Here is a 72,089-nt window from a genome sequence, read left to right as displayed (position 1 = left end):
ACTGGTCCTCTTAAGTGTGGGCAGTGCCCTCTGATCTCACAGTGCTGGTGCTGTGTGCAGTTGGTCTCATAACTAGGTGAAAAGACCAGACTGAGCAAGAGAGAGAGAGAGGGAGAGAGAGTACAAGAGGAAAACAATGGCGGGCAGAAAGGAACACACAAGGGAAGAGAAGACAAAGCAGTATGTGTCACATGTATCAGCCTGGGGTCCTTGCTGTTCTAGCAGTGATGGTCAAGCATCCTCACCTCTTTGCCGATCAGGATATCCCAATGATCAAGGCTCACCCACACAGGACAGTCTGTGGTGCAAAGCAGAGGCCTGTCAGCCGTTCCCCAGGGAACTTGTTCCATACATGCCATTTTAATCCTCAAAGTCTCTCTTTTTAAGGACCCCAAATAAGCAATGGTGAATGGGCAGAAGAGCCCATCCCCTCATTATTTTGTCCACCAATTAGGCCTAATTTACGACACATCAATTTTGGGCCAATAATTTCGTGTTCCAGTCTCCTCTTATTTACCTGTCATGATTATAGCACAGTCTTTGCATGGTATCAGTAGACCTTTTCATATGGAATTATCCCTGTCTCCCTTTTGTACCATTTTCTATCTACATTCATTGTTATTGGTGATTGTAACTTTTATGAACTTTCACCCACTTTTCAACAGATGAGCTCACAATTGGAGTAGGCCTAGTAGGTGTCATTTATTACAGCAGGTCCATTCATCATGTCGTGCCTTCTTGGAATATAAGGTTTACCTGACTTGTAAATTCTTATCTCTAGCTTGTAAAATCTGCAAGCCAGGGACCTTTTCTTCATACAGCACCTGTCTGTTATGCATCATGCACACCGAGTGCTGTGCAAAGGATATAGAGTAGCAGTTTTCGACATTTTCCATGCTGTGACCTCATGTTTCAACAGCAAAAACATGTTGGCACCCCACTTCTACCTAACGATGAAGAAAGGGAGGGTGATTGTGCTCTCAAAGGACCTGTTTACACACCCCTAGAAAAAGTGATCCCCTAAATTGGGAACCCATCATATAGAGAAACAATGAGCTTATGCTCCGGGTGCTAGACTGGGATTTATGAAATCTGGATTTCACCCCTAATTCTGTCAGAGACTTCCTGTGTGACCTTGGGCAAGTCACCATGTGCCAGATTTTCAAAGGTATTTAGGCACCTTCAGCTGCAGATACATGCCTAGTAGGATTTTCAGGCTAAGGGCCTAACTCCCAGTATTGTTAGTGGGACTTCCATGGCTAACCTGCATAGGCCTTTTGAAAATCCTAACAGGTGCCTATTTGCCTCTTTAGGCACTCAAATGCCTTTGAAAATCTGGCCCTTAATCACCCTGTGACGCTGTTTTCTCCCTGTAAAATAGAACTTTCCTTCTCCCACCCTTTGTCTGTCCGATCTGCTTAGATTGTAAGCTCTTTGGGTTGAGGATCATTTCTCTCTGTGAGTTTACACAGTACCTAGCACAGTGATGCCCTAATCTCGGTTGCATCTGCTGGATGCTACTGTAATGCAAACAGACAATAACAACAGCAAGATCCATGAGATGTTGGGAGGAGGCCAACCGACAGGAGGCATGGTCCACATATTAAAAGGGATATTTAAACAAAAAAAAAATCAGCAGATTTAATTCATGTCAGTGGCCATATACGCAATACAGTTTGCAGAGCAGCAAAGGAAAAACAGCCTTTGTAGACACCTGAGATTTCAACCCACGAAAAGACTATGTGCCTCCTATTGGGAACACCAAATGAGTTTGTCTCCTAGCATTGGCCATGGCAAAGAACCCTTTCTTCCATCCGTAACATATTGTTCTGTGCACTCCAGACCTGCAGTCCTCCTACGGTAGCATTAGGAGTCCTTTTATGAATGCATAAGCCAGAGTTAGGGTCTAATTTTAGCAGATTTTACAGAGAACAATTGAGACTGAGGCCCAGATCCTCAGCTGGTATAAATGCTTCATAATCACTTCCTTGAGTTCACTGGAGCTTTGCCCAGTTACACCAGCTGAGGATCTGACCCTGAATCACAGTTTTATATGAGAAGATTAAATAAATATTTATTTCATTATCTCTCTAGTGCCCATCACCCTTGTATCTTGGTGCCTCCCATGTTAAGAACAGACAAATGATCAAGTCATCCATATGGATGGTCTAATTGAAATACTGACCCTTCCTTACCATAAACATCCTTTCTAAATTGCTGCTAATTCAAGGCCTGGGTGAACAGATAAGACTTGAACTAGCCAACCTAAGGCTCTGGTGCAACAGTGAGGGAAGCAGGCATTTCAGAGGCAAGGACCATTTCAGAGCACCATGCTGCCATCTTTCATCAAGGCCATAGCTTAAAGAGCCAACAGTATGAGCAACCCATTAACACTCCCTCCAATAAATCCCAGGCCATTAAGACACATCCCAGGTTAAATGTGAAAACCTGAAGATGTGTGCATGCCTCAAACAGGATAAACTCCAGAGCACTGCTTTGGTAAGGAGAGCGAATGTCCTTTAGAAAGCAATAACTTTCAGAAAGTCTTGCTTGTGATTTTCACTGCTTTATTGACAGATGGTAGGCAAGAATAAAACCTTAGCATCTCAGTCCTTTGAGAATGGCCCAGAGGGGCTGAAATATCAGCTTTGTTCTCATCTGCCATCTGTAAACAACACAGAGAAAATCAAAAGTAAGGATTCCTTTTAAGGGGATTAGCTATCCGTACTCTTGCAGTGCCCGGTGGTTTAACCTGCTTGATTTTTCCTGCAGCAATATGCTGTGGGTAGAATGACAAAGCTATGGTTGAGAGCGCTTGCTGAAGAATAAACTGGAACCAGACTTACTATGGCTACAGAGATAGCTAGCAATGCCATGGATGTGGTTAGATGCCACTCTATTGAGCCCAGTATAAAGCCAGAGAGAGAGCTTGATAATGCTCGTACCTTGACCATTGTTCCCTGTCTATATAATCCAAGCTATAGTTATCAATGGGCAAACGTCTAAAGAGTTGTATTCATTTCCTACCATCTGGATGATTATCCAGAACTTACATTAATGAATTAATTACACTGCTGCTGCTGTTTATTATTAAGCAAGAGAGAGGTACATTGAGTATCAACATATGAAAAGAAGGATCTGTAGCATTTCTGTGGTGAGCTACACTTTTCAGCATTTTTTACAAATGGTGAGCCAGATCTTTAGATGGTGAAAATTGGCATAACTCCATTGACTTAATTGCAGCTATGCTGATTTACACAGGTTGATGATCCAGCCCATTAACTAATTAACAGTTCCCAAGTGAAAAGGTTATAAGTGTCTGTTTGTTACTAAAGATAATAAACCTTTATGAGGGATTTATATTTTTCTCAGAAAACCAACCTCTCCCCACCACCGAAAATAGCTTGGAAATTAAAATGTATGGTTAGACTTATGAAAAAAGAAAAAGTTGCTAGTAAGAAAATGAACATGGGTCTGGGTTTTTAGGAGTGATCCTATGGTCACTCAAGGTCATCAGGTGCACTTCCAAAATGCATGCAAAGAATGTGTGCAGAATCCTCAACAATATTTCTGTTGGTTTCTAATTAAATGCAAGTGCAGTGCAAATAAAAAAGCTGCCAGTACAACTAGTTCTACAGCTGACTGTGTAAGTGTAAATATTCATTTGCACTCTAAGGCCTTAATCCTGCACACACTTAAAACACATGTGCATGGGAATAACTTTATCCATGTAAATAGTCCCACTGGGTTCACTAGGACTCCATTCACATAAAGTCACTCGTGCATAAGTGCTTGTAGGATTGGTGCCTTCCATGACTCTATTTTTCCACGGTGGTAACTGCATTGAGAATACACTGCAGATTTAGAATTCTCTCCAGGATTTATACAGGAGATGTAACTGATGCTTAATTCCAGCCTTTGATACTTCAAAAAGGTTTTTGAAAATCTAATCCTGTCTTAATGTGCTGAAAGATATCACAGTACATGCCAAACTCTAGGGGAAAAAAGCTGCTTTCTCTCAAGACCGCTGGACATTCTTCTTTCTGCTGTGATACAGATGGCAGTTTAATCAGGTCAAAGTCTTTGAGTTTGCTTTTTTTTTTTTTTTTAAACATTCACTTTATTCCTCAGCCATTTGAGTTTATTGCATTCTATGGCAATGTTTACCTAAGTCCAGCAGCAATTTTGCATCCGACATATGTTTCCCTACCAGTTTAGAGCAGCAGTTATCATCACAACAAGGACACAACATGCCTGAGCCGAAACACATTGCAAAACAAGCTGTAGCAGCTAGTCCGCAGGCTGAAATGGCAAGGCAGCCATCGCACACTGTCCATGAGCATTACTCAGTCTGAGCTGTGACAGTGTGGAGTTAGCCCCAGACAGCAGGAGCGCCCCATTCTCTCTCACCTACTGATTCCCTTCATTTAACAGATGTACGGTAGGGAGCAGTGGCCATTCCCTAGCATAGTATATTCAAAACAGTAAGGACAGCAGAACCCCAGGGAACTGAATTTCTGGCATATGTTAGCTTTTTTTTCTAATTTTCTCTAATCGGAGCCTAACTTTTGTCAGACCACATCTGACCAAGGCCGGGGATATGGGAGGGAGGGCGTGACAGTACCCCCACCCTGCCTTCAGAGAAGCTAGTACAAATCTCAGGGTTAATTTATAACTTCAGTGACGCTGTATGCAGTAGCAAAGTTAAGCATGTGGGATGTTTGCAGGATTGGGACCTTAGTACGGTCAGTGCAGACATTTCCTGCTGCGTACAAACTCTCATTAGCACTGGTTTTGCATCCAAATTTTTCCAAGTGTTGGCAGCATCCGAATGAGGGGGTTTTCCAATCCAGGCATCGGGTCCAAGCTTGTCTCTCAAGATGCTAATCAAAGCACCTCTACAGGTTTTTTTTTTACTTTCCTTAGCAGAAGATCCCTTGCCTTTCCATTCCCAGCTCTGTGGTGGAGCTTTTGAAGCACCTCTGCTGTATTTGAGTTTTGTCTGAGAAGCAAGCTCGGTATGTTAAGCCACGATGGCAAGGGACCTCCATGGTACTGTCACCTTCTTAAATTGATAGTCCGTTTGGTCCTTTAGGGTCTGCCTACACTGCAGCTGAGAGCAAGCCTTGCAGGCTGGGTAAACACACTCACACTAGCTTCGCTCAAGCTAGCATGCTGAAAAGAGCAGTGTGGATGTGGTGGCCCGGGCTAGCCACCTGAGTACAGACTCATGGGATGGGCTTGTACTTGGGTGGCTAGCCCAGGCCACCATGTCCACACTGCTATTTTTAGCGTGCTAGCTTGAGCAGAGCTAGTGCATGTCTGGTTGGGAAAAGTTGTCAGGCTGACTTCCAGCTGCAGTGTAGACACACCCGTGTTGTTGATGTTATAATAGTACTTCTCTCTAGTGCTGTCACTCTTCGGAATGACCCTTTAAAGCACTAGACTCCTTCACAGCACTTTATCCTAAGGGAATGGAGCATCCTAGCTCCTCACTAGCTCCCCTTTTCTGCCCACTCCTCAATTAATAATCTTTTCGTGCTGTCTAGGGATCTTGTGAGGCTAAACTCATGGCACATTGGTGCAACAGCTCCTCACTCGCTGTGGGTAACCCTGGGCTGACTGGTACAGATGGGCGCTGTGTCCATTCTGAGGTAAGATCCATGGAGCAAACTCATTGGCTACCCTCCTGGATTCTTCTGTCCTCTCTGCTGCCTTAGGGATCTGCCATGGGGGGAGAGACGGACCAAGCTGGATCCTTTATGGTTCATTCCTGAAATGAAAAAAAAACCAACCCTGTGTTTTGGGATGGTGGGCAGAGTCCCTGGGGGCTGCTAAGCCTTTTGATTGTCTTCCCCACATCCTAGCCAATCAGCCTGATGGTCTGTTCTCTCCTGGCTGACAATTCTATTGCTTCCCATATAGCCCACAAAAGACCTCGCCAAGCCATAGGCTCCATCTCCTGAGCAGGGGTGGGTTTGGTGGCCACCCCAGATAGGGGATTACACCTCCCTCCGGATACCGGTAACTCTGTTTGGGCACAGAATAAGACCAGAACCCTCAGACTGAGTCAAACAGGAGAGGGATGCTCTCATCACATCAGTCAAGGAAGCAGGAGTGCTGCTCATCCAAACCAGGCAGAGGATGGGAGTGAAGAAGTGCCCCTCTGCTTCTAGGGGTGTGAAAGGGAGCTCCATGTCCACCTCTTCCTCATTACCTTAACTGCTATCTATACACCACAGTGACCAGCACCGTACAAATACCCTAGATAGATCACAGCCAATGGCTGGCTTCACTGCAGGAAGTATGATCCAGCCCATCATTGCTGTTCCTGTATTGTTATCCAACAGGATGAATGACATGGAGCTACGCATCCGCTTTCCACCCTCAGTTTTTCTCTAATTATTTTCTCTCAGTTGGCTGCTCAGTTTGAGGCAGGGCTGGCTCTGTCACTTAATGGGGCTTATCAGAGCTGACTCGATTTATTCAGAGAATTTCACCAGGGATGCTTCAGTCACTTGAGCTGTTAAAGAAGATCTTGACATTTGATGGGCTTTGGTAGCAGTTCAGTGGTCTGGAGAAAGAAGAGTCTTACATGTTCCACTGCTGTTCTCACCTTAGTCAGTCAAGCACAAGGGTCCAGTTTATGAAAAATGCAGGCGGCAGGCCCCAGGACACCTCAGGAAATGTTCCCTTTTGGAATCAGTGGGACCAAGCATTCCAGACAACCAAGTTGCTGGGCCAGTCCCATAAAGAATAAGCAGAAGCTTCAGGTCTCAAATGGGACAGGATCAGGGAAGAAAGCAACAGGTCAGGGAAAATTCAGTCCTCAATTACATCCCATATTGCCCCAGTAGGAAATGAACCAGTATGCACATGAGCCTTCATCCATTTCTAGAACCAGTGTTAAAATAAACTAGGAGAAGGCAGCATGGTCCAGTCTCCAGAAAGCTGGGCTGAGACTCAGGGGTTGGGTTCTGTTCTCAGCTCTTTCATAGACCTGCTGCGTGAGGGGGCAAGTCATTTCCCCTCCGTTTCCCTTCCTACCTGTTGTCTGTCTAATCAATTTAGATGGTGCTATTTTTGAGGCCGGCTGGGTGTCTTGCTACATGTTTGCACAGTGCCTAGTACAACAGCCCTGATCTCAGCTGGGGTTTCTAGGAGCCACTGTAGTGCAAATGATAACTGAGGCAGGATGCAGCGCTCTCACTGCACCATCCAAGGAGAAGGAGAGGGTGCTGATGGGGAGCAGTGCTTATCCAGGCCAGGGAAAAGAGTGAACTCTCCCTCTGTTTTTAAGGAAAACAGGGTGAACTATTTTCTCTCCCCCACCCCGACATCTACTCCCTCTTACTTTACGCTCTGTCTAGATCTGAAACTTTCTTAACGTTCAGCTCGGTAGAGCTCTCCTATTCCCAGTTCTGGGCGTTGACTCGGATCAGAACCAGGGCCGGCAAAATGCCACAGAAGAAACTGAACGGATGATATTTCTGTCCAGGGATCGGAAATGAAAGTGTCTGAAAAGCATCTCCATGTGCGATGTCCAGGTCACTGCTACAGAGGTGAGAAGTTCAGATATGGTCCTGGAGCTTGAAAAGCCCACTTTTCCAGCAGTGTGAATGACACTGAATAACAATCGGCTCAACTTAAAATAAATCAATCAATCCAGCACTTTTATCCTGCTGGATGTGTGTAATTTGAAGGCTTTGGGATGGTGAGATGCAGATTAGCACCAGAACATCTGGAGGTTTATGGAACCCTGAACTTGGAGGGCCAGGTCTTCAGCTGCTGCAACTCCTCACCTCTGCATTGACCTCAATGGCCTGAACCTTTTGAAGTTCCTCTGTCAGTGTCATATCCAGGTATGAAGTGATCACTTTTCCTTTAGGGTTTGTTTTTTTCCGTTTGTTTATTAATGGCGGTGAGGGGATCCACTAACAGAAAATTGCGGCTATAAAACAAAGTAACCAAGATTGGGGAAGAGAGAGAGAAGTAAACACACTGGACAAGGTGATCTCAGTTTACCCAATTACAGCCAGGCCCATTAACACCTCCATTCAGGTTGTGACTTCTTGTTCCTAGGTACTGGTTGACAAATGGTACCTTCTCATTAACCGTGCAAAGGAGCAGCCGTAGCCACAAAGGGAGCTTTGCACCCATTCCTCTGCCTTCCTAGTCCCACATCATTCTCATTACCTATGCTTCAGTTTAGAAAGGCCTTGAACTGTGTTCCCTCCAGTGCATGTAATTCAACAAATCCCCAAGCACTGCCTGGCTGGCTGGGAGTGGGAGGACAATTAGCAGTGTGGATAAATGGGCTCTGGTAAGAGATCTGTGTTTGCTACACACTTTAGTTAATAGCTAACCAAAGGCCTCTTTTACTGCCTATATGTGCTGTACTTTGGATAACATTCCCTACCCCTCCCAGCTTTATGTGGTGGTTCCACTTTGATCCCCAGGGCACAGAGTAGGGTGACCAGATGTCCCGATTTTATAGGGACAGTCCCGATTTTGGGGTCTTTTTCATATATAGGTTCCTATTACCCCCCACTCCTGTCCCGATTTTTCATACTTGCTGTCTGGTCACCCTAGCACAGAGGGATTTTTGGTGACTGCAGAAGAATTATAAGAGCCTCAAAACCCAACTCCTAAGCAAGCTGTCTTGAGAGGAACAAACACAACCTTTCCTCCCTCCCTCGCATCCACCCCCACACCAAGTGGTCAGTGACCAGTATCTTAAACCATTAAATTGCTGGGAGAAACACAATAGAGGCACTTGGAGGGGCTGCTTGGCCCTGGTCTCATAAAAATGTTGTTTCTCCAGCTCTTCCTGTGTTAGATAAAAGAACAGGGGCTGTGGCCACATCTAAAACCAGTGCTCAGAGTGAGTCAGAGGTGAGCTCCTCAGCAGGAGCTCCATAGGAGCCGCATGGAGTTCAGAGTCAGTGAGAACTGAGCTCCCTCAGCAGGAGTAGTAGGCACTGAACCAGGGTGCCGAGCTCAGCATGAGCAGCTCCCACGCCACTTTCCCCAGCAGGAGCTGAGCTCTCACATGTCCCCCGAAGTAAAACAACCCCCCTCCCTCACAATCCTGCAGCAGTTACTGCCTGGGAGTCAGGACCCCCAGCTGCAGTTCGCAGCTCAGCCCCTGATTTGCTGAGTAATGAACTGAAATCAATGGGGCGTTTGGGGTGTTTGGCAGCAATGAGAAGCTGCTCCAAGGTATCTCAGTTTGGGCCCCCAAAATACGCGGGGTTTGGGGCAGGGGAAATCTCAGAATGCCACGGGAATTTTTGAAGTGATCATTTAAAGAAATATATTCCTGAAAACCATCCTGTTGTGCACATTATTAGTGGATGTAATAGCAGGAAACTTCCTGTCATACTCCTTCTCCTTCCTATTGTTTGTTACATTCACTCGTTGTGATTTTAGATCTTAAGGGGCTTGATTCTCATTTACATGCCAAAGCCCTTTATATCACACTGGTTGAACACTGACACCCTCTTAAAAGCCCCTTTATACATTCTGGGGCTGCGTCACCAGCTGCCCTGTAACCTGGGCTGCCTCATGATGCTTTGCTGTTGTAGCTCCCAACATGGGTCACTCACAATCAGCCCGCCAGCATGCAGGTCATACCCTGCGTGTCTGTGTACAGACAGAGCCCTGATCCAGTAACTCTGACCCCAGCAGCCTGTCAGCAAGACACCAGCCACACTCTAGCTTGCAGCAGCCTTGGTTACTACCTGCGGGGTGGCTGCAGCACACTCCCAGTTCTGAATTGTCCCCAAAAACATGTATTCTGCACTGTCCAACCCTCGCTTGGATAGTTCAGATATCATAGGTCTGTGGCCCTGTAAGGGGTCAATAGGCAACATTTTGCTACTTTAACTGGAGTTACCCAAACAGTTCAGTTTAACCAAAGCACTAGATTAGTTTTGATTAAAAAATACAAGTTTATTTAACAACAAAGAGAGAGATTTTAAGTTAGTACAAGTGTACAGCATTAAAGTCAGAAATGGTTACAAAAGAAATTAAGATAAAACACTTTCTAGTAATTAAACTTATCTAGACTTGGTTCAAAGTAAAATACTTACCACATGTTCCCAGCACATTCACAAGTCAGGATCTGCCCTCAAAGTCTAAAGGGCTGGGGGTGCGTGTGTGTGTGTGTGCGTGTGCGTGAGAGAGAGAGAGAGAGAGAGAGAGAGAACTACCTGAGGTGTTTTTGCCCCTCACTTTTATAGTCTAGTCACCCTCTCAAATGCATTTCCCTGAGGGTTATTCCTAGATAAAGTTCCTTCCCGCTGTGAGGCTGGAGACATGGTGTCTCGTGGTGAAAGAGGTTCCATGTTGTTGTTTGTTAAATGCAGATTGATCTATTTCTGCTCCCCTCCATTGCCAAAGAATGGCTACTTGACCAGTGATTACCAATTAACTTTGATGACACCTGGCTGGAGGTGTCAGCTTGTCTTTTGTCTGTGAGGAACAGGTTAACCCCTAGCCCAGACTTGTCTGGTAAACATATTTCAGTCATAATTTCAGTTTATGTTCATAACTTTACATATAATGTTGCTACACATATTTCACCATGCTATTACTGACCAGTGAGTTATGAGTTTTCAAATTAGACCTCACAAGGCATGTTTCATACAAAGATTATTACAACAGTGTGCAGGATGTGAATACAGGGGTGTATTGGGGCACAAAGGGGCTTGAGTCTCATTTACATGCCAAGGCCCCATTACACCACTCTGGCTGTATATTGACACCCTCTCTTAAGCCCCTTTACATTGCCAGAGAAAATAAGCACCAGGCTCTGAAGTTTTCAGAGCAGAGAAAGATGTTTACCTCTGTGTTTGTACAGCACCAACCACAGTGGGGCCTTGATATTCATAATATTAGTAATGATTAATAAGTAATAAATACATAATACTAATAGTGAGAAATGAAAACAGGAATAGAGGTACCAAATGCAGTGGGACAGCAAGGGTAGGGCTGTTAAGGAGGACAGCACAGTGTGAAGGGAAGGGAGTCACATATGGAGAAGAGCTAGTCATGGAGACCAATACTTCTGCATGTAGGCAGAGTTGCATTTCCATGACACTATGCACTGTAGGGGCGCCTGTGTTTCCACACATCAAATTCTATGATACCATGGAAAAGCATGAGCAGCAGCTCTGTCATTTGGGGGAGACTGAACCCCGGAGGGGGGAAGTGATAGGAAAAGATAGTTTGAGAGGCTTGTGACATTGAGAGACAGGAGGGAGATTGCCATGCTGAGCACACTTCCTAAGAGAATACCAATGTGGGAGCGCAGTTCAAAGGGTAGCTCCTGTTTTATTCCCTTAATACCTGAGTGATTCTTCTGCCAAAGAGGTCAGAATAAGCTCACTGCTTCCAACATGCCAAGAAGCAGGCTGAGTAGCACGAGTAATGAGCTGCCTTTTGCTGTACTTAAATGCCAGACAGCCAGATCCTCTGCCCCTGCTCCAGCAGCTTTGCACAGCCCCAGAAGCACAAACCAGCCAGAAAGGCTATCTGGATATTCCTACAGCATAAGGAGAATATCCAGATGGAGTAGAACCACCACAGCCAGTTCCGCACCAATCCATCCTGGCCCCAGTACAGGGTTTGTGGCTGAGAGAAAGGGGGTGTGACCATAGAATCCTTGCATTGTGGTGATCTCCAGATGGGAACAGCTTTGAGCAGCCTTAAGGATGCTCTAAATTATGCTGGTGGCCAGCCCCAGCATCTGGGCGGTGGAGAGATGGTTTAAATGCCACAGTTTTGCCCCTCCCCCCCAAGACGCATCAAGAACACAACAGCCTATCCTTGGATTTGGCCCAGAGGCTGTATCCATTCAGTATACAGGACCAAATTCTAAACTTGACTTACAACCTGTGCAACCCTATCAAAGGAGGGTTCTGTGTGGTACAAATCAGACAGGACACTGGTCCCCTGTCATGTCCAGGGCAGATTAGCCCATTTGCTGAACCTGAGATGGCAAATGCCAGCTCATTACTTGCAGGTGAATTGCAAAACTCAAAGCAAACCAGAAATACAGTAACTCTACTAGGGCTATTCAGCATATATTTCTGGACCAGAAATATATGCTGAATAGCCCCAGTAAGCAGGCTCTTGGGGGCATGCCGTGCAGAAACATAGCTGACTTTTAAAACTGTCTCCTTTTAATCTGGATATTTTACGAGACCGTCTATATGGAAATTGAACTAAGATGACACACTGAGATAATGCAAGCAGTGAATATCCCAGCTGTGTGAAATACATCAGTTTCACCCTGGAGGTCTCATGGTATCGCTGGCTTCAATGCACCGAGGCTTACTTTTCCTCCCTTGGAGATTCACTTTGAATATGAACAAGCACTCAGTTGAAACTACTGGTTTTGCCCGGATTTTCATGCATCCGGTGCTCACCATTTCCCAGGGCTTTGATGTATCTTTCTGGGCTAAGTCTCACTCACTATCATTTACAGGGTGTGAGATTAGATGTTTGAGAGAATTTGAACCCACCAGGTATTTATGAAAGTGTTCTGGCATCCCACAGTTGAATGCAACCACTTCTCAAATGCAGACCTGCAAAGGGGATCCAGTGTGGAAGTTTTGCCTTCTCCTCATTGGACAGAACCTTTGTGGGGAAAACAACACAAATCAATCCCCTGAATAAAACTCTAGATGTGCCCCTTATGGAGACTTCATTTTTTCACAACAAAATCAGCCTTGTGTGACAGCATGATAGTTTTGTGTGTGCAAAAAAAGCACCTTTTGCATTTGCAAAAATATTCAAAAACAACAAAAAATGCTTTGCTTCCTTTGTAATGCTCAGATGAGATTTCCCCCCACCTTTCAGAAGTCTGTAATATACCACCCAGAAATTTGATCCTGCAAAACTCAGTCCTACAGTTAATGCACCTCTGGAATTCTTGGCTTCAGAATTGGGCCCTAAAATTGAATACATGTATAGTTTCTCTAACTTAAATGCTTGGTAGTCCATCGATCCAATGATGACAAATCTGTGCAGATCATTTGTTGTTGGTCTCATAGTGTGCCCTCTGATGAGTACACAAGCCAATTCTAGAGGTGCACATTTTGCAGCCAGTGGGTTGTGCGCTGCTGGTGCTCTGTGATGTCGTTCGCGTGCCTCTTGTAGACGCTGGCAGCGGTCTTCCTCAAAGGTGATGCAGGTATTTCTGACTGTTGCACACCACTGTGTTCTGTTGCTGGCAGCGTCCTCAAGGTCCCTAGGTTTGAGACTGCTGTACTGCAGATTGGCTTTGATGGTGCCCTTGTAACGTTTCCGTGGACGACTATATACCGGATGCCCTGGGAGAGCTCACCATAGAGAAGCTGGCGGGGGATTCTGTTGGCATCCATGCGGCTGACATGACCGGTCCAACGTAGCTGTGACTTCATGATCATCATTTTGATGCTTGTCATCTGGGCTCTCTCAAGGATCTCAAGATTGGGCACTTTGTCTTGCCAGCGGATCTTCATGATGTTGCGGAGACAGTGCATGTGGAATGCTTCGAGCTGCTTGATGTGACGCCTATATAGTGTCCATGTTTCTCACCCGTACAAACAGGGGCGGCTCTAGACATTTCGCCACCCCAAGCACGGCGGCATGCCACAGGGGGCGCTCAGCTGGTCGCCAGGAGGGTGGCAGGCGGCTCTGGTGGACCTCCCACAGGCGTGTCTGCAGAGGGTCCACTGGTTCTGCGGTCCACTGGTCCCGCGGCTCCGGTGGACCTCCCGCAGGCATGCATGCGAGAGGTCCACTGGAGCCGTGGGACCTGTGGACCTTCCGCAGGCATACCTGCGGGAGGTCCACCGGAGCCGCTTGCCGCCCTCCCGGCGACCGGCAAAGCGCCCCCCGAGGCATGCCGCCCCAAGCACGCGCTTGGCGTGCTGGGGCCTGGAGCTGCCCCTGCGTACAAAAGAGATGAAAGAACAACAGGTCTGTACACAAGCAGTTTTGTTGACATCTGGATGTTGTGGTGGTTTAAAACTTTGACACGCAGACAACCAAGTGCCTGGCTTGTTTTGGATATTCATGCGTTGATCTCATTATCCAGTGATCCATCACTGGATATGACACTACCCAGGTATTTAAAGTTCCCCACTACTTTAAGCTGAGTACCGTCAATGGAGATATTCAGGACAGAAGCATTTGATCCAGGTGCAGGTTGATGGAGAACTTCTGTCTTTCCGAGGCTGATAGTTAGTCCAAAAAGTTGTGAGGCCTTGGCAAACTTGTTGACAATGTGCTGAAGATCATTTTCAGTGTGAGCCATGAGGGCACAGTCGTCAGCAAAGAGTGCCTCAAGAAGGAGTTTCTGCACTGTCTTAGTCTTTGCATTCAGGCGACGGAGGTCAAAAAGTGAACCATCGTGCCGGTATTTTAAATATATACCTCGATCCAGATCTTTCATTGCATGGTTAAGGATGCATGCAAAGAACAGGTTAAATAAGACAGGAGCGAGAACACATCCTTGTTTCACGCCATTGGTGATGTTGAAGGGGGCTGATGTGGCTCCATCAGACAATACTTCGCCTGTCATGCTGTCATGAAAAAGGCGTATAATCTGGACAAATTTTCTTGGGCAGCCAAGTCGTGTTAGAATAGTCCAAAGGGCTTCCCTGTTGACGATATCAAATGCCTTTGTCAGATCTATGAAGACAGCTTACATGTGCATGTTCTGTTCAATGCACTTCTCTTGTATTTGTCTGACAGCAAACACCATGTTGACTGTGCTCCGGCCAGGTCAAAAAACACATTGACTTTCAGGTAGATTTGCCTCAGAAATACTGGCTATTAAGCGGTTCAAGATGACGCGGGCAATGATCTTCCCTCCAACGGACAGGAGGGATATGCCTCTATAATTTCCACATTCTGCTTTGCTGCCTTTGTTCTTGAAAAGAGAGACAATAGTAGTGTCGCGGAGGTCCTGTGGTATGTTTTCATCCTCCCAGTTGCTGATAATCACGCTGTGGAACGCTGCTAGTGCTGCTGGACCTGCTGCTTTGTATATCTCTGCTGGTATCCCATCTTTTCCAGGAGCTTTTCCTGAACTCATCTGGCTAACAGCTTTCTTAATCTCATCTATAGTGGGCGGAGAGACAAGATCTGTCAGAGCAGGTTGTTGTGGAATTTCATTGAGGACGTTATTATTCACGGTTGATGGTCTATTGAGAAGGCTGCTAAAATGTTTTCGCCATCTTTCATTGATATCTTCATCTTTAATCAGTGTTGTGTTGTCTGATGAGAGCAATGGGGTGGTCCTTAATTTAGAAGGTCCATAGACAGTCTTAATAGCACTGAAGAACATCTTTGAGTTGTGGGTCTCAGCATAGTGCTCAATTTCTTTGGCTTTGCTCTCCCACCAGTTGTCTTGTATCTGACGGAGGTCTTTCTGTGTTTTGCTCTGAAGGTACTTGAAATGGTCCCGTTTAGAGACTAAGGAGGGATCGTTCTGCCATTCAATAAAGGCTTTTCTCTTTACTTCCAGTGCTGAGCATATTTCTTCTTGGTTCTCATCAAACCAGTCCTGATGTGTTCTTTTCTTTGGTCCAAGAGATATTATTGTTGTGTCAGTCACTATCTGCTTGAACTGGTCCCACTTTTCGGTTACAGTACCGATCAGTTGTCCGTGGGATGTCAGTTTGTCATTAAGACTCTTCTGGAAATTGTTGAAACATTGAGCATCCTTCAGTTTGGCTATGTTGAAAGCAGGTCGCACATGCTTAGAGCGTTTTTACCGAGAGGGAGCGATGTAAAGTTGAAGAGACGTCCTGACTAATCTGTGGTCTGTCCAGCACTCCATGCCTCGGATTACTCTGGTGATCAGTACGTCTCGGATGTTTTGCCTTCTAACAATGGCATAATCTATCAGATGCCACTGTTTGGACCTAGGGTTCATCCGCGTCGTTTTGTATTTGTCCGCTTGTCGGAACAGAGTGTTGGTAATGGTCAGGTCATTTTCAGAACAAAGGCTCAAAAGGAGTAGTCCACTGCTGTTCATTTTGCCTACACCATGTGGCCCGGTTACTCCTTTCCAATTCTCTGTCAGCCCCGACTCGGGCATTGAAATCTCCAAGTAGGAGTAGTTTGTCTGTTACAGGTGTGGCCTTGATCAGTCTGTCGAGATCTTCATAGAATTGTTCCTTTGAGTTGTCAGAGCATGTTAGAGTGGGTGCATATGCACTAATGATGGTGGCATGACGTTTGGCATTTAGTGGGAAGTGTAGTTTCAGCAATTTTTCATTGATACCCACTGGAAGGTCTGGGAGTTGATGCATCAATGAGGTTTTTATTGCCAGACCAAGTCCATGTATTCTGTCCTCTGTCTCAGTCTTACCCTTCCAGAGGAAGGTGTAACCACTTCTTGGTTCGCTCAAGAAACCTTCCTCAGGCAATCTTGTTTCACTTAATGCCGCTTTATCAATGCTGTTGCGGGCTAGTTCTCAAGCAATGAAAACTGTCCTTCTCTCAGGTCTTGCAACAGCTTCTCGATCCATGAGGGTACGAACATTCCATACACCAATAGTAAGTTTTCTCAAATTTTTCTTTTGGTTTTGGCCGCAGATTGGGTTAAACTGCCAGCCGCGGCTTGCTGGCCAGCTGTTGCAGGGCAGGCAATTTTTAGGCCACCTTTTCTAGGCCCTCCCTTACTAGGGTGAGCAGTGCTGTCCTAAAGAGGGCTGCTCAGATACCTGGGATGCTGCCGGGCAACTCTGCTGCCCCCAATTACAGAGCTGGACGACCACCTATCCACAGGCCGCCTGCGTGCAGGATTGGGACTATGACTCCCAGTGGTAACCTCCACCTGTCGCTTTGCCCCTCCCCCATCGCCGCAGGACTTGGGTGCTATGATGATGATGTTTGATGATTTGCACAGGACCTGTGCATGAAAGCTTTTTAAGTGGTAGAGCCGTTGCACGGGAGCAATCCCACTCTCTTGACCTTAGAAACCAGACACCAATGGTACGAAAAATCGTCACGACTGGTAACTTCTTTGGTTGCAGTGGATGGCCTTGACATCTTTCGTGCCTCGTCAGGCCCTTCGCTTTCCACAAAGCACTGCAGAACCGCCTTCTTGGCCGTTGGATCTTAGTGATCTCTTTCGCCCAGTCCGCCAGAGCTGACATCGCATGCGGATAGGCATATCCCTAATTCACTGAGGGTTTGAGTCCTATCAGTTACACTCACCTGGTTTGGCCGGCCTGTCAAAGCCGTTACCCGGGGTGTGGCCGCTGCGCATGCTCAGGGGCGGCTCTAGGAATCCGGCCGCCCCAAGCATGGCGGCATGCCGCAGGGGGCGCGCTGCCGGTCGCCGGTCCCGCGGCTCCGGGGGACCTCTTGCTGATGTGCCTGCAGAGGGTCCACTGGTCCCGCGGCTCCGGTGGAGCTTCCGCAGGCACGCCTGCGGGAGGTCCACCCGAGCCGCGGGACAAGCGGACCCTCCGCAGTCATGCCTGCGGGAGGTCCGCCGGAGCCGCCTGCCGCCCTGCCGGCAAAATGCCGCCCCAAGCGCGTGCTTGGCGCGCTGGGGTCTGGAGCCGGCCCTGCGCATGCTGCAGCTATTTGGAGCCACAGGTGAGAGCTGAGTGACAGGTGGGGACCAAAGTGGACGGACTACCCCCGAAGGGGTACAACAAGTCCCCCCATCAGAGGTACTACCCCTCCCTGGGCACCCCATACACTCCTAACTTAAATACATTGGGCTAAATGCTGATCTCAATTAAAGCCAGAGCAACTTCACTGAAATGACTCTAATTATACCAGATGAGCTTCTGTGACCTCCACGGCAATTACTCTGTATTTACAGCCATATAACTGCAGTCAAATTCTAGTCCATTGGTTGTTTTGTAGTGTGTCAAACTACAGCCCTCATTATGTGTAACATTTTTCTTCCCCCTTACTGGAAGATAATTGACTAGGAGAAATTCTATTGGGATCTATATAAATGTAATCAGGTTCTTTAGAAATTATTCTAAAACACTACCAAGTTTAATAGCTCATAAAATCTATGGAAAAAAGTTCATCCTCTATCTTATAGATCAGAATAGCAAAGCTACAATTCTTGATTTTATTCTGTGGGATAGTTTTTTTTTTAAATCTATGGAAATCATATTTTCTATTAAATATGTTGAGTGAACACCTGGCTCCACTGAAGACCATGGCAAAACTTTCATTGATTTAATGGGGCCAGGATATCACACAAAGGATTTTTCCATAAGGGAAAATTCCTTTCAATAACCTTTCCAAAATCAACTGAAGTTGCTTTAGGGATTTATATGTCCCTGACTACTGAATACAAAATTAATGCAGAGGGCATTTTGAGAAATCAATATATCTCAAATGAAACAATCTAGATGACTTCCAACCAGTTTGCTTATAATGAAACCAAAGACGTGCAATTTAAATCAATCCACGTCTGAAACGAGTTAAATTATTTTATCCTAATCTTTATGTTTTGTATCCAAGGCACTGGTGTATTAGGCTTTTACTTTCTAGTCAACGAGTCATTCAGATAACAACATTGGCACTAGTGAAAACCCACAGAATTAGATGAAATCTGACTATGTTAATCACTGGTCATTTTAAAATCAAGATTGGATATTTTTCTAAAAGATAAACTCTAGTTCAAACAGAAATTAATTCAGGGAAGTCCTATGGCCTGTTTTATACAGGAGTTCAGAGTAGATGATCACAGTGCACCCTTCTGGCCTTATAATCTATGAATTTATCAACAATTATTTCTCTTAACCCTTCTACTCCTGTTTACTGAAATACCATTATATTCCACTAGATGTCAGAATTACTTCACTATTTGAATGAACTCAGGTCATACTGTTTCAAAACTGATACAGCCTTTCCACCTGCTAAAATACAAATATGTGTGTGGCCTTCACAATACGAGCTAGAGAGCTAAAGTGAAGGACATTCAGCGAAAGAAAGCAGAGAAAAAGAATGAAAAAAGGCTTCCAATGCAGGGCTGTTTCTTATTAAGAAGACATCTTATAGTTCAGCACAAAAGAGGAAGAGAAACTAGGACCAAATTATTCCTGGAGTAACTCTGTTTATTTTAAAGTGTAGCAGGAAGCAAGGGAGGAGTCTGGGGTCTGGGAAGGCTTCTAGGCAGAAGCTTTATGGTGATTCAGAGAGAGGGGCAGAGTAACTTTAGGAATATTCTGTTTCCATATACTGTATTCTTCTATATATGCTCTTATATCACACCCCTCACTGTAGTATCTGAGCACTTTCTATTAATGCATTAAGCAACATGACTAACTTCTGTGTTCCTTAGTGTAAGTTCCTTGTTCAGTGTTTGAAGAAACTAACTTTTTCTGTGATTCTTTACCATTGTCACATGCCGTTTATTCTATTACCATCATGAGTCATGGTTGATGGCACTAAACTCACGGGCATCTGTTTCCTCTTCCTAATATAGCCATGAAGCACACCGGAAGTTTTGTGCAGCATAATTAGGTCAGCCTCATATTTACATTTTTTTCCATAGAGAGGGTTTATTATGTTGCTAAAATTCTTCCAAGATCAGTTCTAAACCTTTGCCTCCTTTTAACATCCAGAAGTAAAGACGCAAAAAAGCAGCAACATGATTTTACACATGCATTTGATGTGGCTCCTCTTTGACTGGTTTGAAGGTCAGTGGTCCATTCTTCTTCTTTTCTCAGGCTACTTTGAGTTCCAAGGCTCACAAAAGATAGCAATGTAAATATACTTATATTTTCCCTTGGTCTAGAATCCAGCAGGCAGATTGTTATCATTCAGATACCTGCTTCTGTGACGGTGCTTCCAGGAGAGATGGTCACCATTCAGTGCAAGGCTTCAAGTTTTGTGAGTGATGATATGGAATTGTATCAGTTCACATCAGGACAAGCTTCTCATTCATAATGGAAACAACTGTTTCACTGGGGTCCCAGGTTGATTCAGTGGTAGATACAGCGGCACTGACTTCACATTCACCTTTGGTGGGGTGCGGGCTGATGATGAAGACAAATACTACTGTGGACAGCACTATAGCACCCCGCTCACAGTGATACAGTGCAATACAATTGGTTAAACCACCAATGAGCTCATGATGTGAAAGCTGAAAGTATCTTTGCATATGGAAATTTTAACTAGAGAATAATTATTATAGAAGAATTTTATGGGTCTTCTAGAAATTAGTGCTTATTCCCCATGTGGTAGTTTTGGTGAAAAATAACTTTTTCAGTCGCTAAATTGCCCACTGGCAGAAGGAAAGACTGAGATTCACTTCCCTGCATATCATCAGAGAATTTGTGAGGCCAGATTGAGACGTCCCCAGCTCCCATTTTGACAGCCCAATAAGTGGACAGTAGAGTTGGTTTAAAAAATAGGGTTGTGTTTTTTTCCAATGCAATTTCAATGAAAATTTCCCCAGAAATCCTTCAATATCCTGAGAGATATTGACCATTCACACTGTGGCTTGGGTTCTAAACCCTGCCATAAATGGGTGTCAGTTTATCAGAATACTTTGGTATTCTAGAACCAGAACTAGCTTTCTACTTAACTATTGCCATGAACATCATTCCATAAACATGCGCATATTTCTCTTGTTAGTGCTACTCCTACTTCAAGACACATAGACATCTATGCCCTCTTAATAATAAAGCCCTGAAGCACACAGGAAGCCTGTTGAATATAGTTTAGCCCAGCCTCAGATTTACATGTGTGACCACAAATAAGTCCTATAGTTTTTCCCCAGTAATTATAAACCTTGGCTGCATTTTAGCAATTAGTGTTGAGAAATTAATCTAGAAAAGGGGTAGGCAACCTATGGCACGCATGCCGAAGGCAGCACGCGAGCTGATTTTCAGTGGCACTCACACTGCCCAGATCCTGGCCACCGGTCCGGGGGCTCTGCATTTTAATTTAATTTTAAATGAAGTTTCTTAAACATTTTAAAAACCTTATTTACTTTACATACAACAATAGTTTAGTTATATATTATAGACTTATAGAAAGAGATCTTCTGAAAACATTAAAATGTATTACCGGCACGCAAAACCTTAAATTAGAGTGAATAAATGAAGACTCAGCACACCACTTCTGAAAGGTTGCCGACCCCTGATCTAGAAGTAAAACAATTTTGCAAATGCATTTGAGCTGCCTCCTCTTTTCCTTCTTGGAAGGTCAGCAGTGCAGATTTTTTGATCTTTAAATCAGTCCTCTCAAAATAATGTTAATTAAAAAGCTGTTCCTAGAATCCAGTGGGCAGATTGTTATCACTCAGACACTGGCTTGTGACAGTGCTTCCAGGAGAGAGAGTCACCATTCAGCGCAAGGCTTCATGTTCCATGAGGAATGATATGAATTTATATTTGTTGAAATCAGAACAGACTCCCAAGCTCCTCACACATGATGCAATGGCTTGATTCCATGGTAGATACAGGGGCACTGACTTCACATTCACCATTAGTGAGGTGCAAGCTGATAATGCAGGTGAACACTACTGTGGACAGAACTATGACACCCTACTCACAGTGACACAATTCAACACAAAAACTTCTTCAGAGTCACAACCCCTTTGCAGTGAAGCAGAAGGATACAGCTTTAAATGTTTCTAGATTAATATACTTAGAAAGTTTCATTTGAGGATAATAGTTACAATGTCACACTTCCATTGTAGTCAGGTTTGTGGATTTGTTCCTCTGACAGACATTTTTCAATAAAATCCATTGTGTTCCACCTGCCTAGCCCAGTATCACACAGTCCCATGACTCTCTATAAACAGAATCTGATTGCCTTCCCCCCCAACACCCCCCCCCAATTATATCTCAATGCATTTTTCAGGAACAGCTCAAATGAATTCTCTACCTATACCATCACCATTATGATGTGCAGACCGAAGATGCAGGAGAATACTATTGTGGACATGACTAGGGTACTGATTTCACACAGTGATACAGTCCAATACAAAAACCTGTTCATGCCAGAGCACACTGGGTGTGAAGCCTATGAGGGCAGATGGGGACGCTTCTGATTCAGTTGATTTAGAATATTTAAACTGTGAGTAGGTTTAGAAAGTAAATGACCATTCATCTTAGAGCATATGCTTGGCAAAACTCCTCTCTCCGGGAAACAGCACAGCAACATTACAGGCCCATTCACTACAATACCTGAGGTACACATCCACAGCTCACCTGTATTGTCACAGGTCCATTAGTGCCCTTTAATAACCGTAGTATGTAGGCTTTCCATAGCTGTTCATCTACAAAAAACAGCACACTAATAATTCTTACCCTAGTCCCATGTTCTAACCTTAAAAGTTCTTAATGTTATTGTGAACATTTGTGGTTTTTCTTTCATTATAGCAGCCCATGCTAGGCAATTCTAACAGGCAGAAATCTATTTTAAAACACAATTCACAGTATAAATGATCAGATCGCCATGTAATTTTAATCTTATAGGGTACGTTCTGTATGAGCCATTCTTATGGGTATGAAACAGCTTCCATACGAGGAGAGACTAAATAGACTGGGATTGTTCCACTTAGAAAAGAGATGACTAAGGGCTGATAGTATTGAGGTCTATAAAAGCATGAATGATGTGGAAAATGTGAATGAGGAAGTGTTATTTACCCCTTCACATAACACAAGAACTAGGGGTCTCCCGATGGAATTAATAGGCAGCAATTTTAAAACAAGCAAAAGGAAGTACTTCACACAACACACAACACATTGCCAGGGGATGTTGTGAAGGCTAAAAGTGCAAATGGGTTCAAAACAGAATTAGATAAATTCCTGGAGGATGGGTCCATCCATGGGTATTGGCCAAGATGGTCAGGAATTCAGCCCCATGCTCCGAGTGTCCATAGAGCTTCAATTGCTGGAAGCTGGGGCTAGAAGACAGATGATGGATCACTCAATAATTGCCCTGTTCTGTTCATTCCCTCTGCAGCACCTGGCATTGGCCACTGTCAGGAGACAGGATACTGGGCTAGATGGACTATTGGTCTGACCCAGTATGACAGTTATTTTGTTCTTCCTATATATTGCAATATTTCTCTTGCAGTGTACATCACTGCTGATTGTGTAGTACAAATACATTAGAAAGACACACTACACTAGGTGATATTTTCCTATGCGGCTTAATTCTCTTTCAAGCAGCCTACTTTCAAACTGGTTTTGTCCATATTCATGATCAAGAATTGTTTCAACTCAGTTTCCTCACTGGCTTCTAACTGCAGATAGTACTGAGTCTGCAAAAGGGAATTCCCCTTTAGTCCCAGGAGAGATGCAGGTGTCTGCTTCCTGAAAGACCCTTCTGTCTCTTCTCACTTTCCCTGTTTCAGATCTCTTCCCCGCCCCACAGGTCACCCCATGACCCAGCCACTGTCACTGTACCGTATCTCCACTAGAAACCTCACGAGTTGCTTTCTGTCAGTCACTCGGCACTGCTGCTTCCGACTTCGGGTGCTGCTGATTCAGTGCATTGGGGGGACACAGGCTGAAAGAACAGGTAGGAGAGAGATGAAGGACCCAGAGGATTCAGCAACACTGAGTTCAGTCATGTAAAACTGCATCTAGTGCGCCTGGCTAGCACCCCTGCACACCCCTCCTGCACACCCCTCATTACAGGGACTTTTCATTGTCCAGATAGCATCCATACTGGTGCTGAGCTGTTGAAAATTCTAGACTGATGAAAAGTTCTCCATACCACCTACATGACTCACTGTGCCCAGCACTAAGGAATTACTCTTCTGCTTGATGGGGAAATGATCACCTGCATCCTGCCATTTGAAATGTTCTGGATTAGACTCTTGATGGAGCCTGTTTGTGCTTCTCCTTCATCAGTTCAATCCAACTCCCTACCTAGGGGTTTGCACTGGCACCCTGCACTGCCTTATGTGAGCTCCTCCCACATTAATTAATTAACAGTTAAGCGTAGTGAGATCCTTTTTGGAGTTTATGGAGTCTTTGGCTCCCCTCGAGTTCCCTGACCACCGGAAGGGTTGCTTCATTGCAGAAATGAAGAGATTCTAGTTGTGGAGGAAAAGCTTTATCAAAGAGGAAGGTCTTGTTGCGTGACCTAAAGGTGATCAGCTCTGGCATTAATCTACTCTCTCCTGGAAGTTCATTCCACAGCCAAATCTCCTTGAGTGAGCAGGTCTCTTCTCTACTTTGCTCCTGGCTTTGTTATCTCAAGCTGTGTTGGTAGCTGGTAGTTCATAGATGAAGATACAGTCTCTCTCAGAGCTGTGCAAATAGCATTTTTTTTGTTTTGGTGGCCTGAAATGACTAACTTGTAGATGATTAATAAATCACTGGACCAACACTGCAATCCACAAAGCCTGAGTTAGGTGTCCAGCAGGCCCCTATACAATGAATGGGGAAAGAGGCGTGCTTAAGAATGTGATCCACAAAAACCAGCACATTAGGCAGGGAGCTAGCAATGGGAGTTGCCCACAACAGGAGTGTGTCCTAAGCCCATCCTCTCAGGGAAATAAACACCTAAATCCAAGCTGCAGAGAGGTGCCTATCCCTGCTAGCAATCCACAGCGGAACTCCCCTCTCCTGGAGTCAGGTGACTTAAGCATCCAAGTAGTTTCTTGTGAGAATGGGTTAGGCCCCTGTCTCGTCCACATAGTACAGCTGGAAGGAGTGGTGATGCCCACTTTTAACTGTGGAGGGGGTGTTAGAGCACTCACCCAGGATGTGGGAGACCCAAGTTCAATTCCTCCTCTGTCTGATGATGAGACAGGGGATTTGAACAGGGCTCCCCTGGCTGTCAGGGTGCTCTGGGCTATCCTGGTGTAGGAGGAGGTCCCACAAGCTCTTTTGTCAATGCTGCTGCATTTTGGATGAATAACAAAAGAGTAAGTGGAGCAGGGGACTCGACCCTGGGTCTCCTACTTCCCAGGTGGGTACCCTAAATACCGGACTACAGTGTTTTTCCTTCTTTGTCCCTCCCTCCTCCCCATGAGTAGTTAATTAATTACCCAAAGTGGAATGGCTTCAACAGGAAAGACTGAGGGTGAATATACCACAGCTTTGTGGTTAGAACACTCTCCTGAGACGTGGGAAACCGCTGGTCAAATCCTTTCTCCTTCTCAGACAGACGGGTGAATTGAGCCTGGGTTTCCCACACCCCAGGTCAGTGCTCTAACCGCTGGGCTAAATATAAGGTGGGCACCTCCTCCTCCAGACAGATTTTGAATTGGATCTTCTGAGCACACCTACCAGATCGGGCCCCATGGATGGAGGCAAGTGGAGCACCTATCTCCCCCTGGTTTGTGGATCGCACTGGGGTTTAGGCAGGAGATCCACGCCCAGACCCCTACAGTGAGGCAACAGTGCAAATGCCTAGAAACTTAGGGCACTTTTACAGTGAAAATTTAGGCACTGAGTGAATTTAGTCACTTCCAGGGTTAGGCAGCAGGAGTTTTGTCTCACAGTAGCACCTGAACTGGGATTTAGGCTCCTAAGTACCTTTGTGGAGCTAGGGCTGTGGGCCTCAGTTCCCCATCTCTAAAATGGAAATAATAGCACTGCCCTACCTCACAGGGGTGTTGTGAGGATAGACACAGTAAAGAGTGTTAGCCACTCACATACCAGGGAGTCTGCTTAGAGCTAGATACTTTACTTATTAAATTGAACATTGTCTCAGCTACCACTAGAGGGAAGTATATGAATACTGATCTTTCCCACAGTCATATTTGACTAACATATGTGGGCTGATCAATAATAGGAATAAAGGACGTGATTAGAATACTACATCCAAATCAAATCAAAAGTGATCTGTGCTATGAAATACAGACCACAGTTGTTATATTGATCCATTATTTTGCATATTCCCAAACCACCCGCCATTCGCCTATTCTCCTGAGCCCCTATAAATACTTCACCTTCCCCTGTAGACTCACATCGCCAGAATCTATCTGCGAAGATCCTCCAACATGATATTTCTGACTCACTTTATCTGGCTATTGCTGCTCTGGGTTCGGGGTAAGGAAAAAGCTGCTGAATTATTAATATAAAAGAAACCTGGCCTCATTAGCTAAAATTATTTCCTGTCCCTTTTTCCAATAAATGTAGCTGATCCTTTGCATGAATGTATCAGTGAGATTAATAGAATTCCCTTCTATAGTATACTTGTATTTTTCCATTCTCTCTCTATGTATGCCTAGGTGCCAGTGGGCAGGTTGTCATGACCCAGACTCCAGAATCCCTGTCAGTATCTCCAGGAGACAGAGTCACCATCAACTGCAACAGTACCAGCATTGATAATGCCATAGCCTGGTACCAACAGAAATCAGGGCAAGCTCCTAAGTTCCTTATCTAGACCCTTCCACCCGTCCCTCTGGAATCCCAGACCGGTTCAGTGGCAGTGGCTCGGGTGCTGACTACACATTCACAATCAGCAGGGTTGAAGCTGAAGGTGTTGGAGATTATTACTGCCAGCAGCATTACAGAATCCCTCTCACAGTGATACAGAGTGGCACAAAAACCTCCCTGCAGCTGTTTAAGTTGTATAGAAACTGGGGCTTTTGATTATGTATTTAAGTACAAGGGTTCTTTAAAAATCACTATTACCAAAGGTGTGCGGGGTGGGGCTGGCAGGGTGGAGAAGGGGAGGAGCCTTTTAAAATCTAATTCAATCAGGGGTGACAATTTTTATTTTTAGCTTCACATCCTATCCAGGATGTATTTGATTCTGATCTCAGTCTGCGTGTGTTTTGCACCAAGACATGGAACTACATATTCATCTGGAGCAGGAGCAGCCTCCACCCAAACATCAAACTGGGCCAAGATCTCTCTCTTCTCCAAAGACCACAATGGAATAGAGACACATGTCTAATGCACATGGGGAGAACCCCCATACAGGACACATCTGTTCAAGCTCCCCCATGTAGGACAGAGATTCTCCCATGAGTTAGAAATAATCCTCATTTTATTAACTAAGAGTGGCCTTGCCAACTGCCGAGCCCCTTCTGCCACAGGAGAATCCTCAAAAAGTGAGTCTGTGATTTTTAGGCATGATTTGAAGACATACAAAGGGGAAACAGGACTCATATTCAAATCTGGAACACCTTCAAGTTCCAGTGTACTGTTATAGCAGTGCAACACAGAGAACTGCCTCTTTTCAACTAGCGTTGGTTATTTATATCCGGCTCTTGTGCCCTCTATGGGACTTTTACCATTGGCATTGTTAGGAAAAGGCACCGATCTTCACTGAGCGATGGAATTTAATCCAATAGGGGCAGCCCATAAAGCAGTTTAGAAAGGGGATCAGGCTCCCATACACTGGGTTTCGTATAAGAGAAGCACAGTGAAGGGCTGAGAGAATGTGAATCCAAAATCAGCCAGATCACGTTCTTTGTGATGACCAGCACAATAAGGGTGAGGTGGCTCTAGTAATACATGTGCAAATATGCACCTTCTCATCTTGCTAACTTGAGAACTGATTTATTACAAGACCACCTGTCTTGATTCAGGCAAATTTCCCATTCCAACAGTGTCAGAACTTCAGGATCAGGTCCTCTGAAAGTAAAGCCACTTATTCTCATGCACCAACTTGCATGCATCTCTCACAGATTCAGTTATAATGTCTATGGGGGTAGAGAGCTGGGCAAAATCCTGGCCCCATTGCAGTCAATGAGAGTTTTGCCATTGACTTCAATAGATCCAGGATTTCACCCCATGTTTACGTGCAGCATTTGTACATTTTTGTGCAGTACCCAGCACAACATAGTCCTGCTCCTTGACTGCAGCTCCTAGGTGTGACCACAATACAAATAATACATAATAATAATGTCTTTCCAATTATTCTGTAAAGCACTTAGCACACTTTGGATGCTGTCAAATGAATCAGTATCGATCTCTCTATGTAGGTCCTTCATGGTGTCAATCACCATGGTATCTGTGCACTTTCCATATCAATATATATCTCTGTCTACTCAGTATCTGTAATCCCATAGGTCACAAGAAAAAAAAGTTAATTTTTGTCTGTTTTGGGAGGCAGACTCTGCAATCATTGGCACTAACAATTTCTATTTTGTAGTATAAATCTTAATTTATGGTGTGATTTCAGGATTCAGATGATTCTGATGTGAAAATCAAATTATAGAATAAAATCAAATTATAGAAAATCCCCAGTTATCACACAGACAGCCCTCGCTCTTCATACTTTCAGTTGCATTGAAACCCTCCCATATTTTTTGTGGCTTTATCAATATATTCCAGCATTATAGAGAGAGTTACCTATCAAATGAATTTAAAAACACGTGGACTCAGCTTTCATTATGATTTCTTATGCATAGTACTAGTAAGGAAATATAACTCTGTTTCCCCTTGATAATATAGCCATGATATACACAGGAAACGAGTTGAGCATCATTAAGTCCAGCCTCAGATTTACATATCTTTCCATGCGTGATATTTAAGACGTTCTAAAAGCCATCCCACTAGTTGGAAACCTTTGTGAATTTTAACAGCAACAGAGAAAAAAAATCAAGACCATGATTTTGCAAATATATTTGACATGGCTTCTCTTTTCCATGTTTGAAGGTAGGTCATACAGCTATCATTTTTGAACTCTAATACAGAAGCTTCTAAAAGAGATTCACTAAAATGCTGCTTATTTCTCCCTTTTCCAGAATCCAGCGGGCAGATTGTTATCACTCAGACACCTGCTTCTGTGACGGTGCTTCCAGGAGAGACGGTCACCATTCAGTGCAAGGCGTCCAGCTCAATGAGTGATGATATGAGCTTATTTCTGTTTAAATCAGGACAAAAGCCTAAGCTCCTCATTCATGATGCAAACAACCGTTTCACTGGAGTCCCAGATCGATTCAGTGGTAGTTACAGTGGCACTGACTTCACATTCACCATTAGTGGGGTGCAGGTTGAAGATGCAGGAGAATACTATTGTGGGCAAGATAACAACTACCCTCTCACAGTGATTCAGTTCGGTACAAAAACCTCTATGGTGCCTCTGCACACACCATGTAGTGTAAAGCAGAAGGAAGCAGCTGTATACCTATCAATGTGGGTTGAAAGTAACCTTTAAACCTTTAATTGTTTAACTGGTCTCTTAGGTGTTTTAGATTCAGTCCTGTTGCTGAAAAATAACTTTACCTGCAAATACTGTAACTCAGCTGGCAGGGCCAGGAATTCTCAAGACAGGAGCTGAAATGCACAAGCCAATCCCTTTGTTACACAATCCACTCAGTGCCCTGTAAGCAGGACCTCAGTGACTTTTTTAAGAAACATGGGTTTTAGCCCACGAAAGCTTATGTGCAAATGAGTCTGTGGCAGAGCTGAGAGGTTAATCTTGATCTCCTGAGTCCCAACCCCAGCCTTATCCATCAGACCATCCTTCTTCCAACACTGGATTGACAATTAGATGACTGATACTGATCAATGAACCTAATAATCAGAGCTGCTTTGGTCTCAGCCCTTATGAAATTGGTCCCACGTTGCTTTTTGTTTATTGATGAATGAGCTTCCCCTGTTGGACACTGACCAGGCTGCCAGACTGGGGGCCACACGCTGGAACCCAATCAGGAATCAGAGAAATGTAGGACTGGAAGGGACCTCCATAGATCATGTAGTCCAATCGCCTGCACTGAGGCAGGTCTAAGGATTATCAACACCATCCCTGATAGGTGTTTAGCTAACCTGTTCTAAAAAAGTTCCAGGGAGGGAGATTCTACAACCTCCCTTGGTAATTTGTTCCAGGGCTTAACTATGCCGACCACTGGGAATTTTTTCCCAGGGGTCTTCCCTTGGTCTAGGCAGGATCTAGTACTGTCTCTTTCTTTGCCTTCTCTGACACACTTCCTGGGCATAGGCTCCATGTGTCCCTCCTTTCATGGACGTGGGACGTCAGAGCCCAGCTGCCTTACGCCTCGAAGACCAGTGCAGAGCCTTCAACACACCCCATTTCAAAACACATGGGATTTTGCCTGAGTCAGGACTGAAGGACTGGGTTCTATGAAGGCAACGCGTCTTTTTCTCAAGTACAAACATCAATGGATCTTTCCCATGCTAAACTGCAAGCTCTCCTGGTCCAGACCCAGGTCTTTCTATCTATTCTGTAAAGCTCCTAACATATATTGGAGTGTTATAGAATAATAATCAATAATCAAATTCTATCAACATACATGTTCTCACCTTGCACTCAGCACCATGTTATCTGAACACTTATCTCTCAGTCAAACTGCGTGAGCAAAATGACTTGTATATAAACAACGGCTGTGGCTAAGGCTCTGTTCTGGGTTAGGGAGTCCTGGATTCTCTTTCTGGATCTACTGCCAACCTGCAGTGGGATCTTGGACAAGTTCTACTCATTTCACAATCATTTCATTCTCTTGGGGAAAATAAATCATCAGAACTTGTAATTTTTATTTTCCTAACTAAAGCAAGCAAATTGTAGGGAATCCCTAATGATTAAACATCAGTCTATTTTTACTGTGTATACATTAGAAAATTCCAGTAAACATCTCTGGATTTCACAGAGTGTTTTAGTATAAAGTGCTAGAGTCACTTAATCTGCTGGATTATTTCCAATTAATAGGGAATGTGCACACATGGTTCCTGTGTTACCATTTCTCGTGCTTAGTGAGAAAGATTGACATGCATCTGTTTCCTCCTGATAATAAAGCCCTGAAGCACACAGGAAGCTGTTGGGTATAATTTAGCCCATTCTCTGATTTACATATTTTTCCATATATGACAGTTAATAAATTCAAAAATTCTTCCCAGTGGCTATAAGCCAGTGCTGCATTGTAACAATTAGTGTCAAAGAAACTGATCTAGAAGGACCATGATTTTACAAATGCATTTGCTCTGGCTGCTGTTCTCTGTGTTTGGAGGTAGGTAACACAGCTCTCTTCATTCACTGAACTTCTCACCACTTGTTTTGATAAGAGATTCAGGGAAAGGGTTTTTATTTCTCTCTTTTCCTAGAATCCAGCGGGCAGATTGTTATCACTCAGACACCTGCTTCTGTGACGGTGCTTCCAGGAGAGACAGTCACCATTCAGTGCAAGGCGTCCAGCTCCATGAGTTATGATATGCAATTGCATCTGTTTAAATCGGGACAAAATCCCAAACTCCTTATCTATAATGGAGACACCCGTTTCACCGGGGTCCCCGATCGATTCAGTGGTCGATACAGCGGCACTGACTTCACATTCACCATTAGCGGGGTGCAGGCTGATGATGAAGGTGACTACTACTGTCAGCAGGACTATACAACTCCGCTCACAGTGATACAACTCAATGCAAAAACCTCATTAGTGCTGCAGCCTTCTTGGCACGAAGCAGAAGGAAACATCTAAACCAATGGAGTTTAGTGATTGAAAAGTTTCTAATGAGAATTATCCTCACAATGGAGCCCTTCCATTGGACTTTCCGATTATTGGATTTATACAGCACTTTACAGCTTCAAAGCAGAGTACAAGCATTTACTCACTCGCTTCTACCCTGGACCCCTCTGAAATGTTGCCCTTTAATGTTATTCTGAGGGATGGTGGTTTTTGTTTCATTGTAGCAGCATTACATGGGGCTCTTGACAGAAAATTGGGGCAGACAGAAACCTATTTTTCAACATTATTTCCAACATAAATGATCAATGTTGATCAAACTTTCAGTGTTGTATAAGTAATGTATCCTCCTGGTGTAACATTTTTCTACCTGGTTCTTTCTCTTCCCATCATGTCAAGTCTCAAACTAGTTTTGTCCCTGCCTGTTTTCAAGGGCTCTTTCTGCTGCCAAGATCAGTTTGCTCGTTTACTCTTCACTGCAGACAGCTCTGAGCCCACAAAAGGGAATTACCCTCTAATCCCAGGAGCGTGTACAGGTGGCTCAGACTATGTTTGCTGCCTGAGAGACCTCTCCTTTCTCTTCTCATTTTCCTTCTCTCATATCTGTGTTCTTTCCCCACTTCCGACTCGGACCCTCTCTCCAGAAACTTTAGACACTTTGTATTGATTTTACATGGTGATCATTTCCCTACTACTGTCACTGGACCATGACACCCCTACACATCTTAGCTGGTACCTTTAAAAGCTATGCTCAGCATGGCTACTTTCAGAGCAGTGACTGATTCTGTGCGTTGGGACCAGAGGAGTTAGGGGCCGGATTCAAAATAATAAAACCAAAAACAAACCCCAAATAATTAAACAAACAAACAACAATAACAATTAAAAAAATATTTTTTGGAAAAAAGAACAAATGGCCACGGAGAGATTAATTTTACTGTAATCTGGCCCCATTTCAAATCTTCCATTCTCACTCATCTCTTCCAAAGCTCATTCTGAGTGGTGAATGTCCTATAAATATGAGTGATTTAAAAATCTGTGATAATTAAGCTGAACCCAATTATCACCACTAGAAGGCACCATGGGAACATTAATTCTCCCAGCAAGACAGTGTGTACATGGCTAACCACCAATGGGTAGTAGACACATTACAGGCATCATGCAGCCAAATAAGATCAAAGGTGATACGCATCATGAAACACAAAGAGCGACGGTTAGATCAATCCATTTCTTTGCATTATGTTACAGCATTAAACATTAAGAGTTGGATATACCAGAGCACTCAGCCCTGGCCTAAGTGCTCTGTTTGACATCAATGGGAGTTTTCCCAGTGACTTCAATGGGAGCAGAGTTAGGTCCATGTGGGCACTTTTGACAACCCCAACTTTGATTTCAGGGGGTGTGTTCTGTGACACCTGATTTCACCATAGCAATGTTGCCACCAGATCCCTTCTCAGCACTCACTAAGCACAAGACAACAAGAGCAAAACACTGAAAATCTAACAATACGAGTGGGTTCCATTTTTATATTCATTTGCCTAAGTTCATCACAGACTTTGGGAGGTGGGGGCCGGTCGATATCTCTGGGTGGTGTGGGAAGGTGTGCTGCGGGGGAAGACAAATTCATTCACTGCTGGATTTCACTTCTGTGCTTGTAAATTAAAATGTCCCTGCTATGTTCGAGAGACAAGGTGGGTGAGGTGATATCTTTTATTGGACCAACTGCTGTTGGTGAGAGTGACAAGTTTGTCTCTCTAATATCCTGGGTTGGGACTGACATGGCTTGAACAACACTGCAAAGCTGCATTTCTAGACAAACAAACTCCCCTGAGAAGGGAAGAGAGCAAAGCATCACATGAGAGAAGGGAATGCGGCTCCTGTCTCTGCTGCTGCAGTTCAGCTATTGGTATGTGCCAGACACCGACAGGCCGATCAGCATAGAGAGCAGCTCCCAGCCTGCTCTAACCTGTGCTGGGGCCATGCGGCATGGAGTAGTTACCTCTTTCCTGGCAGCCCCAACTCTGCTGTACCCAACAGAAATTATGCGCAACTCATAGTCTGTCCCCTGGGGACTAATTCTCCCCAACTTTTCATCCTGTGTCCTTGTTTACATCATTGCAATGTGTGCGCCAAACAGTGCTCTGCACATTCAGTAGAGATTTCTACCCATCATCACTCACTTTGCACAGGTGTAAATGACAGCACAGGAGCAAGACAGAGGAGAGCCAGGCTCCAAGGGTAAAGATTATCTTAACATTCAGTACAAGACTAATCTTTCTGAGACAATAAGCCCCGAGATTTCCACTGGTGTACGTGTATGAGTGAAGCACAATATACTTAGAGCAGAAACAGCTGACATGTGATTCTGATCTCAGAGCCGCTCGTGCTTTGCATATGCCAATACACTGGAACTCCACATGCATGTGACACCAAAGCAGTGTCTGCCCAGAAGTATAGCTGGGGCAGGATCCTTCCCTCTTCCAAAAGCGCATTAGGTTAGATACAACCATTCAATGCACTTGGGCTTCAAGATCTCATACGCAGGACACAGTTGTTCCTATCAGCTAGAAACATTCCTCACTCTACTGACTAAGGAACAATCTTGCCAGATGCTGAGCAACAAATCCTGACCGTAGTGACCTGGGCTGTTGAAGAGTGATTTGATGATCGAGCATTTGAAACTCAAATTCAGTTTCAATCATTCAGAAGCTTCACAATGAATATCAACATCACTGCTATGAGCTCACAAAACTCACAAAAACTGAGTTTTTAAGAATATTTGGGTTTTTTAGGGTCTACTCCTTTATCGCTGAGGTCAGACATTTTAGCAAATATGGTCATTCATATTGTGCTGATTCCCACCGTTCAATTAATACATGCTCTGCTGTATTGAGTTAGGAAAAACCTGTTAAAATCATTGGGACATTTGCCTAAGTTCCAGCTGTGGACTCGACCCTTTCTAAGCAGAGCAACTATTTTCCATACCCATCTTTTGTGCAGTAGATTGGAAGCTGTTGGAGGCATGGCCCATCTCTTCCCATTTGTTTCGTAAACGCAATCTGGCTGTCTAGGCTTTCCTATGGCACCTTTCCCCAAGGTATCTGAGCCCCTTCAGAAATGTTGCACTGCATATGACGATAAACATTAAGCCCATTAAGCTCAATGCAAGTCTTTTCATTAACATCCCTGGGCAATGGCGGGGAGAAGAGGGAGGCCCATTCTCCTTGATGACCAGGAATATTGTCTTGTTTGCAAAAAGATGCCAGTTATTGTCTTGAGGACACAATGTACACTCTGTTCTTATTAACTGATTCTATTTGGAAAATTAAATCATCAGAACTTGGATGTTTTATTTGTCTCCTTTAAAGTATCAAGGCCAAGATTTATGACAGAATCATTGGGGTATATTGAAAAGCTTCCTATCGGATATGGAGACGTCTCATGGTATTTGAGTATTGAACATTCAGAGTCACCAAATCTACTAAATGATTCCCATTTACACAGTAACATGCACACATGCCTGCATTAAAAGTTGGTCATCCTTGGTGATGCTGAGGGTGACATGCGTCTGTTTCCTCTTGATAAAACAGCCATGAAGTAGACAGGAAGCCTCAAAGAGAATTCTGCCCCCCCCCCTCATATTTACATATCTTTCCATATATAACCATTAAAAAGAGCTATAGTTCTGCTGTGTAGTTATAAACCTCTGCTGCAGTTAAATAATATTGGGCAGTGCCACAAATAAAGCAGCAAGATGATTTTACAAATGTATTCGATTTGGCTCCTCTTTTCCGTGTTTGAAGGTAGGCAGCATAGACATCTCACTATCTTATCTTTAAGGCTGTTATTTCAAAACTAAATTAACTAAAAAGCTTTTTCTTTCTCACACTTATGTAGAATCCATCGGGCAGATTGTTATCACTCAGACACCTGCTTCTGTGACAGTGCTTCCAGGAGAGACGGTCACCATTCAGTGCAAGGCGTCCAGCTCCATGAGTGATGATATGAGCTTATATCTGTTTAAATCTGGACAAAATCCCAAGCTCCTCATTTATGATGTAACCGGCAGGCAAACTGGAGTCCCCGATCGATTCAGTGGTAGATACAGCGGCACTGACTTCACATTCACCATTACTGGGGTGCAGGTGGAAGATGCAGGAGAATACTATTGTGGACAAGACTACAGCACTCCTCTCACAGTGATACAGTTCAATACAAAAACCTCTTCAGAGCCCCAGCGAACACATGGCGAAGCAGAAGGAAGTGGGGGTGGCTGTTTCTAACCCAGCTGTAATGTAACAAACGACTGGAGTTAGATTTTTTGATTCATTCATCTTGTTTGGAAATCATTCCTTTTTGGTGAGAGAACTGGCAGGGACAGAATCTCTCAGGGCATACACGTGGTGCTTATTCCATACCACCCTATTCCCCACCAGTGAGAACATTTTGGCACAAATTTTCAGTGTTTTTTAATGCCCAGCTATCCACACTTTTAGGTTTATTTGGAACCTCACATTCATTCCAAAGCTACACCTTATACCAATCTCACAAATGTACCTATAATCCTTGGGGAGCGCATTGTGGATGTGAAACTGACAGAAAGAACTTTTAGAGTTTAGACACTTTCAGGGGCGGGCGGATGATTCTGATCTCAGATCAGACATGTTCTTCCTGCTGCAAGACACTGGAACTTTCTATACACATCTCAGGCAGAAGTGTACACTGGGGCACATACATATCCTTAGTGCACAGGAGCTCAAAGGTCCCAAGCATAGAAAACGGCTGCTCTTCGAAGTTAGACATATTCTTCCTCAATCTTTCCAGATGCTGAGCACATCCTACAGGATAATGGATGCCCACAGACTGCACTGAATCAGTGGCCTTTGGCATTGAAGAGCGAAATGAACCCATATAATATGAGCTCAGTATTGACTATAACATGCTTGGAGGTTGCAGTTTCTGCCCTCCTTTGGGATTAATTTAATTCTAACTATGGACATAAAGCATGTGGAGCTTTTACAGTAGCAGATCGCTTGGATGCTATTTCTGATTTTAAAAATGAAATTCTCAGCTGACACTGAAATTGCAGGGAACCCCTAGTTCCCATATCGCAGACCGTGCTTCCAATCCCTACACAGGGAGGTTTAGAATATCCTGTCCTATTTTTTTCTGGACAAATCTGAATATATCAGCACTCTACAGCCAGAGTTGTTTCTCTCTCAAGCATTCCCATCTATGACTCAATCTGATGTTAGGAGACCCACTGAAGTCTTGATGCACTGGGACGACTCCTGTGCTTAAAGCTAAGTATGTGCTACCAGGCTCTACTGGATGAGGGTCAGATGAAGAATGAGAACTTTGTATTGATTTCAATAGGACAAAGTTAAGGATGGTTATACATACTTTGCTGGAATAGTGATTAGTCAGAGTGATTAGTACCTGAGCCATCTCTTCTTATATGTGTGATGCTACTGAAACTCACATGTACCTGCTTCCTCTTGACAATATAGCCATGAACCAATCAAAAAGCCTGCAGAGCCTAATTTAGATCAGCCTGATATTTGCATCCTGTTCCAAATGACAGATAATAAACCCCAAATCCTTCTAATACAACGACATCCAGGACTGATAATTACTGACTAGATCATTTCTTCATGCAGAGGCAAATCCAGCCTACAACACCCATCCATGTTGTTCCTCCAGTCAGCTGGCTGAGACCCAGCGGTTGCAAGTTTGCACAATGTAACTGACTCAGAAGTTACCATCCAGTTTTAGTTGCCAAGGTTTACAACCTTTGGTGTTTTGCTTTGCTCCTAGGATTCACGTTAACCTACAACTCCAAGTAACCCGGAGAAAAGAACCTGTCAGAATTCCCTGCTTTTTTAGTGTGACCTGAATGTAAACGAACAGGAACAAAGAATGTAGGCAATATATACAGGATGGGGAAGTCTATCCTGGGAAGTGGATCTGGCACTGACAACACATTCACAATCAGCAGGGTTGAGAATGCAGGTGCTGGAGATTCTTATGGCCAGCAGCACAACTTCCCCCTCACACAGTGATAGAGAGCGACACAAAACCTCCCTACAGTTGTTGAAGTTCTGTAAAATCTGGGGCTTCTGAATATTTATTTAAGTGCCAGGGAACTTTAACGGCACCAGATTCACAGTGCAGAGCAAAGGTGGGATGGTGTCTTAGAGCTAGAAGGTGTATTTTGATTCCAATCTCAGTCCACACATATTTGGCACCAAGACATGGAACTACATATTCACTGGGGGCAGGAGCAGCCTCCACCCAAACATAAAGTGGGCCGAGACCCCTCTCTCCTCCAAATACCACATTGGAGCAGACAGATGTCTAATGCACATGGGTTTGGAGAACCCTTATACAGGACACATCTACTCAAGTGCCACCACATAGGACAGGGCTTCTCCCCTGGATTTGAAATAGGCCTCATTGTACTGACTCAGAGTGACCTTGCCAGCTGCTGAGCCCGTTCTGCCAGAGGAGCATCCTCAAAAAGTGACCCTGTGGTTTTCAGGCATGATTCGAAGATGTATAAAGTGGAAACAGGACTTACATTTAAATGTGGAACACCTTCAAGCTACAGTGTACTCTAAACATCTACCTAGCTGCTATAGGAGAGTAACACACAGGACTGTCTCTTTTAAACTAGTATTGGTTATTTATGTCCTGCTTTTTGCCCTCTGTGGGAGTTTTACCATTGGCTTTGTTAGGAAAAGGCACAGGTGCTCACTGAGCGATGGAATTTGATCCAATGGGTGCAGATGGTAAAGCAGTTTAGAAAGGGGATCAGGCTCCCATACACTGGGTTTCGTATAAGAGAAGCACAGTGAAGAGATGAGAGAATGTGAATCCAAAATCAGCCAAATCACGTTCTTTGTGATGACCAGCACAATAAGGGTGAGGTGGCTCTAGTAATGCATGTGCAAATATGCACCTTCTCATCTTGCTAACGTGAGAACTGATTATTACAAGACCTCCTGTCTTGACTCAGGCAAATTTCCCATTCCAACAGTGTCAGAACTGCAGGATCAGGTCCTCTGCAAGTAAAGCCACTTATTCTCATGCACCAACTTGCATGCATGTCTCACAGATTCAGTTATAATGCCTGTGGGCATAGAGATCTGTGCAAAATCCTGGCCTCATTGCAGTCAATGATAGTTTTGCTATTGACTTCAATAGATTCAGGATTTCACCCCATGTTTATGTACAGCATTTGTACATTTTTGTGCAGTGACCAGCATAACAAAGTCTTGCTTCTTGACTGCAGCTCCTAGGAATATTATAGAAATAATAATGTGTTTCTAATAATACTGTAAAGCACTTAGCACACTTTGGATGCTGTCAAATGAATCAATATCTCTATATGTATATCAATATCTCTATTTTCTAGGTCCTTCCATGGTGCCCATTACCATTGTATCTGTGCACCTTCCATCTCAATATACATCTTTGTCTACACATTATCTATAATATCCTAGGGCATATGATCTGCACAAAACAACTATTAATTTTTGTCTGTTTTGTGAGGCAGACTCTGCACTTATTTGCACTAATATAATTTCTATTTTGCAACATACATCTTCATTTATGGTGTGACTTCAGGATTCAGCTGATTCTGATGTAAGCTATCACATTATTGAACAAGATCAAATTATAGAGAATCCTCAGTTATTGCACAGACAGAGCTTGCTCTTCAGACTTTCAATTGCATTGAAATCCCCACATGAATTTTGTGGCTTTATGAATACATTTCAATATTATAATTACCTATTAACTGAATTAAGAACATGTGGACACATTACTCATTATAGTTTCTTACGGGTGATGCTAGTGAGGAAACATACCTCTGTTTCCCCCAGATAATATAGCTATGGTGTACACAGGAAGCCAGCTGAGCATCATTAAGTCCAGCCTCAGATTTACATATCTTTCCTTAGGTGATATTTAAGACACTCCAAAAGCCATCACACTAGTTATAAACCTTTGGTGAATTTTAGCAGCAACGGAGAAAAAATTGAAGACAGACCATGGTTTTGCAAATATATTTGATTTGGCTCCTCTTTTCCATGTTTGAAGGTAGGTTGCACAGCCATCTTCTTTTCTGAACTCTAAAGCAGAACCTTTTAAAAGAGATTCACTAAAAGGCTGCTTATTTCTCCCTTTTCCAGAATCCAGCGGGCAGATTGTTATCACTCAGACACCTGCTTCTGTGACCGTGCTTCCAGGAGAGACGGTCACCATTCAGTGCAAGGCGTCCAGTTCAGTTAGCTATGAGATGAACTTTTATCAATTAAAAACAGGAACGGTTCCCAAGCTCCTCATTTATGATGGCTCTAGCCGCTTCACAGGGGTCCCCGATCGATTCAGTGGTAGTTACAGTGGCACTGACTTCACATTCACCATTAGAAACGTGCAGGCTGAAGATGCAGGAGAATACTATTGTGGGCAAGATAACAGCTACCCTCTCACAGTGATACAGTTCAGTATAAAAACCTCTTCAGTGCCACTGCACACACCATGCAGTGTAAAGCAGAAGGAAGCAGCTGTGTATGTATCAGTCTGGCTGGAAAGTAACCTTTAAAATGTTATTGGTTTAACTGGACTCTCAAATGTTTTAGATTCAGTCCTGTTACAGTATTTGCGGGTAAAGTTATTTTTCAGTAACTCAGCTGGCAGGGTCAGGAATTCTCCAGGCAGTAGCTGAAATGCAGAAGCCAATCCCTCTGTTATACAATCCACTCAGTGCCCTGTAAGCAGGACCTCAGGGCCTTTTTTTAAGAAGAATAATTTTCATTGACCTTTTTCAGAAGCACCTCAATCAGTAATTCTCCTCTGTACAAGTACACACGTGTAACATATTCCTGGCACAGAAACTGCAGGGCCAGTGCACGTCTGGGGAGGGGTAGCTGGGAAAAAGGCAGGATTCAGAGGTCGGAACCTTCATTACATGACTCCATTGGCTACCAACCCTGCTGAGGTTTTGTGCTGTTTTCCCAATCCCTTTGAGAGCCATGGGCCTGGGACTGAAGCACCAGCAGATGGGCTGCAGAACTGTGCACCCCTGGCCTGTCCTTTGGGAGCTAGATTCCCTCCCTTACCCAGCTTTCAACAGTTTGTGCTGAAGTCTGAAAAATGACAAATGGGTTCACACCTTGTTTTATAATGGCAACACCTAGAGGCCCCGCTGTGCAAGGTGCTGTACATGCAGATAGTAAAGTAAGAGCCAGTCAGAGAATTTTTCAGAATCATCATAATAATTTCAATCTGTGCCCACACCTGGGTTCCAGATCCCTTTCACACAGCACCAATCCTCTTATTAACATTTCCTGAAGTACCATGGATATTAGCATGCTTAACATGCTTTCCTCTCAGACGGCATGGGCTCAGGGCCATGGAAGGCCCCAGAAGAATATTTCCGTGTGATTCAACTGCATGGAGATGGTCAACTGCAGAGCCAGTGTTTACATGGCGGGAATTGGAGCCAGATTGGGTTGGAACTACCCCTGTGAGAACATGAATTTACTGTAGATGGTGTGTGGTGTGGTGGGGTTGCAGGGCTGGAATATCACCTGTAGATTGTCCAGGGGTCTGTGCCCACCCTGACTGTAAGGATGGATTCTGCCCCAGATCCCAACTCTCCAGCATTTCACTCCATCCATCTTCTTCACTCAGGAGTGAGCTCTGATGTAGACCTGAGAGATCTTCTTCCAGCCTCCATCTCCATAGTGACCAAGATGCCACATTCAGCTGCTAAAGTCCTGTCAGAAGTGAAATGTGGATGAGGGAAGGGGAGTAAGGGATGGGGCCACAGCCTGTAACGCAGGTGAAGGGGAATGTGTGTAGTAGGCAGCAGAGGCTGGGGGTTTGGGGGAGGGGGAGAGTCATGTGAAGGGGCAATGGGGGCATTTGGGGAGGTTGATGAGGTTGCCTCTGAACCAAGGCTCCAAGTTTCTTACAAAATTAATTTCCGGGGAGCTTCTGGCAGCTCTGGGCAGAGAAACAGTTATTTCAACAACCTGATTTCACTTGAGCATCTGACTTAAGTTGGGGGGGGGAGGGTTAAAGTGCCCTCTGCACTCCTCTGGCAGGGGGAAATCCTCTGCATAGCCACGGCAATTCTCTGCATGGAACAAGGTTAGCAAATGTACCTTGATAACAGAATTTTCTCTCCTATCTAGAGCTAAACCCCAACATCCGATTACAGGGATCACTCACTGTAAGGAAACAGACAGTGCTTCGAATTCTTTATTGGGAATCCTTCCCTCAGTATGTGGGGTTCATTGTAACTCCATCACTAGGTAGCTGGGCACATACCCATCTACACTGAGCCACGCCCGAACTGCTGTTCCCCTTGGCTCGTCTCACCGGCTCTTTCCCACTGTTTGGTAGATCCACTGTTGCAACTTCCCGTAACTAAACTAGGGCTAAATTAGGGCTCCTTGCGCCAGGGAATCACCTTCATCACTGCATTTGGACAATGCCTACCACTATGAGGGGCCTGTCCTGAGTGGAGCTTCTAGTTGCTATCGTAACACAAACACTAGCAATACTAATGCTTTAGGAACCGAGCACAGCGTCTCAGTGCCACACATACTGAGTTAATGCTGCATTTACTTCATATGAGGTAAATAACTTATCACTGATGGGACAGTTACTAATGTTGAAGTTATTGGGATTCACAGATGTCTGTTTCCTTTTGAAAGTACAGGTATGAAGTACACAGGAAGTCAGCTGAGCCTAACGAGGCCTGCTGCAGATTTACATATCTTTCCATAAAGAGATTTCAATGTATTTCTTAAATAATGCTGAGTGGTGAGCAGCCTTGGATTCATTTGACCCATCACTGAAGACACACCAGAGACGCAGCATGGTTTTACATATGTATCTGGTCTGGCTGTTTTGCCTCTTCAGTGAAGGTAAGTGGTAAATTTTAAAAGCTTATTGTTTTAACTCTGCTGTTTCAAAATGATAGTCACTAAAAGCTTCTAATTTCTCCCATTTCTAGGCTCAGAAGGACTCATTGTGATAACTCAGACACCCCTGGTCTCTGCATTTCCAGGAGAGCCCGTCAGTTTTCAATGCAAGGCTGACAGTAATGTTAATGATGAAATGAATCTATATCTATTCAGATCAGGAGAAGTTCCCAAGTCCATCATCTATCATGCAACTAACCGCTTCCCAGGGGTCCCAGATCGGTTTCGTGGTAGTGGAAGAGGAACTGACTTCACGTTCACCATCAGCCATTTTCATGCTGAAGATGCAGGAGAATATTTTTGTGGACATGACTATTGGAATGATTTCACACAGTGATACAGTCCAATACAAAAACCTCTTAAACCCCAGAGCCCTCTTAGTGCATATGAGACCAGATAGGGGTGTTCTTATTCCATATATAATGAAACACTAACTTGAGAATAAATTTCTAAAGGAAATGAACATGAATCTTAGAGCAGGTGTCAGCTAACATTCTCTACTCTAGTAAATGAACGGCAGCTGGAGAGACCATCCAGTGCAGTATCAACGTTTCACATACACCTACTATCCATATCATCTCCCTTCCCTTAGTGCCATTTAATAATCCTTGGGCCTTATCTAGCACTTTTGAGCTTCAAAGCACAGTAGAAACAATTGCCTCTAATACTGCAACTCGATCCCAATTCTAACCCCTAAAGTGATTCCCTTTAAGGCTCTAAATGTTATTCTGAATTATTTTATTCTTTCCATTCATACAGCAACATCGCATGAGTACCCTGCTAGGAACCAAACCCTCAGAACCTGATTTTTAAAAATGATTTGCAATATAAATGATCAATTCTCTACACACATTTTTAATACTTCTAATCTCCTGTGGAGCATTGTCGTTACTGTCCATTGCAATCTCTCCCAGTGTATATATTGGAAAGCTGCACTGCACTGCTGCATAGTTCCCTGCCTTGCTGCTTCTCTCTCTCAGGAGCCCAATCTCAGACAGGTTTGCTCCATATTCATTTGCAAGGCTGATCCATCAGCTTCCTCACTAATCTTCAAATAGGCATTTCCTCTAGTCCCAAGAGCATGGCTCAGGTGGCCCAGACTGTGGGTGTTGCCACAAAGACATCTGCAATCTCTCCTCTCTTTCCCTCTCTCATACCCCTCTGCACCACCCGTCTTTCCTTTCCTTACCCACCTTCATTCCTTCAATAGACTTTACAAGTGGATTCTTCTGCTGTCGCTGTCACTGAGCCATGTCTCCCGTGGAAACCCCAGCTGGCATCTTTAAAAACAACGTCTCTGTCACTGAGCACTGCTGCTTCTGGCAGCATCACTGATTCTGTGCCCTTGGGGACAAGCACACGTGAGGCCTGATTTGACAGAGAGTTCAGGGCAGATTTCAAGGGCTCAGAAGCCCCAGATAGAAAGAAGCAAGGTAGCTGGCTGAACAGTGACATTCTCTCAGGAGCTTCATGAGTCTCAGCAAAACTGACTTTGCAAGTTTGAGTCTGAAAACCCAACCTCATTATCTCTGCCAGGAGCTCACAGGTAACTTTTCCAAAAGTGACTAAGGGAGTTAGGCACCTGAATATCTTTGAAGAACTGGACCTTCGAAGGCAAAGTGTCATCCAAAATCAGCTCCTAAACCTTAGGGTATGTCTACACTGCAATAAAAAACCTGCAAAACGGCCATGGCTGGCCTGGGTCAGCTGACTTGGGCTCCTGGGGCTCTGGCTGCCGGGCTAAAAAGTGCAGTGTAGCTATTCAGGCTCAGGGTGGAGCCCGACTCTGAAACCCTGCAAAGGGGTTAGGTCTTAGAGCAGGCGTTGGCAACCTTTCGGAAGTGGTGTGCCGAGTCTTCATTTATTCACTCTAATTTAAGGTTTTGCGTGCCAGTGATACATTTTAACGTTTTTAGAAGGTCTCTTTCTATAAGTCTATAATATATAGCTAAACCATTGTTGTATGTAAAGTAAATAAGGTTTTTAAAATGTTTAAGAAGCTTCATTTAAATTAAAATGCAGAGTTCCCCGGACCAGCGGCCAGGATCCGGGCAGTGTGAGTGCCACTGAAAATCAGCTCATGTGCCGCCTTTGGCATGCGTGCCATAGGTTGCCTGTCTTAGAGTCTGGGCTACAACCCAGGCCCAAAGGTCTACATTGCAATTTTAATGCCACAGCCCAAACTCTGCAAGCCTGACTCAGCTGACCCGGGCTCTGAGACTTGTTGCTGTTGGTTTTCCATTGCAGTATAGAGGTACCCTTGGGTGCTTTTGGAAATATTACCCATGTCTCTCACCTTGTAGGGGCAGGACTCCCAACAAACGAATCAATGACTGATACTGCTCAATGGTCCTAATAATTACAGGTCACTAAAGATTAATGTTTTTAATACCCAGTGAATCAGCAGTCAGATTTTAAAAAAAAACCTCACCCTGCTGCCTTAGTCCATATACAGTCAGTACATTGTGAGTTTCATTTATTGATTCCTATCAGCTAAGGTGAGGGAAGCAGATCTGATTAAAACTGATCCAAGCAAAAGCAACTAGTTCTGTGCAGTTGTGGAAAAGAACTGGCCCTAGGGAGCACGTAACGCCCAATCTGATCACTTCAGGAAGGGGGGTTATGTTATCATAATCTGGGCCAATTTTTAAAACCATTCTTCCCTTTAATTTTTTTCCTCCCAATATGTGTTTGGTCACTGCTCTTCAAATATGGGGTTGCTAAACAGCTGTGAAAATTAGCATGTGCCCCATTATTACCACTAGAGGGCGCTGTGTGAACACCAATCCTTCTAGCAGTCTTACCTGTGAGGGATGCTAGAGGAATTACAAACCCAAGTAAGACGTAAGGTGACATTACTGTGAAATAGAGAGACTGGGTATCATATGGATCCATATCCATTTGCATATTTACAGAGCACCTGGCATTCCTCTATTGTGCTGGGCAGGTATAAATAGTTCTCCTTCCAGGTTAGAGTCACTTCTTAGGATCTATCAGTGAAGACCTCCAAGATGACAGTTCTCACTCGCTGTCTCTGGTTACTGCTTCTCTGGGCTCAGGGTAAGGAAAATGCTTCTCAGTCATTCAAATGAAAACTGGTTCTAAGAACTAAGATTGAGTTTAATAGCTTATGCCAACATTTTTTCTCTGTATTTCTCCATTCACTCTATCTAGCTAGGCTCCTGTGGGCAGACTGTGATAACTCAGACTCCAGAATGCCAGTCAGTGCCCCGTTTGTGAATCCCTGGCTCTTTTGAGGTCAGTGGGAGTTTTGCCATTGACTTCAATGGAGGTAAATAAGGAGACATGTGCCACAGTACATTCAGAATGCTGGTGCCACCCAGCTCTAGATCTCCATCACATCTGACCCAGCCGGAGCAGGGGAACAAATGACCCAATATGTCTAGGCACTCAAAGAACGCTACTTTCAGGAAGCGCTTGCTGAGACGGTGTATGTAGAGGTAGGAATAAAGCTTGAATATTGCACTGTCCTGGCTCTCACTGTCTTTATGCTCACAAACTGAAAAGCATTTAAAATCCAGCCTAAGGCCCTGATCCAAAACTCTCTGGAATCAGTGTGAGTCTTTCCAATGACTTCAGTGGGCTTTGGATCAGACCCTCAGAACCCAGTTTTGCTACATAAGCAGCATCTCCTGCCATATACTGAATGCTCTCAGAGATTGACATCAGCAGTTCTGTACCGTTTAAGTGATTATTTGACATAGTACAGAAATCAAGATTTATTATAAAATGTACAAAAGTTTCACACTGTGCTAACCATTCAACACCCAAATCATCTCACAATGAACTTTTAAAGGTATATTTAGGTGCCATTGAATTCTATGAGAACTTTAGCATTGACTTCAAACAACATGTGATAGATGTTAGCCGCCTCGCTTAATGCACTTCTGGAAAGTGCTCAGATACTACAGGGATGAGCCTGGAATAAATACCTATAAAGAACAGAACAGAATCAAGTCTTCATCAAGTAGTAAACTTGATGCCATGAGTCCAGAATACAACCACAAAGGGACTGTGCTCCCAGGCTCTAACGTAAAGGAAGTACTTCCCTAAACAGAGAGAATGTGAAACTATAAATGGAAAGTTTGTGATCATAGAACTCTTGGTATAAAATCAGGGTGGGATAGATATGTGGGGTGGGTGGCTATAGCAAGGCCCATTCAGCATTTGCTAACTTTGTAACACCTTTGATCATCCCAGCCTGTCTTCTTGACAGAGGCAAAACACTTCTTCAAAACAATGTGAATTTGCCTGAGTCAGGACTGCAGGATCAGGTCCTTTGAAGGTAAAGCATCTCTTTCTTACATACAGAGATCCATGGATGTTTCCCATGCTAAACTGTAAGCTCTCCTGGTCCAGACCCATGACTTCCTATCTATTCTGTAAAGTTTCTAGCATACACTCGAGTGTTGTAAAATAATAACCAATAATCAAATTCTAGCCACATACATCTTCTCACCTGGCACCCAGCACCATGTTATCTGACCACGCCCGACTGACCATAAAGATATATTTAACTCTATATCAATCTGCCTGAGTAAAATGACTTATACACAGACAACAGATGTGGAGAAGTCTCTGTCCTGGGTTAGGGAGTCTTGAATTCTCTTCCTGGCTGTACTGCTGACCTGCAGTGGGATCTTGGGCAAGTTCGACTCATTTCAAAATCATTTAATTCTCTTGGGGAAAATAAATCATCAGAACTTGTAATTTTTATTTTACTAACTAAAGCAAGAAAATTATAGGAAATCACTAACGATAAAACTATTTTTATTGAGCTGGAGTCACTAAATCTGCTGGATTATTTCCATTTAACTAGGAATGTGCACACATGTCTCCTGTTAACATATCTCATGCTTAATGAGACAGATCTAGAGTCAGCTGTTTCCTCCTGATAATAAAGCCCCAAATCATACAGGAAGCTACTGAGTATAATTTAGCCCAGTAGCTGATTTACATATCTTTCCATACGTGACAGTTAATAAATTCGAAAATTCTTCCCAGTGGTAATAAACCAGTGCTGCAGTTTAACGATTAGTGCCAAAGAAACTGATCTAGAAGGACCATGATTTTACAAATGCATTTGCTCAGGTTGCTGTTCTCTGTGTTTGGAGGTAGGTAACACAGCTCTCTTCATTCATTGAACTTCTCACCACTTGTTTTGATAAGAGATTCAGGGAACGGGTTTTTATTTCTCTCTTTTCCTAGAATCCAGCGGGCAGATTGTTATCACTCAGACACCTGCTTCTGTGACGGTGCTTCCAGGAGAGACGGTCACCATTCAGTGCAAGGCATCCAGCTCCATTAGCAATGAAATGGACCTATATCAATTCAGACCAGGAGAGGTTCCCAGGCTCCTCATTTATCATGCCACCAACCGTTTCACCGGGGTCCCCGATAGATTCAGTGGTCGATACAGCGGCACTGACTTCACATTCACCATTAGCGGGGTGCAGGCTGATGATGGAGGTGACTACTACTGTCAGCAGGACTATACAACCCCGCTCACAGTGATACAACTCAATGCAAAAACCTCATTAGTGCTCCAGCCTTCTTGGCATGAAGCAGAAGGAAACAGCTGCAGTTGTAGCTAAACCAATCCATGTGCAAAGTTTCTAATGAGAATCATCCCTACAGTGGAAGCCTCCGACTGGACTTTCAGATTATTGGATTTATTCCTCTGAAATTCTTTCTGAAATCATTTGCTGAATTAGCAGGGGCTGGCACTGTACGGGAAGTAATTGGGGTACACCAGCCAATCCCACACAGTCACGTTAACTAGAACCCGATGGCCTCCCAAAATAATTTCTACTGAATTGTTTGTAAAATGAACAATATTTTTCCTTTGTGCACGTCTTCCAGATCCCCTGCACACATGAACAATCCTCTGTTGTGTGGCAGAGCTCTGACCTTGCTCCTGTGGGTCCTGCGCTTCTAGGCGGTTTATGCTTAGCCTCAGTGGCTCACTGTGACCCTCCACATAGCCATTCTCTCTCTAGGGCCAGGGTTACAGTCTACTGAGCCCTTTTCATCATAGGCTACAAGGAGGTTGGTGAGAGAACTCCCAGAGTCTCTGTTCAGCCTCCTGTCCTGACAGGGACCTGACTTCCCCTCCCAGGAGATGTTCCTGTAGTGGTGGGTTGGGGGGAACCCGGGCCCACTCTCTACTCCGGGTTCCAGCCCAGGGACCCTAATGGTAGCAGTTGTTGGCAGCCAACCTTTCACTGCCAGAGTTGCTACATTTCCCTGGGCCACTTCCCCACAGCTCTCCTGCTTCTGCCTTCTTCACCCTTACCTTAGGGCTCCTTTAACGATGTTTTAGGGTGTCTTCAGTAACCAGCCCTTCAGCTGCACTTCTACTCCTCTGACTCCCCTGCCTGACTGGAGTGAGCCCTTTTTATAGTAACAGCAGGGCCTTAATTAGAGTCAGGTGGTCACATTAACTGAATGGCCTCACCTGACTCTTTACAGGTTAATTAGAGTCAGGTGTTCTCATTAGCCTGGAGCAGCCCCTGCTCTGGTCAGTCAGGGAACAGAAAACTGTTAATCCAGTGGCCAGTATATCTGCCTTCAGCTATTCTGCTGTATCCAACTGGCCTGAGTCTATCACAGTTGTTAATATTCTCAGAATCAGGGTTATTAGCACTGCCTTCCCACAGGCTGTCCCTGCACTAACGATGGCATGTAGAGCACAGGCACTACATTTGTAGCTACACGCCACAGTGAAAGGTTCTGGCAGCAGGGAAAGCTCCACCAGCTCCCCACTGCTGGGGCCTTTCACTGCAGCGAAGAAAGGCTCTGGCTTGGGTAGACTGCGGGGAAAGACTCTCGCAGCAGGTAGGCAGTGGGACATGCACTGTTAAAAATACCAGTGTAGACTTCGGAGGCACTGCTTGGGCCAGTTGGAAGACTGTGAAGGGCACATACTCTGGTGGTTCAGGTATGTAGGGCATTCTAGTCCACTCACTCAAGCCATGATTTGCTGTGTACACTGCTATTTATACCTGTACTACCTGCGTACCCAGTGTCTGTACTCCACATGACGCCGCAAATATTGATGTACCTTGAGAGTGACATTGAGCCAAGGCTGTTATGGCTGTTCTAGGCCCCACAACATGGGATTTGGGCAACTGCTGAGCAGGTGGTTAAATGGAGGGAGAAGAGGCCAGGTTAAGTTGGAACAGGGGCCCATATTAACGTGAGCCTTGTGGCTACGAACCCCTGTGCAGGGGGTGAGCTGGGGTTACAGCCCTATTGCAGTCCATAGAGCTGGACAAAAAATGTTTGACCGAAATGTTGTTGTTGTGGGGTTTTTTGACAAAAAAATGCGGATTCGGTGATGTCCCTTAATCGCTGATTTAAAAGCATTACTTGAGAATGAGCTTCCAGGGGAAATGACCATTCATCTTAGAGCACGTGTCTGCTAAAATGATCTTTTCTAATAACTGAACTGGAGCAGAAAATACCCCTCAGAGCAGTAACACAGATACACCGGCACATGCCATCCACCTGGCTGCCGCATTCCCTTAGTGCACCTGGAGTATAACAATAATTTTAGCCCATATACAGCACTCTACAGCTTCAAAGTAGAGAACAAGCATTTACTCACTTGTTTCTAACCTGGATCCCAATTCTAACCCTCTGAAGTGTTGCCCTATAAAGATCTCAATGTTATTATGAAGTATGAAGTTTTTCCATTCATTGCAGGAGCATTACATGGAGACCTTGCTAGAAGATTGGAGCTGACAGAAACCTATTTTTAAACATGATTTGCAACATAAATGATCAATATTTATCATAGTTTCAATGTTGTCTAAGCGCACTGTGAACCACTGTAGCAAGTACATGTTCAATGGACCTCTTCCAATCAGCGCGTAGTTCTGTCTCTTCCCAGTATGTCAAGTCTCTGACTGGTTTTGTCTCTGCTCATTTCCAAGGGCTGTGTCCATTGTCAGGTCTAGTTTCCTCATTGACTCTTCATTGCAGACAGCACTGAGCTCACAACAGGGAATTTCCCTCTAGTTCCAGGACAGCATACAGGTGACTCAAACTGTATCTGCCTGAGAGACCTCTCCTTTCTCTCCTCATTTTTCTTCTCTCATATCTCTGCCCTTTCTCACTGCCAACTCCTACCCTCTGTCCAGAACCTTTAGACACTTGGTATTGATTTTACATGGTGACCGTTACCCTACTACTGTCACTGGACCATGACAGCCTTAGAGATCTCAGCTGGCACCCTTAAAAGCTATGCTCAGCATTGCTACTCTCAGAGCAGTGACTTTGTGCATTGGGACCAGAGGAGTTAGGGGCCTGATTCAAAGCCCACTGTAGTCAGGGGAAAGTTTCAAAAAAACAAAACAAACAGAAGAACCCAACAATATTTTTATGTTTGGAAAAACAAATGCCCATGGAAAAATTCTAAGGTGGTGGTGGTGTTTTAATTATACTGTAAACTGGCCCAATTTCAATTCTTCTGTTCTCACCCATCTCTTCCAATGCACATTCTCAGGGGTTGATGTCCTATAAATATGAGTTCTTGAAAACTCTGTGATAATTAAGTTGAGCCCCTTTATCATCACTAGAAGACACCATGGCAACATTAATTCTCCCAGCAGTACAGTGTGTACATGGCTAATCACCAATGGGTAGCAGACACATTACAAGCATCATACAGCTAAATCAGCTCTAAGGCAATATGCAGCATGAAACAAAAAGAGCAACGGTTAGATCGAGCCATTGTTTTGCATGTTACCGCTTTAAACAGACAGCCACTCAGCAGAGACAGCTGGCATAAATTACAGCAGCTCCCAGATTTCTCTAACTTGTGCTGGGGCCATGCAGCATGGAGTGGCTACCTCCTTCCTGGCAGCCCCACCTCTGCTGCACTCAACAGCAGTTGTGCGCAACTCACAGTCTGTCCCCTGGAGTCTAATTCTCCCCAGCTTTTCATCTCTGTCCTGGTTTACACCAGTGCAACGTGTGCAGCAAACACTGCTCTTCCGATTGGGTAGAGCTTTCCACCATCATCACTCACTTGGCAGAGGTGTAAATGACAGCACAGGGGCAAAGCAGAGGAGAGCCAGACTCTAAGGATGAAGTTTATCTTAACATTCAGTTCAAGACTAATCTTTGTGAGACTTCACAATAAACCCTGGGGTTCCCAGTGACATGTGTATGAGTGAAGCACAAAATACTTAGAGCAAAAACAGCTGGCGTGTGATTCTGATCTCAGAGCCGCTCACGCTTCGCATGTGCCAATCATAGACTGGAACGCCACATGCATCTGAGGCTAAAGCAGTGTCTGCCCAGAAGTGTAGCTGTGCCAGGATCCTTCTCTCTTCCAAAAGTGCATTAGGTTAGATACACACATTTAATGCACTTGGGCTTCAAGATCCCACATGCAGAACACAGTTGTTCCTATCAGCTAGAAACATTCCTCACTCTACTGACTAAGGAACAATCTTGCCAGGTGCTGAGCAACAAATCCTGACCATAGTGACCTGTGCTATTGAAGAGTGATTTGATGACAGAGCACTTGAAATACAAATTCAGTTTCAAACATACCAAAGCTTCACAATGAACATCTACATCACTACTATGAGCACACAAAGCACTGAGTTTTAAAGAATATTTAGGTTTTCTAGGGCCTACTCCTTTATCACTGATGTCAACCAATATTTTATCGTTGGGTTCAACAAGAGCTGGTCCTTACTGAGCAATGAAACTGGGTCTAATGAGCACACAGTACACGCCAGTTAGAATTGGATCAGGCATCCATAAGCCAGGCACTTTCATATAAGGAAATATAATCCAAAGCTGAGCTAACGATCAACTTAAAAGAGTTAATGATCTATACTCATGCTATAGGAGGCAGATCAGATGATGGCTAAGGAAATGTATCAGCAAATATGGTCATTCATATTGTGCTGATTCAAAAGTCCACCGGTCAATTAATACACGCGCTGCTGTCTTGAGTTAGGAAAAACGTGTTGAAATCCTTGGGACATTTGCCTAAGTCCCAGCTGTGGACTGGACCCTTTCCAAGGAGAGCAACTATTTTCCATGCCCATCCTTTGTGCAGTAGATTGTAAACTGTTCAAGGCATGGCCCATCTCTTCCCATTTGTTTTGTAAACGCAATCTGGCTGTCTAGGGTCTTCTATGGCACCTTTCCCCACGGTATTTGAGCCCCTTCAGAAATGTTGCACTGAATATGAAGATAAACATTAAGCCCATTAAGCTCAATGCAAGTCTTTCTGTTAATGTCCCTGGGCAATGTGGGGTCCTATTCCCCTTAATGGCCAGGAATAATGTCTTGTGTGTGAGAAGACGCCAGTTTTTGTCTTGAGGACACAATGTACATTCTGTTCCTATTAACTGATTCTATTTGGAAAATGAAATCATCAGAACTTGGATATTTATTTGTCTCCTTTAAAGTATCAAACCAAGTTTTATGGCTGAATCACTGGGTTATGTTGAAAAGCTTCCTTTCGGATATGGGGACGTCTCATGGTATCTGAGTATTAAATATTCAGAGTCACCAAATCTACTAAATGATTCCCATTTACACCGGACCATGCACACATGCCTGCGTTAAAAGTTGGTCATCCTTGGTGATGCTGACAGTGACCTGCATCTGTTTCCTCTTGATAAAACAGCCATGTAGACAGGAAGCCTCAAACGTAATTCTGCCCCGCCCCCATATTTACATATCTTTCCATACATGACGGTTAAAAAGAGCTATAATTCTCCTGTGTAGTTATAAACCTCTGCTGCAGTTTAATAATATTGGGCAGTGCCACAAATAAAGCAGCAAGATGATTTTACAAATGCATTTGATTTGGCTCCTCTTTTCTGTGTTTGAAGGTAGGCAGCACAGACATCTTATTATCCTAACTTTAAGGCAGTTATTTCAAAGTCAGATTCATTAAAAGGCTTTTTCTTTCTCCCACTTGCCTAGAATCTAGAGGGCAGATTGTTATCACTCAGACACCTGCTTCTGTGACGGTGCTTCCAGGAGAGACGGTCACCATTCAGTGCAAGGCGTCCAGCTCAATGAGTGACGATATGCATTTATATCTGTTTAAATTGGGACAAAATCCTAAGCTCCTCATACATGATGCTACCAACCGTTTCACTGGGGTCCCCGATCGATTCAGTGGTAGATACAGCGGCACTGACTTCACATTCACCATTAGTGGGGTGCAGGCTGAAGATGCAGGAGAATACTATTGTGGACAAGACTACAGCCGTCCTCTCACAGTGATACAGTTCAATACAAAAACCTCTTCTGAGCCCCAGCAAACACACGGCAAAGCAGAAGGAAGTGGAGGTGGCTGTTTCTATCCCAGATATAACAAATTGGAGTCAGATTTTTTTATTCATTCAGCTTGTTTGGAAAATATTGTTTTTCAGTAAGAGGACTGGCAGGGACAGAATCTCTCAGGGCACTGAGATACATGTGGCACTTATTCATTATCACACCATTCCCCACCAGCGAGAACATTTTGGCCCAAGTTTTCAGTGGTGTTTGTGAACGCCCAGCTTTCCACACTTTTAGGTTTATTTGTACTTTCACATTCATTCCAAAGCTACACCTTATACCAGCCTCACAAATATACCTAATCCCTGTGGAGCGCATCGTGGAGGTGAAGCTATGACAGACAGAACAGTTAGCGCTTAAACCCTTTCAGGGGCGGGCGGAGGACTCTGACCTCAGATCCAGACATGTCCTTCCTGCCCCAAGGCCCTGGAATTTTATATGCATCTCAGGCAGACGCACCCCCTAAATGTACAGTGGGGCACATTCATGTCTTTACTGCACAGGGGTTCAAAGATCCCAACCTTTGGAAATGGCTGCTCTTTGGAGTTAGAAATGTTCTTCCTTTTAATGATGATGGACCCAATCCTTCCATTTGCTGAGCGCCTCCTATTGGATACTGGTTGTCCTCAGACTGCACTGAATCAGTGGCCTGTGGCATTTGAGTGATATGAGTGCACATAATCTGAGCACAGCATTGTCTAGAAAATGGAGAGGGCAGTTTCTGCACTCGTTTGGGATTAATTTAATTCTAGCTCTGAAAATAGACACGTTGAGTATTTATAGCAGCACATCAAAACTTAGACGTTGTTTATTTCTCATTAAAACAAATAAATTCTCAACTGACATGCAGGGAATCCCAAAGTACCATACAGCTGGCAGTATTTCCAATCCAAACACAGGGCGGTTTAGAATATCCTCCCCTATTGTTTCTGGACTAATCTGGATACATCAGCACTCCACAGCCAGAGTTGCACCTGTCTGAAGCATTCTCCTTTATGCCTCAATCCAATGTTAGGAGACCCACTGAAGTCTTGATGCACTTCACAAAACTAAGTGATTGGGCAACAAAATGGCAAATGAAATTTAATGTGGATAAATGTAAAGTAATGCACATTGGAAAAAATAACCCCAACTATACATACAACATGATGGGGGCTAATTTAGCTACAACGAGTCAGGAAAAAGATCTTGGCATCATCGTGGATAGTTGTCTGAAGATGTCCACGCAGTGTGCAGAGGCAGTCAAAAAAGCAAACAGGATGTTAGGAATCATTAAAAAGGGGATAGAGAATAAGTCTGAGAATATATTATTGCCCTTATATAAATCCATGGTACGCCCACATCTCGAATACTGTGTACAGATGTGGTCTCCTCACCTCAAAAAAGATATTCTAGCACTAGAAAAGGTTCAGAAAAGGGCAACTAAAATGATTAGGGGTTTAGAGAGGGTCCCATACGAGGAAAGATTAAAGAGGCTAGGACTCTTCAGCTTGGAAAAGAGAAGACTAAGGGGGGACATGATAGAGGTATATAAAATCATGAGTGATGTTGAGAAAGTGGATAAGGAAAAGTTATTTACTTATTCCCATAATACAAGAACTAGGGGTCACCAAATGAAATTAATAGGCAGCAGGTTTAAAACAAATAAAATGAAGTTCTTCTTCACACAGCGCACAGTCAACTTGTGGAACTCCTTACCTGAGGAGGTTGTGAAGGCTAGGACTATAACAATATTTAAAAGGGGACTGGATAAATTCATGGTGACTAAGTCCATAAATGGCTATTAGCCAGGATGGGTAAGAACAGTGTCCCTAGCCTCTGTTCGTCAGAGGATGGAGATGGATGGCAGGAGAGAGATCACTTGATCATTGCCTGTTAGGTTCACTCCCTCTGGGGCACCTGGCATTGGCCACTGTCGGTAGACAGATACTGGGCTAGATGGACCTTTGGTCTGACCCGGTACGGCCTTTCTTATGTTCTTACGTTCTTATGTTCACTGGGACTAGTCGCGTTTAAAGCTAAGTGTTTGCTACCAAGCTTTACTGGATGAGGGTCAGAATGCTTATTGCCTTGTAGGATGGAGGTCCTTAGTAATCAAATGAAGAATATGGACTTTCTATTGACTTCAACAGGACTAAAGTTAAGGATGGATTTACATACTTTGCTGGATCATGGACACAGTGCTCAGCATCTTGCTGGATCCAGCCGTTAATGAGCAACCATCTCTTCTTAGGAGACAGTTAATTAGTTTTAAATCCTTCTAATTAGTTGTCGATCCTGGACTTAATTTGAACAATCAGTGTCAGAAAAACGAATGTGCTGTACAAGAAATAGGATTTCACAAATGCATTTAATCTCGCTGCCCATGTTTGAAGGTCAGTAGTTCAGCCCTTTTCATTTACAGCCTCTGAGACAGCTGTTCCAAATAGATTTTCATTAAAAGCCTTTTTGTTCCTCCCACTTTTCTAGAATCCAGCGAGCAAATTGTTATCCAACTGCTTCTGTGACGGTGCCTCCAGGAGAAATGATCACCATTCAGTGCAAGGCATCCACTTCTGTTAACAATTCAATGAATTTCTCTCAGCTCAGCTCAGCTCAGGAGAGGTCCCCAAACTCACCATTTTTATGGCTACAAAGCATTTCACTGGGGTCCCTGACCAATTCAGTGGCAGTTGCAGTGGGAAGGACTTCACATTCCCCATTTGCAATGTGCAGGCTGAAGATGCAGGAGAATACCACTGTGGAAATGATGCCACCAACCCATTCACAGTGCTTCGGACCAGTACAAAACCCCCTCTGAGCCATAGGCTTCTTGGTATTAAAGCAGAAGCAAGCAGCTGTGGATGTGTCAGAACCAGTGGATTTGAGCAGTTCAATTTGAAAATTGTTCTAATGATGGACTCATGTAAGGGGGCTCTCCGGTTTGGGGAGTCATTCCTCTCAGAGATTTTTGGGAACAGTTACTGTTTGTAACAGGGAAAGAAGATCTGAGGTCAATTACTGAGACATACCTCAGCCCATGATCTCACAATCCCCTTGGGCACTTTAACTCACCGTGAATATTTAAAAAACAAACAAGGAGATAGGAGTTGGGGGTCCATTGTTACATGAATCCTGGGGCTGCAAACAGAAGCTGGTCAACATTTTTGTTTTAAACTTTTCTGTAAGGTGTCTTTTACAAAAAAATTCTGGTGTTTCAAAATTTTCCAATTTTTTGTTGAAACCAAAAAAGATCATTTTTGGATAATGTAGAAGGTAGGTTTTTCAGTTATTTGGTCCCCTCCCCTCTTCTTCCCCTTAGTTCTCTTTTTGGCACTGAGCACAGCAGAATGAGGGATGTCCAGTGACTTTGGGATCTGGTTTTTCCACTCCCTTTTTTCATTTCTCCTTTTTGCTGCTCTGTAACTTAAAAAAATTGAATTCTGGAAACATTCCTCAGTGTCAAAGAGGGGAAAAAAATAAAAATGAAAACGTGGGGTAAAAAAATCCCTGTGTGTAAATTGTTCTGTTATGCTCAGTGGCACAAAAGAGAGGGGCAGGGAAGAAAAAAGAGAAAGGTGAAAATAACAAAAAAATAAAATTTTGAATTTTTTCATAAAAAAAATTTCATCCATAATTTATAAAAGAAACAAAAAATCCCCCCATGTCAGAATACAAATGGCATTGTAATCAGTGGCGCTGGAACACTTTTTACAGTGGGGATGCTGAAAGCCGGGGTACCCAAACTTTTTACCTTACACCCCCCATACTCCCGTTCATGCTCCCTCTCTCCTCAGAGCAGGGGCCAGGACCAGGCCATGGCTCCAGTGGGTGGTGGGATGCAGACAGGGGTACGGAGGCTGAGGCTGGGACCACAGCTGGGGCCAGGAGGAGAGCCATGGGCATGGGGCCAGGAGCGAAGCCCCAGGTGTGGGGCTGGCGGTGCTGGGACCCCGCACAAAACCTGGGGGTGCTGCAGCATCCCCCACACCTATCATTGTAATTGTCAGTTTTTCACTAAATTGTTTTTTCTTTTCCAACCAGTTCTACCAGAACCTCTTGCTAAGGTGGGGAGCCCTGGGTTGGAAAGCCCAAGGGTTTGAATAGCAGCGGCAGCGCTGTGAGGGTGTGCTCACCCATTCCTCCCCCCCCCTCTCTCTCACACACACACACACACACACCCATACCTCACTCAATAAATGCTGTTTGCTCAGGCTTTACGCAGAGTTGGGGAGCCCATGCAATTGTGCAGCCAAAACACAGATTCTCTCCCTATGGAAGAATCACTGCTTAGCACTGACAGCGCTTCATGTTATGTCTGACAAGCTCATTTCTTCCTGCAGAGGCAAATCCAGGCTTCATCAACCATCCACATTGTTCCTCCAGTTAGTTGGCTGAGACCCAGCGGTTGCAGTTTGCACAGTTTTCAGAAAGGAAGGAATGCTTTAAATTTCTGTACTGTGCTGAAAATTCTTTTCCCCCGGGTTAATCTGTATCTGCAAAAAGAACAGAAGTACTTGTGGCACCTTAGAGACTAACAAATTTAGCCCCAGCTCCTGCATTCCAGTGATTAGGCAAAAATCTCAACTTTCATTTTCTAAAACGCATAAGTTTTTATCCCTCATGGCTGTGGAGGAAAACTTGAAAATATGAACTCGAAAGACTGCGACAAAGAAAGCAAATGACAAGAATCCAGGAGTTGCTCTTTTTAAAAGTCTTATGATTTTAAATGAAATCTTGTGATTTTTTAGGACCCAGATCATGATTCCTGAGTGCCTGGGGTTGGCAGTGCCGAGGATGTTAAATATTAAACCCAATCCATGGAATCCTTAGTAAAGCTTGTCTAGAGAGTTGCAAATCTCAGATGTTCAAACCCCATGGTGGAACAGCCTGTATCCCTCCCGCTCTGGCTTGGAAAAATTCAACTAGCTCTACTGATGGGGATGTCTCTTCTTTTGGTTATTCCAAGGTCCTAAATAAGAACATCCCCCAGGATTTTACATGCAGGTCACACAACTGAGAGACGGTAGCAGGGTAGCTGGCGCACTAAATGAAACTGGTCCAGTTCAGGTGCACCCTAATTTGGGGACTGAGGAGGGTGGGGCTGGGCCTGGGAGTTATAAATGAGAGTTCAGAACCCAGAGTCCCGAGAGAGAGACAGAGCTTAGAGGGAGAGTAAAAAAGAAGGGAGAGTCTAGAGTCCTGAGAGTAAAGAGAGCTCAGAGGAAGAGCAGAGCTGAGATCGAGAGCTTCACTGATCAGGCATGATTTCCCTTTAGAAAAACCATGTAGCCTCTTCCCCAACGATTCATTTTCATCAATCGTTGTGTTCTTTACTATAGTTTCAACGAATTTGCCTGATGGTGAAGTTAGGCTTCCTGTCCCGTAATTGCCAGGACCACCTCTGGAGCCTTTTTAAAAAACTGGCATCACACTAGCTATCCTCCAGTCATCTGATACATAGGCTGATTTACGTGATATGGTACATACCACAGTTAGTAGTTCTGCAATTTCATATTTGAGTTCCTTCTGGAATGTATGTTTTGGGCTGTGCCAGTGGGATTCTGGTTTATGATAAGTGGGACTTTTGGTAATAAATTAATCCTACAAAAGGGCAATTATTAAACTTCAAAGGCTGTATTGAGTTTATTGGAGGAATCAAGACAGCTGCCCTTGGGCCCCCTGGGGTTGCTTGGGAGGAGGCCATGCATTTACACAGACCATACCCAACTATTCATTAAATGGAATGCTCTCTTAGGGCTTGGAAATCCCTTTTTGACCATTTAGTGATATGCACTCACATAGAACCAGAAGCCAAGCGTTGGCCAGCAGGTAGTCAGCATTAGTCAGCTGGCCAAATGTTCAGTCATGGCATTCAACAGACTTACAATTCCACTTGGCGGCCCCTGCTGGTTCCTTATTGAAGAATGTGAGAGTACACATGGAGGCTGTGCCCAAGGGGCGATTCATGCCATGGGTGCCATGACTACAGAGGGCCCTCTGGCAGCAGAACTTGGTTGGTTCAACTGCACAAAGGCACAGTTGTAGATTCAGGAGGATATGTAGGGAGTACATGACCTCCCCACACCACCATGCAGCATAGAGACCTGCTGTATGAGGACTCCATGTGCAGTTGCATGCAGAGGGCAAGTCGGGGCAGAGCAGAAAACGAGAACTGGTCTTGGGATATGTCACTCAGGGCAGAACCTAACAGAATGTCTATTGAATGTACAATGTGCCTGTATAGCTGGAGCATGACATCATCCCTTCAAACAAGAAACCTTTCATAACTGTGCGGTAAGATATTTGTATGACCATAGCCAACAATGAGAGGAAGAAGGGATCACAGCTGTACTAACAGGGATAGCAACAGTAAGTGCACAATTATATTTACATACATCAACAACTTTGCATACAGCAACCCAAGTTATTTCCTCGTTGTGCTGCAGTTATAAATGATGCCTCCTTTTACAATGCACTGATCAGTACAGTTCAGGACCTAGCAAGATGATCTCCCAGATGTATTTTCTCTGCCTGCTACTTCTCTGTATTGAGGGTAAGGATAATATAAACTGGGTGAGAAATTTGTACTAAATTGGAGGAGGGGAAATCTCAGCTCCTTAAATTAACTGAAAATGTAATGAGAGGTTTAAATATGAACAACAACAATAGTATAATATTTAATTCCCTTGGTACTAGAGACAAATGATGCACTGTATGAAAACTTTCTGCCTGCATGAGTCACTGTATCCAACTCTGGAAATCATTTTCTGCTTCTACAAAAAAATTGTCTATAAATTGCTCTCTCTCATGCTTTACACTTCTGTAAAGAATATTGTGATATTTTATAACACAGACACTATCAGCCACTCAATTGCCTTTATATTTTCACTCTGTTCCTTCCTCCAGGCTCCAGTGGGCAGATTGTGATGACTCAGTCACCAGAATCCCTGACAGTGACTCCAGGAGACAAAATCACTATAAACTGCAAAGCCAGTTCTGACCCTCTCACCTATGTAGCTTGGTACCAGCAAAAATCAGGACAACCACCTAAGCTTCTTATTTATGCTGTTTCTACTCGTCCCTCTGGGGTTCCAGAATGGTTCAGTGGCAGTCGATCCGGGAATGATTTCATTCTCACAGTCAACAGGGTTGACGTTGATGATACTGGAGATTATTATTGTGAGCAAAGCAGGAACTTCCAGTCCTCACAGTGATACAGACTAATACAAAAAGCTCCTTCTTCTGTTCACTACGTATTACAGCGCTGGTGATTTGGCCTAATTATGGAGAGGATAGGGTGTGTTAGGGCCCAATACTGGGAGGTGCTGAAGACTTCCCAGAAATTGCTAAGCACCTTCCAATGTGCTGGGGCCAGATCCAGCTGGTATAAATCAGCAAAGCTTCACTGAATTAAACAGAACTCCACTGATTTACACTAGCAGAGGACTGGCCCTTTGACTTTCGTGGATGTTGCTCAGACTCAATCTCTCTCAGGAGATACGCATCATCTGGCAGGATCAGCCTTGAAAAGACAAGCAACAAGACTCAGATACACCATGCCTCAGCTGACCAGAAAAACAAAACATCACCAAGGGCTGGTTTTGTTTGTTTTTTAAATGAGCCAGAGACATCAACAGCAAATTTACCTGTTTCCGTGGACTAAAAAGCATTACAGTCTGAGAAACAAAAACAACACGTACCGAGCAGAACTGCACATACTATTCAGTAGCTTCCATTAACAGCCTTGTAGTTAAGGAAGGGTCAGTGCTTCCATTGTCCATCACCTCTATCCAGTAAGGAAAGTGTAATCCAGGCTGAAATGAGATGTGCAGGCTCACAGCTTTGAGTGGTTCTGTTTTGGTATTCAGGATCAAACTCTGCCTGGTTTCCTCTTGAAACCATGAATTGTACATGGCTATTCTGTGCATACAAGGCAATTTAAACAAAACACAAAATCACATCAATGGGAGTTTGCCTAACATGGCTGCAGGATGAAGTATAGTGCTCTGAAAATAGAGCAACTTTTCCTTATGCATAGAAATGTACGGTCAAGGCTAAGAATTTTTTTAAAAGGTGACTATAGTTAAGTTTCTAAATTCAGTCTTAGGCATGTAAGTAAGTGGCCTGCTTTATAAAAGTCCCAATCAACTGGCAGTAGCCATTGAGTTGAACAGGAGCTGCTGGCTGCTCAACATTTTTGAAAAATCAAGCCATTAATTTAGGCACCTAAATATGGATTTTGGAGTCTAACTTTAGGCAGCTCTTTTTTGAAAATTGGCCACACATAAGCTTTAATGTCTAGGCAAAAACACAAACAGTACTTACATTTGGAGGGGTGTTTGGGGGCAAGTATTACACTCATAACAACAGAGTGATAGATCTTGGAAATAAATTGTGTTGCTCTTTCGTGGTAGCTCAAACAAATGATAGGAAATAGCGAATTATGATAAAACAGTGCTCACTATTCATACATAAGGCGTAGTAAAATCCTTCTGTATTTTCTTGTGAACATAACTGAAAATGTCAATGCAAAGCCAGAGTCACCTACCTACTAAATTATTCCCATAGAATTACCAATGCACATATGGCTCTTGGGTTCTTATGCTTGATGGGACTCAAATACATCTGCTTCCTCTTGATTATATAGCTGTGAAGCAAACAGGAAGTCTGTTGACCATCATTCAGACCAGCCTCACATTTACATATAATAATGAGTAAGTTCCACAATCCTTCGGGACTGTTAAAAATCTTAGCTTATTTTAATCATTAGCATCAGAGCAACTAATGTAGAAGCAACATTATTTTACAGGTGCATGTGATGTGACTCCTCTCTCCAACGTTTGTAGGTAGGCAGTGCAGCCATCTTATTATTTGTCCTCTATGGCAATTGTTAAAAAAAAAAAAAGATTCACTAAAGGCTTTCGATTTCTCCCTCCAGTAATGAGACACTCATAGATATAATTCATCAGCTCATTCTCAAAGGAGTTTGAAGCAAGGTTGTTCATCTCAGCCAAACCAGGATTCTGTTCTCTTTTGGTATAATTCTCCCACAGACTGCAAAAGTTAATCAAAATTAGGTTACTTGTGTTACAGTATTGACTGAGGAAACAATCCGCCATTGGAAACTGAGTTAGCACACACCATACAAAGCTGAAAAAGCCAGACGTATAGGAAGTAAATGGCACTGCTGCTAGGTTCACTCAGACCAAGCACTAAGTGGTGCAATTGGACTAGAAACAATCAGTATTTTCCCTAGAGACAGTGCCTGTGTCTATAAATGGTATTTTGTGGTTTATCCCCTGAGCAGCCATGCCAAGAAGCCAAGCCAGTAATTGATTTCTGCATTTTTGAAGTTAATAGTATATTAGATAAGGCAGTTTTACAAAGAACTAGAGATTGTCTATTACGGGGAAAAAAAACCATTTACAGGTCTACCAGTAAGCGATGATGGTTATTTTCATATACAGTTGTTTGTTCTACTAAGATACATAATTGCCTAAAAACAAAGCTGTATTACATTAAACTGATCAAACTGCAAAACTATAATGGTGTGATATTTTTTAAAAAAGAAGCTGCTACAGAATGCCCCATTTGCAGCAGCATCATGTTGTGGTATGTAAGAACCATGCCATAGAATGTAGGCCTAGTTTGCCCTGGGGTGCACAGAGCTTTCCCTGTAGGTGTCTGCTTCTCTTCACCCATCACCAAAATGCAGCTGCCTGAAGTGCAATAAGATACAGCAGGTGTAAATAGACAGAATTACATTAATTTGTGGGAAGGATGAGGATTTGCACCATCTCTGATGGAACTCTTCCCTGATGCCATGCACTGATAAGGCACCCCTAGCTTTTATCAGAGAGCTGACTTCTGAATAGTGATTTGTCATTACAATTAATTACAGTGCTAGAGAAGTGGGGGGTGTAAAACTGGGCCATGGGGGGGAATGAATGGTAAGGCGTTCCTGGGTTGTATGCCCTAAATTTCCTAGGCCCTTCCTTCAGTACCTGAGAGAAGGAGCTACTGAGAGACAATGTGTTTGGATCTGCTGACAGCCAAGTGTAGCGTGAGGTTCAGGTCAGTAAAACACTTAAATGTACACTTAATTTCAATCAATGAGACTCCTCACTTCAAGTTAGATACATCAATGTTTTGCTGGATTACGGCCTAAGTGAGTCCTTTAAAAATTCAATCCCCAGCTCCCTCTGCTAACAGGAAGTTTGGGGGCTAGGAGTGTAGCTGAAGCTGTTTCATTAAAGTTGATCACAAAAGGACCTACAGACTGAGAGAAAGTCTCATCGCTTACTGGTTTCTTTACCCCATTCCCATGACTAGAAGAGCAGGGGAGTCATTCTAATTTGTTCATATTTATCTCCTTGTAATTTTCAGGATCCTGTATTCTTTGCAAGGGAAATCCAAGGTCAGTACATACAACCCATCCCTTCATTTGGACAAGCAGGCCCTGGATGTTCTAGGGTTCTTCACACATTCTCTGAAGATCATCAGAACACTACGAGAGAGAACCAACCAAGATTTACACAGTAAAATCACAATGGGGAGAAAAATTGTACTGTCATTCTGTTTGTTAAGCATCCACACGGTTTGGCTGTCCGGTAGAAGAGAGCAGGAGTGGCCCATGCTTTGCACTCTGGATAGATTGACAATGTATAAAACTCTGGGAACCTCAGAAGTAGGTTCAGCCTCACAGTGTCTTGGTGGATTTTTTTGTTTTTTTTAATAGTAGCACAGATGTGTGACCACATCTGGAAAGAAGAGAAAGTGCATGCCTGAAAAACTGAATTAGGGGTCCAGTTCAGCAAAACACTTTAACATGTGCTTAACTTTAAGCAGCTGAGTAATCCAATCCCAATTCAGTAAAGCAATTAAGCACATGCTGAATTGGGCTAGATGACTCAATCTTTCGTATCTCTGATTTTTATCCATGTGTGTCTGTACTGGGAGGGTAAATACGTTCACTTACCTTAGATATGAATTTCAATATGTTAAAAATTGTGCCACTAACTGAGGATGTTGCTCACTATGCATGAGGATTGGCTTGTTGTACATATGGCTGGAGATGGGCAGGCCGGTCCTGTGAAGTGCTGAGCAACTGCAGCAATGGGAGTTGAGGTGAGTCAGCACCTCACAGGATCAGTTCCATGAAAAGCTGTGATGGTTCTTCAATGTCATTGCTCAGTGCCTCTTTGCCATAGACTCGCCCAGCAATGTAAGCTCCTGGAAGCATTAATATTTCCACACTCTGTCCTGAAACTCGGCGGCAGCTTAAATAGCTCCATCACTTTGCATAGTCACACCCCGTGCCATTGCCTTGCTGCACTGAGCAGTCAATATAAATCCAGCAGCCTGCACTGCATATTTCACTGAGGAGTTTCTAGCAAGCCAGGGGACAGGCAGCATGACAGCACAGATGCTACTTTTTGTAATGCTCTTGCTATGGACTCAAGGTAGGAAGGAAAATGAACATGTGAAATGTGGCAACCATTCATTGGTTCAGCTGCTGTTGCGCTGAACCATTGGCATGTTTAATTTCTAGTACCTTTAAACTTTTGCAAAGTAAATTTCCTAACCATTTGTGACACATGCACATTTTCTTTCCACATCCAGACACCAGAGGGCAGGTTGTGGTGACTCAGTCTCCAGAGACTCTCTCAGTCCTCCCAGGAGAAACTGTTACTATCAAATGCCAGTCTGATACAGACATTGATGATGACATGAACTGGTACCAGCAGAAATCCGGAGCTGCTCCTAAGCTCCTTCTCTCTGAAGGTTCTAGTCGCCAAACGGGAGTCCCAGCCCGGTTCAGCAGCAGTGGCTATGGGACAGATTTCACTTTCACCATCAGCAGTGTCGAAAATGATGATGCTGGAGATTATTACTGTCAGCAAAGTGATCGTACCCCACTCACAGTGATTCAGACCAATACAAAAACCTCTCCCGGCTGCACAGTATGTTCTGCCCGGGCCATCTGTTCTACAGCAGTTACATAGAGGGCACTTCTCAGATCTACAGCACTTCCCTACTCAGTCATGCACGCACAGGAAACCATGTAACATTTTTCATTGTTTTCCCTCAAGCCATCACAGCTCTTCATGAATAGTCTCCCTGCTTGAAAGTCATTTCCACGGAAGGATCTAGGGTTTTATCCCCTCTTGATAAAATAAAATATTTCACCTGGGAAAACAATTTAACTGATGTTTAAGAGGAAACTCTCTACTTTGTTCCTTAAATTTGCAACTAATCAGGTGATACTTTAACTAGGTGATATTGGGAAGATCTGAGACACATGAATATACACTAGCAATGGAAAAGAGGTTATTTTTTCCAAACAGAAGCCAGGAGAAAATTCTGTTCATAGGTGCACTGTGCATGTGTACAGAGCAAGATACTTTCGCACTGGAAGGAACAATCCAGTGATGTGACTATAAGACTGCCTGGACTCCTCTCTCAGAAAACGTGGCTCTGGTTTATCTGGAAGCTCAACCGCGTCCACCTCTCTGCAGCCAATAGGCCTCAAGGCCTAGCAGACTTTTCCCAGAGCTTCATTCTGACTCATGGAACAGTCTGCACCAGGGCCAGGCACAACTGCAGTCCACGCACACCCCAGGTACTGCTCGTTCTGAGACACCAGCGTAATTACCCTAAAGGGAGGAGGGAAGGATGGGGAGGAGGTGGGAGCAGGCTGGTTGTGCCCAAAGGAACAGGCTGTATTACTTTAAAGTTGATTGAAGCCTGGTCCCCCTGCACACCACAGAGCTTGGTGGGGTGGGATGGGGTGATTCTGAAGTCCGTTTGTCCTCTCCCCGCCACAAACACTCACACTCTCAGAGCAGTGCCTGCCTATCAAGCACATTCTAGTCGGAGCTTAGTAAAGATAGGGTAAAGCTGCCAGTTGTTTACTTTTGAAATAAGGGGACAAATGTAACTGGTGACCAACCTGTGAGCCAGAGGCAACAGCAGAAGATAAAAAGAAAGGATTAGGAAAGTGTTTTATTTTCCCAATGAACAACATGAAGCCTCCTAGCCAAGAAAGGAGGGTAATACTTCTGTGCTACTAATTTCTGATAGTTATGCAGAAGCGGGTGCCCTCAACCCTTTACACATCAGTTCACACCTATGGTGGAGCCCAATCAAAACAGAACCAAAATGTGGTCCCTAGGAGGCTTGGTTCAGGTCAGAAACCAAAACCACCAAGACATTTTGTATCCACCTCACTGAATCTGACCCACCACTTCCCAGGCTGTAGACACACACAGAGGAGTTCTAGTTTTGTCCTCTCTCTAATCATTTCTTGTATGTACCATATTCTTTGGGAAGGTAATTGTTTGTAGGTGCTGTGGGCTGTATGCTGCTCTCACAACCAGCGTGAGTCCTAAGTGACTCCACTGACGTTCGTGGAGTTTCTCTGAATGGAGCTAATATCTGTCTGGCCCAACTGGCTGTGACTTTATTTCGAGCTGGGTGAAAGGAGCAGAGACTCCTGCAGGGGGCACAGAGAGGGAAGTCCCAGGGCGTGGGCAGAAGGCTCCAGAGGCCCGTGGCAGTTGGTGAGAGAAGATGACAGTTGGGCGAAGTAACAGGGAGTGTGAAGCTGCTCAGGAACCAGCCTCCCAGCACTGGGGCTCCAGACAGGATCTGAGGCTCAAAACCTGCAGCCTGGCAGTAGTTTGTTGCTGCCAAATAAAACGAATGTCTCCTTCAGCCTTCCCCAGGCCCAGCCAGTTCTTGATCCAAGCTAGGGCTGACACAACCCAGGTGTGACCCAGGAGAACACCACCGCGGCGGAGGGATCAGGAGCGAGCACCCAGGGCTATGATTGTAGACGCCCCAGGGAACTGAAAAGGCAGTTGCAGCAGTCGTGACTGGAGCTGGCATGGAGTACGAGGCTACCCAGGAGCCGGCGATCATTATGGCGCCTGTTTTACAGGCTGGAATGGAAGCTGATGCTGGTGCCCAGCATGATCCCATGCAACAGCTGCTCCAAGGGGAGGCGGGGCAAGAATTGCTGCGTCACATCCTGTATCTGGCCATGCGCGAGTGGCTGCAAGGAGTGCTCCAGGACGAGGACACACAAGAGGTGTTGCGTCAGGCGCTGCACAGGGAGTTGGAAGGGTATCTGCAGGATGAGGCCATGCAGGCGTTTCTGCATCAGGCCCTGCAAGACAGAATGCGAGAGGCTCTCCACGGGGAAGCCATTGAAGAGCTGCTGCCTCTGGCCCCACATTTGCAGCTAGATTGGATTTTCCTGGTGGAGGTCCTGCAAAGGGAGCTGCATCGGATCATGCGTCTGCAGCTGCAGATGGTGCTCCAGGATGAGGCTGTGCAAGTGTTGCTGCTTCAGGGCCTGCAAGAGAGGATACGAGAGCTAGTCCATCATGAAGCCCTGCAAGAGCTGCAGCGCCAGGCCCCGTGTCAAGCAAGGCCAGGGCAGCTGTGAGTGCGGCTCTGTGATGAAGCCACGCAAGAGCAGCTGCCTCAAGGCCTGCCTGAGACACTGCACTATCGGAGCATGTCTGCATTCAGCTGTGTCGTTAATCGGTTCTGCATGTGGAGCTTTTTGCCTGTGGGCCACATCCTCCACTGCTGCAAGACGTAACTCCATTGACTTCAGTGCAACTGACCTAAACCGGTGGATTGTCCCTGTGTTGTGTGAACAGTGATGCTCTTTGGAGCACCCTTGTCCTCCCAGCACCAGAACAGCTCTCTTACCAATCACACACAAAGAGACTCAGTCAGAATCCCCATTTACACGGTTTCTAGCTGTACACTACCCCATACATTGATGATCTCTTTTATCTGACTTTTCTTGCAAACCTCACAAAACAAATTACAGCCAATCTCTGCGCTGAGCAAGCGGACACAAAGAAAATGGATGCAGCCAAAAAATCATCTTCCACAGCTGTGCACAATTCATTCCACAGTGTGGAAACCCAATCATATGTTTTTAGAACTAAACTAGGAGCATAATTCTTCTTTTAGTAGGCCAGATCCTCAGCTGGTATAGCTGAAGATAAAGGTAGCCCCATTAGGGTGAATGGAGCTACCTTTATGTATAGCAACAGGATCTGCTCAATATCTTTGTCAGCTACTACTATATAAGAGCACTTGCCCTAAGACAGCTGTCAGCTGAGATATTTAAAACTTGAGTGGGAGGCAACACGGCATAGATCTTTTCCATCTCTAATTTCTAGGATAGTATAAAGTTTTTGGCTACCTTGGGGATGTAAAAAGCTTGGCTTAGGTCAGTGATGAATGTCAATATGCTCTGTCATATTTTTATTTCCTAGAATCAAAGATGTGTCACAGAAAAAACAAAGGGCGGTTGATGTTGTACAAAGAAGCAATGTGACAAAGCTGAAAAGGTCACAGGTTATAAGTGTCAATTGAAAAGGGTCCATTTTCAGTTTTTCTGGGCCGTGCTTGATTAAATTCTGCTCTAGACGCAAACCCTGGCTTCAGATGATCCACAAATACCAGCATTTTCAAACTACACCCTACACCTCAAAGACAATTTACATTGCTCAGTCATTTTGCATATTCACCCCTGAGTGTCATTTCCTTACTGCTCTGAGCACGGATCATAAATCTGTCAGGTGGCATTTCAGATTTCACTGCAGGGCTCTGAGCTCCTCGTAACTCTGCATGGCCAAAAGGATTCCATATGCACAATTTTTCTTGATGTTGTTTTTTGGGATTCGAGGAAGGATAATGAAAATATTAACACCGAGAATGACGTATTGGGCGGTGCTCTGTAACGTGCAATTACTGCTATGTTTAACTTTTAGTACATTTAAAGTACATTTCACAATATTGTCTATTATTTGCATTTTCTTTCTACTTCTAGACTGCAGTGGAGAGATCGCAATGACTCAGACACCAGCATCCCTATCAGTCAGTGTAGGAGAAAGTGTTACTATCCTCTGCAAAGCCAGTACGAGCATTTATGATTCTGGTACCACCAGAAACCTGGAGAAGCTCCTAAGGTTCTTATCGATGAAGCTTCTGACCGTCACACAGGGATCCCCGCCCAGTTCGGCGGCAGTGGGCTATGGAACTGATTTCACCTTCACAATCAGCAAGGTTGAAATCGTTGGTGCAGGAGATTATTATTGTCAGCAATATGACGAGTGGCCTCTCAGAGTGATGAAGTGATCAATACAAAATACAGAGTGATCAATACAAAAACTTCCCTATGCTGTGCAGTGTGCATGGTCCTGGCCATCTGTTTTGTACTTAATGCATGGAATACACATCTGGCCTTAGATTGTTTTGAAGTTAAATCTCATATGAACAGAAAACAAAATCAATTTAAAAATGCAATCCGTGTCTACTTTTATTCTGTAGTCTCCCAATAGAAATGCAGTTTCCATCAGTTTTCATATCTTTATGAACATTTAAGATTTCATATATGAAACATTTAAGACAAACAGGATATGAGTATCCACTTTGCTTAACACTTAGGCTGCATTATAGTCAGATTTAATCTGAAGGGATCATGAAAAATATAATATACCTATTTTTATTGGAATGAATTTCTTCAGAGCATAGAGAAGCTGCACAGGTACTGAGGAATAATCACCGTCTGATATTACTGTTGCAGTTGTTAATATTAATTATTATATCTCAGTATTTCATCCTGGGAATATTTTTTAAACAAATAGCCTGCACAACACACATCTTTGATCATAAAAATATGAAAACTACTGTCTAAAATTTATCCCCATGACTCACTAGTCAGTCTTGACTGTCAAACTGTCCGGCAGTGGGTCAAAAGCATGAATACCAACCTCAGAGCAGACCATTAAGAAGCAAGGCACAAACCCCAAATTGGCTATGAGTTCTATACTTAAGAGTTCACCAAGCACGTATGAAGTGTAAATTCCTCAGGCACTATAACAGTCTAAAAATGGAGTCACAGACAGTCCCCTTGGGTACTCCTGTCTATCTTGCCACCCAGGTGAGTGTACCTTTGTGATAGATGGTCCCTTACACCAAAAATCACAACGATTTTCAGGTTACTCCCAGTCCCAAAGGTCCAGTCACTTACCCCCAGGTCAATCGCACCTTAGATCTCACACCAAAGACAATACTTGTAGCCAATCCTAGAATAAACTAGCTGAAAAATTATTAACTAGGAAAAGGAAATAAGAAAGTTACCTACAGGGTTAAGGCAGGTAAACATATATAAACACAAATGAGTTCCAATCTTAAGTTTCAAAAAGTAATAGCTCTATATGTCTTTAGGGGTAGCCCAGGTCATACACTCAGGATCCTTTGTTTTTGCTTAGTAATCCTGGCCCCTCAGAGTCCAAGCAGCATAAAAAATAATCCCAAACTGAGAATCAACATGTGAGGGTTGGACTAAGACAGCTCTGTGGTGGAAAACTGGCTCCATGGTATCAACTGCCTATTGAAAGGTACAGCTGGAGACATAAAAGGAGAGACATGCATCATAGTAAAAAGAGGCAGCAGACTACACAGTACTGCTCTCCCCTGGGAACCCGCTCACACCTGCTTGGGCACACTACTTTGATTGATTAAATTGTGTGGACCATGCTGTCACTGAGCACTAGATGGCAATAGAAAGACAGAGCACTTCAGGAATGGACATTTCAGTCAAACAACATGAGGTTTGTTTAATATTATCCAGCTAAGAACATAAGAACGGCCACACTGGGTTAGACCAATGATCCATCTAGCCCAGTATCCTGTCTTCCAACAGAGGTCAGTGCCAGATGCTTTAGAGGGAATGAACAGAACAGGGCAATTTATTGAGTGATCCATCCCCTGTTGTCCAGTCCCAGCTTCTGGCAGTCAGAGGTTTAGGGACCCCCAGAGCATGGGGTTGCATCCCTGACCAGCTTGACTAATTCCCATTAATGCTCCTATCCTCTATGAACTTATCTTATTCTTTTTTTAACTCAGTTATACTTTTGATCTTCACAACATCCCTTGGCAATACATTCTACAGACAAACTGTGTGTTGTGTGGAGAAGTACTTCCTTATGTTTGTTTTAAACCTGCTGCCTATTAATGTCTTTGGTTGACCCCTGATTCTTGTGTTATGTGACAGGATAAATAACACTTCCTTATTCATTTTCTTCAAACCAGTCATGAATTTATAGCTCTCTGTCTTATCCCGCCTTAGTCATCTCTTGTCTAAAATGAACAGTCCAAGTCTTTTTAATCTCTCCTTATATGGAAACTGTTCCATAACCCTAATCATTTGTGTTGCACTTTTTTGAGTTCTAATATATATTTTTTGACATGGGACCTGGAGATGGTATTCAAGCTGTGGGCTTATCATGGATTTATATAATGTCATTATGATATTTTCTGTCTTATCTTCTATCCCTTTCCTAATGGGCCCTAACATTTTGTCAGCTTTTTTGACTGCCACTTCACAGTGAACTATCACG

General features: G+C 44.0%; 1 long non-coding RNA gene and 5 gene segments (V, D, J or C); 5 read left to right on the top strand and 1 right to left on the bottom strand.

The window, feature by feature from the left end:
* The first annotated feature begins 28,484 nt into the window (after window positions 1-28,484).
* Window positions 28,485-29,073, top strand: LOC123371814. The segment is given in 2 exon segments: window positions 28,485-28,571; window positions 28,661-29,073. Coding segments are annotated over 2 exon segments (462 nt in total).
* A 1,752-nt stretch (window positions 29,074-30,825) lies between these two features.
* LOC123371813 lies at window positions 30,826-31,348 on the top strand. The segment is given in 2 exon segments: window positions 30,826-30,880; window positions 30,975-31,348. Coding segments are annotated over 2 exon segments (423 nt in total).
* Window positions 31,349-47,373: 16,025 nt separating this feature from the next.
* LOC123371812 lies at window positions 47,374-47,945 on the top strand. The segment is given in 2 exon segments: window positions 47,374-47,465; window positions 47,560-47,945. Coding segments are annotated over 2 exon segments (435 nt in total).
* Window positions 47,946-53,127: 5,182 nt separating this feature from the next.
* LOC123371811 lies at window positions 53,128-53,768 on the top strand. The segment is given in 2 exon segments: window positions 53,128-53,216; window positions 53,311-53,768. Coding segments are annotated over 2 exon segments (507 nt in total).
* A 4,156-nt stretch (window positions 53,769-57,924) lies between these two features.
* Window positions 57,925-62,288, bottom strand: LOC123371850. The gene is made up of 3 exons (XR_006579958.1): window positions 62,204-62,288; window positions 61,356-61,575; window positions 57,925-58,148 (listed from the first exon to the last, which is right to left on the bottom strand). It is a non-coding gene; the product is annotated as an uncharacterized LOC123371850 (long non-coding RNA).
* A 2,964-nt stretch (window positions 62,289-65,252) lies between these two features.
* LOC123371810 lies at window positions 65,253-65,660 on the top strand. The segment is given in 1 exon segment: window positions 65,253-65,660. A coding segment is annotated over 1 exon segment (408 nt).
* Window positions 65,661-72,089: the final 6,429 nt, after the last annotated feature.

Source organism: Mauremys mutica, chromosome 5 (assembly GCF_020497125.1).
Source record: "Mauremys mutica isolate MM-2020 ecotype Southern chromosome 5, ASM2049712v1, whole genome shotgun sequence".
In the NCBI taxonomy this organism is placed as follows: domain Eukaryota; kingdom Metazoa; phylum Chordata; order Testudines; family Geoemydidae; genus Mauremys; species Mauremys mutica.
Note: the sequence above shows the minus strand (reverse complement) of the source record. Positions and strands in the feature narration are given on the sequence as shown.